This window comes from Phascolarctos cinereus, unplaced genomic scaffold, assembly GCF_003287225.1.
Source record: "Phascolarctos cinereus isolate Bilbo 61053 unplaced genomic scaffold, phaCin_HiC Scaffold_2;HRSCAF=192, whole genome shotgun sequence".
Lineage (NCBI taxonomy): Eukaryota > Metazoa > Chordata > Mammalia > Diprotodontia > Phascolarctidae > Phascolarctos > Phascolarctos cinereus.
The window spans coordinates 312,600,733-312,668,600 of record NW_027555625.1 but is presented as its reverse complement, the minus strand read 5'-3'; the positions used below and the strand labels follow the sequence as shown (position 1 = coordinate 312,668,600).

Sequence of the window (67,868 nt, the reverse complement as noted above, 5' to 3'; positions counted from 1 at the left end):
GAACTCAAAGTCACCTTTCTGGTGACGAAGTTCATACCTCAAGCACTATGAAGGTTGTACTAAGTGTTGACATCAGTAATTTTAATTCAACGAGTGCTTGATAAAGTGCTCTTTGGGGGCCCAACAGTGTGGGGCAGACAAAGGAAGGAGAGACTTAAAATGGGCATAATGGGCAACCGATAATCTTGTCGAGGAGTCAACAACTTAAACACAAAACAATTACAGAAAAATACAAGCCAGTATATAAGCTAGGGCTAACACCCTCAATAAAATGAGGAAATTGGACTAGAAGAAGGTATCTAAGATCCTTTCCAACTTTGATACTCTGTAGTTTAGGTTCTAAAGGCCCCTCTGGCCCTGATGTTCTAGGCTCTTTGTTTCCTCACTCCCCTTCTGAGAATTCCTAATTTCCTCCAAAGCTTACGTGAGGCCTTTCATGATCCCCTTGGCTGTTAGTACCTTTGCTCCTTCCACAAATTATGTTGTATCCACGAGCTATAAAGATATAAATGTATCTCTTGTGTATATTTTGTACATATGTATAGGCTTATATACATACATTTATACATACATATATGAGAATATATAGTATATGTATGTGTTAGAATGTACATAGTTTATATATGTGTGTAGATAGATACATAGATAGATAGATAGACGGATAGACAGAGATAGATAGATAGATAGATAGATAGATAGATAGATAGATAGATAGACAGACAGATAGATAATCTCCCCTGATAGAATGAAAGGTCTTAGAAGGTAGGGACTGTTTATTTTTATTATTTTATCTCCAGGGCTATAACAGCTCCTGGCAGTAGTAGGCACTATAAAAGATACTTGCTGTTTGATTAATGATTCATTTCTAAATTGTATATCATAGAGTCCTGGCCATGAGCTTAACAAATCCCTTAGTCGAGGGGATAAGCAAGAGCGGAAAATTAAGACAACTGTCTGTATTATTTGAACACACAGGGTGTGATGCAATAGAAAGAACACAGAGATGGGAACCAGGAGACCAGGTTTCCAGTTCTGATTCTACTCTTAACTTTCTGTGTGAATTTGGCCAAAGGAGCTTCCTCTCTCTAGGCTTCTGTTTCCTTCTGGTTCTGACATTCTGTGAACCTGATAAATAAACCCTTCATCCCCAGTTATCTCAGGTTAATGTAATCCCCATTGTCCTATGTTTAATGTCCCAGATAGTGAACTCTGTGAGAGGAAGGACTTTGTCTCATTTAAATTTTGTATTTCCCAATTTCCTAGCACAGTATTCTAAGCCCAAGCGCTAAATAAATGTTTGTTGAGTGAGTTCTGCTGTGTTGGTGGGAAGACCAAGGCAGACACAAGATGTTAGTACCAGTTATCCAAATCTTTGCTTTGTGATGACTATGGGGATGTGACCATGAGTAGCTGAATGTGGTTGATGCCACTTATTGGATTTTTGGCTTGAACCTGGCCTTATGCTACCCACTGAAGTAATGATGGTAAATCTTTATTGAGTACAAAGTGTGTATACAATCTATATTGGGCCTTATAGGGAACACAAGAAAAGGAGGAAACATTCCCTCTCCTACGTATCCTCAAGCTGAAGAGAGCTTATAGTCTTAGTAAGGAGATGTGGCATACTATGTAGAGTCATGAAGCCTTAGTCCAACCTCCCTCATTTTTTGAAGAAGAGAATGGACAGAGAGGAGGTAAGTGACTTACCCAGAGTAAGTTAGTGACAGAGGTGGACATAGAAACCAAGTGTTCTGCTGCTAGACCAGGACGTTTCCATTGAAACAGGTTATAATAATTCAAGGCAGTCCTTGTTCCAGTAAACAGGGAGGGACACAGGCAGTCAGGGCTGTGGAAACTTGGAGGAGAGGGAAATCTTCAAGGTCTGGAGTAATTGAGACAGGCCAGCATAGTCACTCACCTTGGGGGGGTGGGAGAGAACCTGAGAGTAGACATGAGACAGCATGAGCCTTCAATGAACATTTCAGTGGCTACTCGTTGCCTACCAAGTAAAATGCCTTGACCTGGCATTCAACCTGATTTTATAATTTGGTTGTCATTTTTATTTTGAGTCTATATGCCCCCCCCGACATTCTATACTCTCAACAAATTCTATTCCTTGCCATACCCCAAATATGCCCTGTTTCTGGAATGTACCTTCTCTTTTCAACTCTGTTATTAATTGACTGATTGATTGTTAATGTCCTATGCATCATTCAAGGCCCAGCTTAAATGCCACCTCCTCAAGGAAGCCTACATTCACCACCCTCTGTGCTTAGTCACAGGGGATTTTATTTGGGTGACTTACCCAAAGATCTGGAGTGGGTCAGAGTCAAAGCCAGAAAGAGAACCCAAGAGATCTGATTTCCCACAGTCCCTTGCATCCCACTCAACCTTCTACCAGAGCAAAATTCCAATGAAGAGTCTAACCTTATCACTAATAGAAACAATCGAGCTGTATCTGATCATATAGCACCTACTGACAATGACCCAATTTCAGCCAAATTCATCCCCAGGGCAGCAAGGTATAATGGAAAGAACGTGGAACCTGGAGTCAAGAAACCCGGGAGTTAGCTCTAATGCTGCTGCTATCTCACTGTGTCACCTTAGGCAAGTCATTTGGCTTCTCAAAATAAGATAGTTAACATATGAAAGAATGTTCTAAATTACTAATAGTAAGAGAATTTCAGACAAGCCTACCTTATGCCCAACAAGTTGTCAAAAGGGACTAGGGTAGCTAGGTGGTAAATGGATAGAATGCTGGGCCTGGAGTCAGGAAGACTCATCTTCCTGAGTTCAAATCAGGCTTCAGATACCTACCAGCTATGTGACCCTGGGCAAATCACTTAAACTTATTTGCCTCAGTTTCCTCATCTGTCAAGTGAGCTGGAGAAGGAAATGGCAAACCACTCCAATACCTTTGCCAAGAAAATCCCCAATGGGGCCACAACTGAATTGACAGAACAGCAACCAAATAGTCAATATTGCAAGGGTTGTAGAAAAACAGACACACTAATATATTATTGGTGGAACTGTGAAATAGTACAACCAATCTGCAAAGCAATTTAGAATTAGGCAAATAAAGTGACCAAGAGATTCTACTGCTAGGCATATACATGGAGGTCAATGACAAAAAGAAAGACTGTATACACCAAAATATCATCTTTTGTGGAAGCAACTAAGTGAAAACAAAGGAGCTCATCATTGGAGTATACATTCCTGAACCAATATGGTGGCTCATGAATGTAATGGGATGCTCCTGTGCTATAAAGAAATAATACATATGATGAATACAAAGAAGCATAGACCATAAAAAGGGAATGTGGCAAAATTACAAAAAACAAGCATGGCCGCAGAGGAAAGATATGAGAAGACATCTTTTTCCACTCCTTTGCAAAGGTCCACGGGTGTGGATGATTAAACACAATGTTAGTCTTCTTTTGATGTATTGACCAGTTTTGTTGAATTTGTTTTTCTCTTTCCTTTTTTTCTGTTAAAAAGTTATTTGTCCGAAGTGGATAGAGTTCTGGCCCTGCAGTCAGGAAGACCTGAGTTCAAATCTGGCCTCTGACACTTACTAGCTGTGTGACCCTGGGCAAATCACTTAATCCCAATTGCCTCAGCAAAAAAATAAAAAATGTTATTTGTCACAGGGCATGGCTCTCTGGGAGAAAGGGAAATCTGGCTGCTGTAAAAACAAAAGATACCAATAAAAATCTAGATGAGAGAGTAGAATTGAGGTCTCTTCCAGCTTGGAATAGAGTACCTTTCCCCTCTCTCCCATATCCCATTCTTGAAATACTCCTCCCTCATCTCTGTCCATTGAGGCAATATATCCCTCCTTCAAGGTCCAGTTCACATACCACCTCCTCCATGAAGTTTTCCCTGATCCTCTCTCCCCAGCTCCCCTCCCTTCTTCCTCAAATATCTTCTAGCACTTCATCCAGCTCTCCTTTGCCCCATCACAATCTGCCTTGTTTCTTATGTAGAGAATCATAGATTTTAGATCATAGATTTAGAGCTGGAAGAAGACCCTTAGAGTTCATTGAAATGCATTTTACAAAAAAGCCTAACTTGCACAGAAGATGCATAGCTTGCCCAGAGTTACACTTTGGGGTTTTATTTTTAATTTGCATCAGGTCATATCCCATCACCACTCGTCTGTAAGCTCCTTGAGAGCAAGGATAATGTCATTTTTCATTATCTCTCTCTCTCCAGGACCTGGTAGAGCCTCACATATGAAAAGTGTTTGTTTAAAGTCCCTTCCAGCTCTGAATTCTGTGTTCTGAAGTTCCTTTTAGTTCTAATATTCTATGTTCTGTGACTCTTAATTTCCCAAGAATTTGAAGGCAGAAAGGGAGGGATTTTGTCCTTTCTCCTGGATTTGCCTTTAGTCTGGAATAAGGTTGGGGTCTGTGTTCCCCAGGAGGCCAGTTCCTTCCAGTTCTAAGTTGATTCTCCATTTCCAGGATCCTGGGGGACTTTGAGAAACAAATGAGTGTATTAGGAGCACCAGAAGAGGGGTTTCATGGCCATCTGCTCTTATTATCAACTTTGTAAAAATGTCAGGATGTCCCTTCTGGCCTGGAGAGGCAGCTGAGCTGGAGATTGGGGGACCCAGCAGAAAGGATTGGGAATGGGGAGTGGGGAATGGCAGCCAGGTGGAATGAGGAGAAGTTAGATTAGGAACCAGGAAGCCTGAGTTACAATCCTGAGCCTGCTACTCACTAATTCCCTTCTTCTTTTTTTTTTTTTAGGACACTAATTCCCTTCTTGTACAATCCTGAGCAAACCACCTCCTCTTTCTGGGCCTCAATTTTCCTGTCTTTAAGATGAGAAGGTTGGCCTCAAAGCTCTCCAAGATCCTTTATCAGGAAGACCTGAGTTCAAATTCAGCCTCAGACACCAGCTGTGGGACCCTAGACAAGTCACTTAATCTGTTTGCCTCAATTTCCTCAACTGTAAAATTGGGATTGTAATAGCTTCTACCTCCCAGAGTTGATGTGAGGATAAAATGAGATAATAATGAGATGATATTTATTTTTAAAAGGGGTGTGTGTAGGGGTATCCCATAGAGTTTTAATTATTGGTTAAAAGAGTTTAGCACAATGCCTGGCACATAGTAGGCGCGATGTATAAATACTTATTCTCTCTTTCTCTTTCAAATCTAGCATCATTCTGATTCCTAAAGCAATCAGTTTTGATTCTCATTCAGAGTTTCATAGGATCATAAATTAGAGTTGGAAAAGATCTTAAATGTCAATGTGTCTAATCCTTTCATTTTATAAATGGGAAAAACCAAGGCCCCAGGAGAGGAGAAGTGGGTGGACCTGTTCCCCCAAAGTTACACAGACTACAGTTAAGTAGCAGAGCTGGTTTTGAACGCAGGCTTCATGATTCCAAGGGCAACAGTCTTTCTATTGCACCATTCTGTTGTCCCATCTTCTGGCTCCAAATCCACTCTTCTTTTCACACCTCACCAGGAGCTCTGTGAACTCCTTTGATGCTTTGTAAGCATTTGACAACATTGTGAGGTAGATAAGCAACTAATATTATTGCCATTTTGTTGTTGTTGTTTTGGTCATGTCCAACTCTTCATGATCCCATTTTGGGGTTTTCTTGGCAAAGATACTAGAGCAGTTTGCCATTTCCTTCTCTAGCTCATTTTACAGATGAGGAAACCGAGGGTTTGCCCAGGGTCACACAGCTATTAAGTGTTTGAGGCTGGGTTTGAACTCATGAAGATGAGTCTTCCTGACTCCAGGCTCAGTGCTCTATCCATTGCACCACCTAACTGCCCTTTTGCCATTTTATAGAGTAGATAATAAAGTGCCAATGAAGAGAGTGACTCCCCTAGGATCCTGCAGCAAGTTAGAGGCAGAGCCTGAACTAGGAGGGCTTCAGATTCACAGGCTGGTGCTGCTGAATCATCCAGTTCTTGGGGATCTAAATTGGGTCCCCTCTCTTCCCCCTTCCAAATCCGTGTAGGCCCAACACAGCTTGACCGGTTTGCAAGCTCGAGGTGCCCTCCAGTGAGTTTCATTTTCTGACAAGCCGGGCCCTCGTGAAGCACAGGTGGCTGCCTCAGCTGCTTCCTTGGAATGTAGCCAGTCAGGGCCTGGCCTTGGCTGGCTCTGGTTCTGGAGCTGGGCAGGGACAGGAAGGGTCAGGGCACACTCTACTATTCTTAGCTCACAGACTATAGTAAGGAGGAGCTCTCAGGGAGTGTCTGGGCAAAGGTCCTTTTAGAGTAAACCAAAAAGAAAAAAAATGCTCTAATGAAACTCAGAATGTGAGAAATGGAAGGGATCTCGCTGACCATCCCAATTCCTGCATGACTAACAAGTGGTCATTCCGCTTTCTGCTTGAAGAGCTCCAAAGAGGTGGAGCCCACCATCCTAGGGAGCTTGTTCTACTATTGAACGCCTCTAAATGTTAGGAGATTTTGGACAGCTCTAATTGTTCAGAAGGGTGAGTCAGAACTAGGGAGCATCAGCAGCTTCACCCACTCCCCTCTTCTGCCATCAGGGGCCAAACAGAGATTATCTTTGATAAGCTCATTGAAGGGTTCTATCCTGCCTGGTGTTTCTTTGAGTGGTCAGAAAGAAAATGGAATAACAGAGCTGGAAGAGACCTTAGAAATCATCTAGTCCATGGGTTCTTAACCTTCTTAGTGTCATGGCCCTCTTTAGCAGTCTGCTGAAGCCCATGGACTCCTCAGAATCATGTTTTTATTTTTCAATTTAATATGTTTAATATTTTAATTATTTATTTTTAATATTTAATATTTCATTTCCTCCAATTACATGTAAAACATTATTTTTTCAAATTTTGAGTTCCAAATCCTCTCCCTCCCTCTCTGCCACCCTCATTGAGAAAGCGAACGATTTAACATTCATTATACATGTGTAGTCATGCAAAACACATTTCCATGTAAGTCATGCTGTGAAAGAAAACATAGACAAAAAAAACCCAAGAAAAATAAAGAAAGTAAAGAAAAAGTATCTTTGATCAGCATTCAGGCTCTACCAGTTCTTTCTCTGGAGATGGATAACACCTTTCATCATAAGTCTTTCAGAATTGCCTTGGATCATTGTATTGCTGAGAATAACTAAGTTACAGAATCATGATTTTAAATGCATAGAATAAAATGTATAGGATTACAAAAAATAAATTATATTAAAATGCAACTATCCAATTATCCAAAAAAAAGTTTTAAGACAAGTTCACGGACCCCAGGTTAACAAACAGCCCCTGATGTAGCCCAATTCTGTTACTTTACAGATGAGCAAAATGAAGACCCAGAGGGTAAGTTACAGGCAGAGCCAGGATTAGCAGCTAGGTGGCACAATGAATAGAGACTTGGACCTGGAGTCAGAGAGACCTGAATTGAAAACCTATCTCAGATTCTACTTATGTGACCCCAAAAAGTCACTTAAGCACTCTCTGCCTCATCTTCCTCATCTATAAAATGAGGGTAATAGCACCTACCTTCCAAGGTTGTTGTAAGGATCAATGAGATGATATTCGTAAAGTGCTTTGCAAACCTCAAAGTGCTGTATAAATTCTACCCGCTACTATTAGCACTCAAGTGTCCTGTTGCCTTCTCCAGGGTGCTTTTCAGTGCTGGCTCCATTGGCTTGTACCACAGTGCCTAGCTCATGTTAAGGATTCAGTAAGTGCTAGTTGACTGACTCACTGACTGACTGACGAATTTGGTTAAAGTCCAAGACAAATTGACATCAAATTCTTCTCCACATAATGGATCCCAGATTGCGCCAAGGCAATGGGTCTCCTGAAGGAGTTTGCCCACTCACCTCCTTTCTTCAGCAGGGGGGCCTTGGCTGCTTCTAAGAAGAGCCACTGCTAGGTAAGGAGGGAGGTGAGCACGCCGCACCTCCCATTGCCTTGGGCTCAGCAGTAGAACAGCGTGCGCCGCGCCCCAGCGGGGGCTGCCCGGCAAGGAAGACCTGGCAGCGCTCCTGCGCCTGTTACTCGGCTTCTCTCATGCCAACAATAGATGAAGCCCAATGCCCAGCTGCCTCTGCTTCCTTACGGCCCCTTCCCAGCCCAGGGAATATTGTCAGTGTGGGGAGCAAGTCAGAACTTCGTGGAGGGCTGGCAGGCACGTGCCTAAGACCCCTGTGGGGGAACTAAGCCAACCGCACCGTTAACCAGAGCTGCGGTAAAACCCCACAGGCCTGAGCAAGGAGCCCTGTGCTCTAGTCCGTTTCTGACTTGTATTCAACCTTGGCAAATCCTAACCCTTCTCTGGATAACAGTTTTCTTCTCCCTGAAATGAGGAGGTTGAAATAGAGCAAGGGGCTCTTAGCCTGAGGTCTGTTAACTTGTTTTTTTTTTTTTTAAATACTTTCTGGGTGGAGCAGCTAGGTGGGGCAGTGGATAGAGCACCGGCCCTGGAGTCAGGAGCACCTGAGTTCAAATGCTACCTCAGACGCATAACATTAGCTGTGTGACCCTGGGCAAGTCACTTAACTCCATTGCTTAACCCCCCCCCAAAAAAAAATTCATGCATGTATTTGAATATCATCAGTTTTCTTTATACTCCTATGTATTTTCTTTCATGCATTTAAAAATATCATTTTAAGGAGTCCGTAGGTTTCACCAGATGCCAAAGGAGTCCATTGCACAAAAAAAAAAAGTTAACCTCTGGACTGAATAATCCATAAGATACCTCTTAGCATTAACAGTCTATTTTCTAAAGCCTCTTCCACCTCTAACATTTTATTCTAAGGGCCATTCTATAGCTATGGATCTTTCCAGGTCTGATCCTTATTCTATCATTCTAAAAATAGAGAATCAGTCTAAAGCCAATGTTCAGCAACCAAAGCCACTGGCAGTTACCCGGTTTTTTTTCCTCCTTGCTTCTAAGAAAAAATAAGACATCAGAAGGGCCTCATTACTTGCCAGTCACCAGGGCCAAAGGGAAGCAACTGTGGGATGGTTGTATTCCACTCAAGCCTCAGGATTTCCTGTTGCTGTCTTTCCTAATAATCCATCACCTGCTGGGATTTCCTGAGGTCTTCATCACCTCTACTGCAATATTCCACTAATTAGTCTCCCGTCTCAAGTCTCTCCCCACTCCAATCCCTCCTCTGCACTGCTGCCAAAGTGATATTCCTTGAGAACACGTCTAGCCACGTCACTCTCCTACTCAATAAATTCCAGGGTTTCCCTATTGCCTCCAGCATTAAATAAACTATTTAGGTTTTTAAAATTTTTGCTAACCAGACAGCAATCTATCATTCTAGCATTGTAAAAATTATTCCTGCTTCCCACACTTTAAAATCCAGCAACCTCAGCCTGCTTGTTTGAACACATAGCACATCATCTCCCTGCCTTTGCACTAGCTGTTTGTTCCTCGTGACTGGAATGTACGCTTTGCTCACCTCCACCTCACAGAATCCTTTATTTCTTTCAAGGTTCAGCTGAGCTCCAGCTTTATCTTCTACTCAAAGTCTTTTCCCTGATCCCTATCTGCTAGTGCCCTATCTCCCAAAACTACCTTGTAGTTATTGTACTTATTCAAAATTTACTTAAATACATATATGTAGGTGGATAGAATGTGGGCCTGGAGTTAGGAAAACGCATCTTCTTAAGTTCAAATCTGGCCTCAGATACCTACTGGCTGTGTGACCCTGGGCAAGTCACTTAACCTTTTTACTTCAGTTTCCTCATCTGTAAAATGAGCTGGGGAAGGAAATAGCAAAACACTCCAGTGTTTTTGCCAAGAAAACTCCAAATGGGGTCACAAAGAGTCAGACATGACTGAAAAATGACTCAACAACAGAACAAAAATCTATATGTAGCCCACCCAAAAGGATGTAAGTTTCTTAAGTGTAGGGACTTCCATTTTTGTCTTTGTACCCTCGAGGCCTGCCACATTATCGGTGCATAATAAATGCTTTTTGACTGCTTGATATTTTTTTCCTTCTGCAGAAGCCTGTGGGTGGGGAGGCAGAGGGGCTGATGGGGCTCTCTGGGTATAGGGTGATGGGGCTCAGCAATCCATGGTCCCAGACTGAGCCATAGATCTCAATAGACCTCAGAGACGCTCCATACATCCCCTGAAGGAGGATTTGCCCAATTACCTCTGCTCTTCAGCAGGGGAGCCTTGGCTGCTTCTCAGGAGAAGGAGGTGAGCTTCCCTCCACCTCACATTCATCGGGGCACAGCGGCACAATCTGGTGTATCACAGCATGCCTTGTGGCCCAGCCAGGGTTGCTTGGGAAGAAAGAACTTAGCTCCCCTCACTGGTTTGGAAATACAGAGCCATTTCTCTGGAAAGGAGAAGAGAGGAGAGAAGAGAGGGGAGAGGATGATGGAAAGGAGAGAGGGAAAGGGAAAAAGAAAGAAGAGAGGGAAGGGAAGAGGAGAAGGGGAAGAAGAGAGAAGGGAGAAAAACAGTCAGCCAAAGGAAGCTAAGTGGGAGCATTCTACCTAAGTAAGGGGAGGGGGAAGGGAACAAGCCCTAGAATGAGAGTGAGTCTTGGTTTCAAATTCTTACTTAGCTACTTATTATTATCTTTGTTCCCTTGAGTAAGTCACTTAAACTGAGTTGGTTGGGGTTTTTTTTTGTTTGTTTTTCATGTAAAACAAGGAGATTAGATTAAGTGGTCTTTGAGGTCCCTTTATAGTTCTAAATTCAGATAGGGGTGCCAACCCAGTTGGGAAACTCCAGTTTGGGGCAGGGGAGGTAGCTCACGCAGTGAAAGGAGAAAGAACTGAGTAGCTTCCTGAGTCCTAATGCATGATGGGCTCATCTCTCCCTAGATGCTGGCCTTGTTTTCTCTCTGGGCAGGGACTTTTCTCCCTGCACCATAAGGCTGTCCATCTGGTGCAGGGAGACGGGCCTGTTGTCCATGGTTCTAAGAGTTAATGTTGCAGGAGAAACTATTATTAGCCACATGAATGTTTAATCTCTTCTTCCATCAAGCTCAGCTGTTTTTTACCCTCCCTGGAAGTCATTTGGTAGTTGAACCACAGCCCCCAAGAAGAGACACTGGGCACCTAGCAGGCCATGCGTTGGCAAGGTTTCATAGGCAGCTGAGCCATCAGTCCTTAGGTGAAGGAGGGGGAGGGAATGGGAGAAAAGAGGCCAGACAGAACTGACTACCAGGCTGCCCTCATTCCTCTGGTCAACAGCAGCAGGGTGTCAGTGGAATGAGTCCTAAGTCTTAGAGACAAGAAGCCTGGGGCCTGCTTTGCTGGGACAGTCCTAGATCTGAAAACCTGTGCCTGCCCCCTCTTTCATAGGATCAGGGCCTTTAGGATACAAAGAAACTTTAGCTGTCATCTTGCCAACCCCCTCATTTTACTGAGGAGAAAACCAGGGTAAACCCAAAGAAATTTGGTCATTTGCCAAAGGTCACCCAAGTAGTCAGTGGCAGGCTTAGAACTTGCAGAGGTCCCTCTTTGCACTACTCTCCCCAACCTCTGTTCTGCGGGCATCTTTCACTTTCTATTTACCCTCAGAAGCTCCTGTCTTGCCTTCCCCCAGACTCCTCAGGAGAAATCTCTCAGCTAAAACAGGACAGTAGCTTTTGACTGAGCCCAGCAAAGCCACAGAGGATGCTCCTGTCCTCACCTGGCCCAAGTACTCCTCAGGAACATCTGAGATGATAACTGCCCAGATGAATCGATAGCTTCCAAGAACATAACATGATGCAGTAGAAAGAACGCTAAAGTCAGGAAACCGAGGTTCAAATACTGGCTCTAGAATTTATGTGATCCCAGCAAAACTCTCTAGGCTATTTCATCATCTGTAAAATGGGGTAAATAATAGATGATAAGGAGAGGGATAATGGAAAGAGAGCATGAAGTACTTGGTAGAGTTGGATTCAAAGTCAGAAAGACCTTGGTTCACCTCTCACCTCTGATACATCCTGGTTGTATAACCTGGGGCAAGAGGGAGTTTCCTTATTGGTATGACGCCCATGAAATCACAGGTCTAATAAAAAAATCAAAAATACTGACACCTCACAAAATTATTATGAGGAAAGTACTCTATAAATTTTAAAGGGCACTACTCTTACCAGTCACAAAAGATTGACAGCTAAAAGGGACCTTTGAAAGTATCTGGTCTAACCTCATTTTCAGGAATGAGGAGATTGAGGACTGAAGACACCAAGTGGTTTGCTTAAGGCCACATATTGAGTTAGAAGCTGAGTTAAGACTTGAATCCAACTGACCCCTAGCCCAATAGTCTTTCCCTTACACGGATTGTATTTGCACCACACAGGGTACTAGGATAAATTTGTCAGCTAACAGTGAGTGAGACCTTCTTTGTTAATATCTAGCTCAACAAACATTTAATAAGCACCTACTATGTTCAGGGCCCAATGCTAGGGGGCTGGGCAATGAGGAGTAGGATATAGAAGGGGAGGAAGGGAATGTGCGTTTATATAGTACCTGCCCCACTTCCTGCTATGTGCCAGGCATTACACTAAGCACTTTACAAATAGTATCTTATTTGATCTCACAACGACAAGATGAGTGTTGTTATTATCCTCATTTTACAGTTGAAGAAACTGAGGCAGACAAAGGTTAAGTGATTTGTCCAGGGTCATACAACTGGTAAGTGTCTGAGGTCACATTTGAACTCAGATCTCCCTGACTCCAGATCCAGTGCTCTAATCATTGGCCACTTGGCTGCCTTCTGTAGAGAAGATACAAAGATGAATAATCAATCAACAAACATTTATTAAATAGTACTATGTGCCAGGCAGTATGCTAAGCACTGGGGAGTCAAATAAAAATATGAAATGGTACCACCTCTCAAGAAGTTTACTTTCTACCAGGGAAGATAATACGTATAGAGAAAGAGAAAAAAAAAACTATCACACGCACTAAATTCAAGGTAAATTTTAGGGGGCATGCCCTAGCATCTGGGGCGCTCAGGAACACTTGCATTGCAAAAGGGTCCCTTGAGTAAAGTTTAGAAGGAAATGGGGAATTCTCAAAGTTGGAGGTGAGGGAGAGTGCATTACAGGCAGGGGAAACAGCTTATACAAAAGACTCAGTAATGGGAGATGAGAGACAAGAATTGGAGACATGGTCCTTGTCCTCCTGGAGCTTACAGTCTAGAAAGAAATATAAGGAGAGGATGGAGGCTGGGGGAGGAAGACTGCAGAAATGCAGTCAGAGAGGAGGAGGATGACTGGAAGTTGGGTGGACACTGAGGCTTTCATTGGCATATATTGTATGAGCTTCTCTTAAGAGTCAATACCATGAGGATTTGAGGGAAAGGTGATTCCAAGATTGTAATGGGTATAAAACCTTCCTGACTGTTAGTTGACTGTACCACCTCAACCTTTCTAGTTCCTCTATCTCAGATGTCTTATAAGCCAGGAACGAAGGAACAATTCCAACTCCAAGGCTTGGGTCTTGCCCTCCTCCAGAGATGAACCGGGCAAAGAAAGACAATAGAGGAGAAATCACAGAATATTAAGGCCAGGACAGATAGAATTACAGAGTCAGATCATTGAAATAAACCTCAGAAGTCATCAAATCCAAATGCTTGAATAGGTATGAGGGGGAGGGAGAAGATAGAGAATAAGCATTTATTAAGTGCCTGCTCTAGGGCAGCTAGGTGGCATAGTGAATAGAGCAGCAGGCATGGAGTCAGGAAGATCTGAGTTCAAATCTGGATTCAGACACTTAGTAGCTGTGAGACCCTGGGCAAGTGACTTAACCCGGTTTGCCTCAGTTTCCTCATCTATAAAATAAGCTGGTGAAACCCTTAGGATCTTCCCCTCCCAGATGGATTTTTTTTAACTAGGTAAAAGAGGCCATTCTTTGCACATTTCTTATCTAGCCTTAATCACTGAATGGGCATTGTCAAACTGAGACCAGGAAAGAACTTAACTTAAAAAGGCCAAGGTCCCCCAGTGCATCCTGAGCTATCTCCAGTTGTCCAGATCCATATCTGGCCACTGCACCCAGATGGCTCCAGAGGAGAAAGTGAGATGATGACCTCGCACAGCCCTCCCTCACTTAAATCCAATTTCACTTGTAAGTCATGGCATCACCTGCCTGATGTCATGGTCCTCTTGGAGAATGAAGGACGAACAACAACAAAATGAGCTGGAGAAGGAATTGCAAACCCCTCCAGTGTCCTTGCTGAGAAAACCCCAAACGGGATCACGAAGAGTCAGACAGGACAGTAACTACTCAATAACAAGGAATGCCTCTCCTGTGCCAGGCGCAGTGCCTCATAAACGTTATCTCATCTCATTCCTTCTACCACACGCCTGACCAGGGATCGTTGCCAGTGAAGGGGCACCCACTAACCCCTCCCCTCCATGTCCATGCAACCCACTGCATTTTGGGACAGTTCTAATTATTAGGAAGCTTCCCCTTACTTGGTCGCTAAATCTGCCTCTCTCTGTCTCCTCCCCATTGTTCCTAGGTCTTCTGCATGACAGCCCTTCAAATACTTGAGGCCAGTTTTACATCCCAGTTACCAAAGTCCTGTCTCTCTCTCTCTCTCTCTCTCTCTCTCTCTCTCTCTCTCTCTCTCTCTCTCTCTCTCTCTTTTCCAGGCCAAATAAACATTCTCATTTCCTTCAACCAGTCCTTTTGTGGACCTGGAGGGTCTAACTCTTTTTTTTTTCAGTTAGATGCTGGAGGGCCTAACTCTTCCTTACCCCCTACCCCCACCCCAAGAAATGATAATCCTTTTATTTCAGGAAGAAAAGAAACAGAGATAGATAAATGCCCTTCTTCCCTCCCTCCCCCTAAATTAGAGCATTTGGGGCTCCACTGAGTTCCTCACAGGCCCAAACCTTCCTGTATCCCTTCCTTCAGAGTCATAAGATTTGAAAAGTTAGCTATGTTCTTTTCTACAATTCAAACCTACCCTGAGAGCAGGGCAGGGGTGACAGATGTAAGGAAAGAGATACCCCTCCTTAATATACTAGAGATCCTTTTCTCCAAGAAAAGATGAAAGTCTAGATGATTGGAGTAGGGAGGGGGAAAAAATGGAGGTATGTTATTTTTGGGGGGTCAAGTGGAGGGCTGAAAACAATTTCTCTTTAACCTGACATATTTATATATTTACCGTATATACGAGAATGGAGTAAGGTCTGGGTGAAGTCAGTTCTCAAAATGGGGAAAGAGAGAGAGGAGAGACACAGAGACACAGAGAGAGAGATACAGAGAGGGAGGGAAGGAGGGAGGGAGGGAGAGAGATAGGCATTATCACACTTCTTTCCTTGGTCATAGTCCTTCTCTACCCACCCAATTTCTCAAACAACAACTGGAAAAAGTGAAGGAGCAGGAAATGATAGGAGTCAGAGAAAAAAGGAATGTTTGAAGGATTTCAGCCCACAGCTCTCTCCAAAAGGAAATTGAGAGAGCACGGGAAGGGCATTCCACAGGGGAAAAGGGTCTGAACGTGTGTGGACTTTGAAGCAATCAGCCATGCCTTGGCAGGCATGGTGACCCCACAACATACCTCCCATTGGGGTGGGAAGCTATGCCAAACCCATCTTCTCCAGGACACTTTGAGGTGACTCATCTTCCTCCTGTAGTAAGATCTGCTTGTTCTATAGCCTTTAGTACATTTTTCTTAGAGGTATCCTGGACATCACCACCCATCAGAAATTCATCCAAGATGAAGTTGGAGATGATGTCAAGTTCAGATACACTGCCAAAATATTTGTCCAGGAGTTCCACATATTGGTGGATCAGTTCCAGTGTGATGAGGTCATTATCTTGGCCCTCAATGGCACAGCAGAAGTAGAGACTGGCGTGTATCTTATAGACAACTTTGAGGTCTCTCCACTCCAAGAAGCTGCACATCTTGGGCTTTCTGGCCAGGATGACCTGCATAAGCTCTCGAACCATCATTTTCCTCTCCTTGTCTGACACAGCCAGGTACCATTTCTGCATCTGCAGCTTCCCCTCCTGAACTGAATAGCAGCATGAGCCGTATCATCTTCCTCTGCCCCGTGCCATTCCCCACAGACAGGCACGGCAGCTAAGGCTGAGCCTTCTGTGTCTCCTGTCAGAACCCCCACACCCACACGTGACCCAATGCTAAGGCTCTCCAGGCCCCCCCCTTCCCCCTGCTGATCCAGGACTGTGCGGCTTGAGACACCCCCTTCCTGCAGTCCCTACTGACAGGGGCCAGAGGAGGGGGAAAGGCAAGATCGGGGTTCCACCAGTGGCTGCTCTTCTTCCTTGACCTCCTCTCCTTACCCCTCCTATCCCTTGCAGGCCTGCTGACCTGGGGAGGGCACTGGGATTGAGACCTAACCTTTCTTGTTCAAACTCCCTGTCCTGGAGTGCTGAGGTCCTATTACTGACTGTTACACATGTCTCCCTACATCTAAGCAGACTCTAGCCATGTTTCACTCTATTCACCTCACCTAAAGCCTTGCTACCATTGGAGTACCCTCTTTTCACCCCTCCCCTCTCCCTTTCCAGTTCTGGAACCATAACCAAATAAAATAGCCATTCCTACTAGAAAGGTGTGTCATTCTATGCCGTGAGAGTTCCACCACTCCAGATCTCCCACCACTAGTAACTTTCTGAACCACTTTGCTTTGGCCTGGAGCCAGTGCCCAAGTAAGCTGTTTTTCCTCACTAGAATGTAAGCTACATGAAGGCAAGGACCAGCTTGGATTTTGTCTTGTTATCCTTAGCTTAGTTTTACCATGTGTTTGAAACAGTGAATATTTAACAAATGCTTTTTCATTCATGTATGGCCTCCAGCTCTCCAGACATCCTGGGTTGCTCTCCTCCTTAGAACAAAGTATGTTTAAGAGTGGACCGACCCCTTCAAATTATGTTGTTTCAGAGGTGGGAAGGACTGAAGAACACAAAATGTCAGAGCTGGGGGAACCTTGAAAACAGATCAGAGCTAGAAGCAAACTTAGCGATTTTATGGTCCAAACCTTTCACCTTACAGCTGAAGAAATTAAAACCCAGAGAAGGGAAATAACCTGTCCACGCTGTGAGCAAGTGAACAACCACTAGAAGGTGGGGCCTTCTGACTTCTGATCCAGTGTTCTTTGCACTTTGACATTAATGGTGTCAATTGTGATAATGGAAAACAGAGAAATTAATTGTCCCACAGAAGGACTAAATCTACCATTAGCAGGTAGTATAATGGCCTCATTCGGAAGATCATAGATACAGAGCAGGAAGGAAACTAAGAGGCCATTGAACACACTGCCCTCCCCCCAACTTTACATTTGAAGAAACTGAGGCTGAGTTCAAATGACTTGTCCAGGATTACCCGTCTACTAATTCTCTAGGACAGGATTTGAACTCATGTATTCTTGACTTCAATCCCACTGCACCAGGGAGCTTCCTCAGTTATTGAACTAACTGGGCTTAGACAAAGGTAAAAGAATCCATCTTGTTCTGCCACCTGGGTACCCTGAGCTAAGATTTAGTCACTTCTAGCTTGATAGGAGTTAAAGGAATACTGTCATAGAGCAAGTTCAAATCTGGCCTCAGACTGTTACTAGCTTTGTGACCCCGGGCAGATCATTTAACCCTGTTTGCCTCAGTTTCCTCATCTGTAAAACGAGAGGGAAATGGCAAACTACTCCAGTAATCTTTGTCAAGAAAACCCCAAATGGAGTCATGTGGAGTGAGATGTGACTGAACCACAGGAAGCCCATATATTGGCAGCTTATTCTTTTAAGTGGGCTCTCAATGATCATATGCATTGGTCCTCTTCCCCCTCCCCTCCTGATAGAGTTCTCTTTATCATTAAATAGCCTTGGGATAGTTGTCTGCCCCTGACACAGCCCAGCCAGGAGACAGAAACAGATAGCTACGGGAATCGCAGACCATTAGGGCAACTGCCTCCTGCCAACTTATCTGTTCCTAAACACAGCCCCCATCCTGAAGCCTTGGGACTCTTGCTTTATTCCTCTGGCCCCAGGCTGGAAACCTCAGATGTAGCTGTCACTCTGAGCCTGGGATCCTTAGCAGACTTTTCATGAGTGTATCTTGTCACTAGCCAGATTGTAACTCCCTGAGGACAGGGACCCATTTCTTACATGTCTTTGTCTCCTCTGCAGGGCCCAGTACTGCACAGAAGGCATGTGTAATGTCTGAGGAATGGAAGAGGGAAGGGATGTCTCATAGGGCAAATTCCATTTGTAACAGGGAAGAAACATGTACCGGAGCACAGGGTTTGGAGTCCAGAGCAGTGGTCTACGAGGTAAGGGACAGGGCCCATTGGAGAATCATCATTTGATCCCAAGGGATAAATGAGAAACCTGTTAGAGGGTTTAGGTTGCCCCCCCACCTTCCCGTGGGAGCTGATTATAGGGTTTGCCTGCAACACAATTATACTTACCCTTTCCCCGCAAAATTCCTTTTCTCAATCCCCAATCAAGCAAGCAAGCATTTATTAAGTGCCTGCTATGTGCCAGGCACTGTACTAGGTGGGGATACAAGTACAAAGAATAAAATAATGACTTTCCATCCATTGTTGTTCAGTAGTTAGTTTTTCAGTAGTATCTGCTTTTTGTGACCCCATTTGGGGTTTTCTTAGCAAAGATACTGGAATGGTTTATGATTTCTTTCTCCAGATCATTTTACAGATGAGGAAACTAAGGCAAACAGGGTTAAGTGACTTGCCCAGGGTCACACAGCTAAGTAAGTGTATGAGTCCAGATTTGAACTCAAGAAGAGTAGGGCCCATCCTGACTCCAGTTCCAGCACTCTGTCTACTGCACCACCTAGCTACTCATCAATTAATAAGCTCCTATCTCTCCCTTCTGAGTTCGGAGTCTAGCCCTTACAGGAAGTTATAATCTAACCACTACTCAGGTACTGTCAACAGCAGCAGCTGCTCATGAGCCATAGGGAAAATTCCCCTGCCTCCATCATGCCTACTGACTGCCCTCCATATCTGTGCTATGAGTGATTTGGTGACTGTGGAGGGCACTCACAGACATTGTCCTCTGTGTTCAAGGGTAACAGTCAGGGAGTATGAGCTCCTATCTTTTTTGTTTTGAGTGGGACAAAGTGACTCTCCTAGGATGGGTAGTAATGGAAAAGTTGTCATCTGTGTCTCAGATCTCATTACATTTATAAGCTTTTGCCCTAACCCACTCATCTTCCAGACTTCTCTATCTCTGTCCAGGGCATTGCCATCTTTCAAGTTCCAAGCTTCACATCCTTGGGGCCATCTTCCCTCTTCTTTACCCCACGCAGCCTATCAATCACTAAACCTTGTTGATCTGACTTCTGAAACATCTCTCATCTACATTCCCTTCTCTCTACTCACCCAACCTCCACAACTTGATTTCAGGCCCTCATCATCTTTTACCCAACTACTCTCTTCCTCAATCCTCTCCCCTCTTCAATCTAACCTCCACTCAGCTGCCAAAGTGAGGCCTGCCCATATCTCTATACTACCCAATAAATTCTCCCATAATTTTGCTCACTTCATGCAAGTCTTCTCATGTTTATCTGAAACAATCCTCTTCCTTATTTGCTATAGCATCACATTCATATGTCTAGGGATGTGAAGTCAGCTGGTACAGGCTTGTAAGAGCTGATAGTTAAATTTTCAATATGAGCATCTTTATCTTCAACATCTGTAAATACTATAAATCAGAGCCTCATTAATTGTTTTGTTGATTTTCTAGACTTAATGAAGTGGTGGAGAAAATTTTAATAAGGCAGATTAAACTTTAACATGTGCCACCTATACATTTTCTTCCAAAGAGAGAGCTGTTATACATTTATCAGCATACCACTATATATGCCACAACTTGTTCAATTGCCTCAATTCATGGGCACCCCCTCATCTCCTAGTTTGTTGCCACCACAAAAAGCCTACATATATATGTATCTATACTTATGTATATTACACACACATATGCATGTGTTTATATGTATCTAAACATATACACGTGTGTATATTTATCTATACACATACTTATATATCCTTTCCCTCTTCCTTTGGTATCTTGGGTCAAGGGAGGCGGGGTAGAGCTGGTTCTAGTATTGCTGGACCGAATGATTATTTGACATAGTTTAATAACTTTTGGGGCATAGTTGCAAATTGCTTCCTAGAATGCTGGAGCCAGTTAGCAGTTCTACCAACAGCTCATTAATATATCTATTTTTCCCACAGCCTCTCCAGTTCCCTATATATCATAGAAATGAGACCTTCCTTTATCAGAGAAGCCTGCAGCAATTTCCATCCCCTCCATCTCACCCTCACCTCTACCCCCACCCCTGCCCCCACTCCTGCCCTTTACCTCTTTCTCTTCTAATTTTAGCTGCATTGGTTTTGTTCATGGAAAAACATTTTAATTTTTTCTAATCAAAATTGTTCATTTTTACCTTCTGTGATCCTCTCTATCTCTTGGTTAGTCATGACCTCATCTCTTATCTATAGATCTGACAGGTAATTTTTTTCCTTGTTCCTCTAATTTGTTTATGAAGTCACCCTTTATATCTAAGTCCTAGGTACACACACACACACATACACACTTAGAGCTTATCTTGGTAAATGGTGTGAAACATTTTATCTTTTCCTAGTTTCTTACAGATTGCTTTCCAGTTTTCCCAATATTTTTTGTTGACTAGTGGGTTCTTACTTTAATAAGTGGTATCTTTGAGTTTATCAAACACTAGGCAACTGGTCCCATTTGTTTCTGTATATTATGTAACTAATCTGTTCCACTGATAAACCTCTCTATTTCTTAAAACAGTACAAAATCATTTTCATACTCACTGTTTTATAGTATAGTTTGAGATTTGATATTGCTAGATCCCCCTCCTTCCCATTTTTTTCTTTATTTCCCTTAAGATTCTTGACTTTTTCTTCCTCTAGAGATGAATCTTATTATTTTTTTCTATCTCTATAAACTAACCATTTGATAGTTTTATTGGCATGGCAGTGAATAATTTAATTTACATGGCATTGTCATTTTTATTAGATTGGCTTAGCCTATGCATGAACAACTAATATTTCTCCAATTATTTAGGTCCGTTTTCATTTGTGTAAAAAGTGATCTGTGGGTTGTATTCATATAGGCCATGTGTGTTTTGGCAATTAAACTCCCAAGTGTCTTATACATCTTCAAGTTATTTAAAATGGAATTTCTCTTTTTCATGCTGGATTTTATTGGCAATATACAGAAATACTGATTTATATGGGTTTGTTTTATATTCTGTAAGTTTTCTTTAGTTGTTCATTGTTTCAATTAATTTGTTTGTTATCTCAAGGGTTCTCTAACTAACCACATTATCTGCAAAAAGTGATAATTATTTCCTCTTTGACCACACATTCTCTAATTATTTTTTGTCTTATTGCTATAGCTAGCATTTCTAGGACTATATCAAGCAGTAATGGTTGATAATGGTGCTGTTTTCTGTGCCTCTGATCTTATTTGAAAGTTTATCCCCACTACAGATAATGCTGGTTGTTACTCCTAGATACTACTTATCATTTTAAAGCTATATTTATTCCTATGCTTTCTAATGGAAAATTAGGAATTGGCATTGTGTCTTGTCAAAAGCTTTTTCTGCATCTGTTGATACGATCATATGATTTTTTGCTCTTCCTTTTACGAATATTTTCAATTATGCCTATAGAGTTTTCCTAATATTGAACCAACCCTGCTTTCCTGGTATAAATCCAACTTAGCCATAATGTATAATATATTGGTGTGGTCTCCTGTATTAATTATTCATTAGGGATATTGGTCTATAGTTTTATTTCTCTGTAGTAAGGCCATATTTGTGTTATAAAAGAATTTGGTGGGATTCTTTTTTCCATTTTTTTTTCAAACTGCTTTTGTAGAATTTAAATTAATTGTTCTTTAAATGTTTGATAAAATTCATTTGTAAATCCATCTGAGGCTGGGTACTTTCTTTTCCTTTGGGAGTTTATTTATGGCTTGATTAATTTATTTGTCTAAAATAGGATTATTTAAAACCCACATAAATCATCAGCATTTCTATATATTACCAACAAAGCCCAACAGCAAGAGATAGAAAGAGAAATCCCATTTAAATTTACTGTAGACATTATAAAATATTTAGGAGTCTACCTCCCGAAACAAACCCAGGAACTCTATGAACACAATTACAAAACACTTTTCACACAAATAAAATCAAATCTAAATAATTGGAAAAACATCAGTTGCTCATGGGTAGGCTGAGCTAATATAATAAAAATGACAATCCTACCTAAGCTAATTTACTTATTCAGTGCCATACCAATCAAACTACCAAAAAATTATTTTATAGAGTTAGAAAAAATAATAACAAGATTCATTTGGAAAAACAAAAGGTCCAGAATATCAAAGGAACTAATGAAAAGAAATGCAGGGGAAGGTGGCCTAGCAATTCCAGATCTTAAATTGTATTATAAAGCAGCAATCATCAAAACTGCTTGGTACTGGCTAAGAAATAGGGAGGTGGATCAGTGGAATAGGTTAAATATGCAAGACACAGTAGTCAATGACTATAGTAATCTATTATTTGATAAACCCAAAGACCCCAGCTTCTGGGATAAGAACCCACTCTTTGAAAAAAACTGCTGGGAAAACTGGAAAAGAGTATGGCAGAAACTAGGCATAGACCCAAATCTCACACCATATACCAAAATAAAGTCAAAATGGGTTCATGACTTAGATATAAAGGCTGATACCATAAGTAAACTGGAGAACAAGGAATAGTTTACCTATCAGATCTATGGAGAACAGAAGAATTCATGACCAAACAGGAGATAGAGAACATTATGAAAAGCAAAATGGATATTTTGATTACATTAAATTGAAAAGTTTTTGCACAAACAAAGCCAATGCAACTAAATTAGAAGGAAGGTAGAAAATTGGGAAAGAATTTTTACAACCAGTCTCTCTGATAAAGGCCTCATTTCTAAAATATATAGAGAATTAAGACAAATTTATAAGAACACAAGCCATTCCCCAATTGATAAATGGTCAAAGGATATGAACAGACAGTTCTCAGATGAAGAAATTAAAGCCATCTATAGTCATATGAAAAAATGCTCTAAATCGTTATTGATAAGAGAAATGCAAATCAAAACAACTCTGAGGTACCACATCACACCTATCAGAGTGGCCAACATGACAAAACAGGAAAATGATAAATGTTGGAGAAGATGTGGGAAAATTGGAACACTAATACATTGTTGGCGGAGTTGTGAAATGATCCAACCATTTTGGAGGAGAGAATTTGGAACTATGCCCAAAGGGCTACAAAAATGTGCATACCCTTTGATCCAGCAATAGCACTTCTAGGGCTATATCCCAAAGAGATCAAACAAATGGGAAAAGGACCCACATGTACAAAGATGTTCATAGCAGCTCTTTTTGTGGTGGCAAAGAATTGGAAATTGAGAGGATGCCCATCAATTGGGGAATGGCTGAGCAAGTTGTGGCATATGAATGTAATGGAATACTATTATGCTATAAGAAATGATGAACAGGCTGACTTCAGAAAAACCTGGAAAGACTTATATGAACTGAGCGAAATGAGTAGAACCAGAAAAACATTTACTTACAACTTCACTAATGTGAAGATATGTTTAATAGGAATGTAAATGTAAAGCCTATATCAGATTGTGGGCTGTTCGGGAAGGGTGGGGGGGAGGAAGGAGGAGAAAAATTTTCAACTCAAAAGCATATGGAAATGATTGTTGATAAATCAATAAATTAATAAAATTGGGGGAAAAATAAAAAAAAAACAGGATTATTTAAGTACATATATTTCCTGTTATGTTGATCTGGGCATTTTATATTTTTAAAATATTCATCCATTTCCTTTAGACTATCAGTTTTATAAGCATATAACTGGGTGAAAGTTTCTAATAAGCTCTTTTATTTCTTCTTTATTGGTCATGAATTCACCTTTTCCATTTTTTGATCCTGGTAAGGTGGTTTTTTAAAAAAATCAAATTAGTTAATTGTTTATAATTTTTTGTTTTTTCTTTAAAAAGTCATTTCCTAGTTTTATTTATTCAATTCTTTTTTTTTGTTTTCAATTTTGTTTATTTCTTCTTTGATTGTCAGGATTTCTATTTTGGTGTTTGGAGCATTAATTTGCTGGTTTTGTGTTTTTTTTTTAAAAATTGCTTGCTCAATTCATTGATCTGCTTTTTTCTCTTTTATTAATGAAAGTGTTTTAAGACAGAAAATTTCCCCTAAAAATTCCTTTAGTTGCATCTCCAAAATTTTGGTATGTTGTGTCATTGTTATTTTTAATAAAATTATTTTTTCTATGATTCGTCTTTTGACCCACTCATTTTATAGGAATGTTAGTCTACAATTCATTGTTTCTTCTGTAGCCTCTTGTTGAATATATTTTATTGCACTGTGGTTCATAAAAGATGTGGTTAGTAGCTCTTATTTTCTGCATTTATGAGATTTTTATGCCTTAATACATGGTTAGTTTTTGTAAGAGTTGCCATGAACAGTTGAGAAATACCTAAGTTCCTTTCTATTCCCATTCAATAATCTCCAGAGGTCTTAGCGTATCTAATTTTTCTACAAATCTATTTTGATCAGTATCTTTCTTGTTTATTGTTGGGTTAGATTTGTCTAAGCATTGGGATGGAGTATATTTGAGTTTCCCTACTAGTACAGTTTTACTATTTCTCTCTGTAACTCAACTAACTTTTCCTTTACAAATTTAGAGGTGACCAGTGAATTCTTTGTATTTTGATTTTGCCTTTCCCCTGGTTCAAAGAGATCTGAGCAGTTTTATGATTTCTTGAAATGTGATGTCTCAGCTCTTTTTTGTAGTATGGCTTTAGTCCAAAGATAAATTTTCCAACCATCAATCTGTTTTTAAGGTCAGTTATTTTGCTATGAGACAGTTTACATTTTTCTGTTCTTTTTTAGTCTTTTCTGACTTTGTTTTAAATGTTTCTTATTGTTTCATGGAGTCATTGGCTTCTATTTGGTTCCTTCTAATTTCTAGGCAGTTTGTTTCTTGGGCAAGGTTTTGTACCTCTTGTGCTAAGCTACTAATTCCCTTTCCAATTTTTTCCCTCTAGCACTGTCATTTCCTTTTTTAAAATCACTTAAACGTTAAAAAGTCTCTTGCTTCATCTCTTTCAGGAATTCTAGAACTTGCCCATAGCCCAAGCTATTTTTCTTGGAGACTTTGTTTTGGAGTCATACTTTTCTTCCGGGTTTGTGTCTTGAGTATCCCTGTTACCTTGATGATGTTGGGACTCTCTTTTTGTTTTCTTATCCTTTCAACCTTCTTCCTGACTTCAGGTTTCATGTTAGGGTCAGACTCCGTGCATCTCTAGAAGGAATGTTAGGCTGAACTTGTGTCCTTGTGGATCCTGTGGCTGCTTTCTTTGGCTATTGAGTATTGAATTATTCTTGGATCTCAGGCTGTGGACTTGCATGCTTTCAGTGCTCCCACAGTGGCCAGGACAAAGTCTGATAGTTTCCCCCCACACCCCCACCCACTCAAGCTCTGAAAGTTCCTGACCTAGGTTTGGGTCTGGGCAACAAATCTATGGACTTGCCCCTGGCTGGAATCTCATTAGATTGCTGCTGAACTCAGCCACTATCAATCGGCCAGAAAGGTTTACTGGTTCAATGTGCAGAGCAGTAGGCTCCCCTTTGATCTAAATTCTTGCCTTGGTCATCCCACTACAGGGTTCAGTCTGGTCTAGAAGCTAGAGCTCAGACTGTGCTCTTCTCCACTCCTGGAGTCAAAGCCACACAGCTGCTGCTCACTTTGGAACTTGCTTCTTGCTAAGTACATAGTCTAGGGCCCATGACTACTTCTTACCCTGGACTTCCCCCTTGTGCAGTTCTCTTCCTCAGTCAGCCCTACATCTGTGACCAGAATTGGGTTGCGACAAAGCTGCTAGCTGGCATCTGAACCTGCATCTTCCACAAAGTCACATCCCTCTTTGTAGGTCTGGAACCTCTTGCCCAAGCATACAGGGTTGGCTCTCTTTCAGTCTGTTCTAGAATGTTCCATATAGTGGTTCCTAGCTAGACCCTATCCCCAGCATCTAGACTCCTTATGCAAAAAACTGGGATGGAAAAACGACTGATTTGGGGGAGAGTGGAATTCTATATCAGGACTTGATCTGGTGTGTTTCCAGGGTCTTTGTGGAAGAGTCATGGAGGAAAGTTTGGCAGTACCTCTTCCTGCTACTCTGCTATCTTGACTGGTCCCTCAATCTTTGTCAATTCTATCTCCATTGTATCTGTCATTTATCCCCTTCTCTCCAGGGATTCTTACCTAGTTCAGGCTTTTATCACCGCTTGAACAGAATATTATAATGATCTCCTAGTTTGTCTCCTAGCTTCTGGTTTCTCCTTTCTCCAATCCCCCCCTCCCCAAACCCCTCTCACCCCCCACCATGACAATATAGTCTTCTTAAAGCATGTGTTTGACCATGCTATTCCCCAGATCAAGTCTTGGGTAAAACTCACTACTGCCTTTAGGATAAAATACACATTTTTCAACGTGGCATTTAGAACTTTACATAAACTTTACATTCCAAATTTATGTCAGATTTCTCCCCTTCATGTGTAGAATTACTTCCTAGATGTTCCCCAGACTCAGCATTCCCAAATCCATCTTGAACAAGCTGACTCCTTGCCTGGGATGCCCTCTCAGAATTCCTAGATTCTTTTACACTCAGTTCAGATGCCACTTCTATTTACAAATTGAATACCTCATTAGAATTTAAGCTCATTGAGGAGTTGTAGACATTTAATAGACACATTTGTTGCAATGAATAAGATAAAAAAATTATTTTATTGATTTCAGCAACTGACTAATTTTAAATACAAAAATGTGAGGTAGTGAATAGAAATCTCAACTTGGGAAATCCTAGGTTTAAGTCATGTCTGTATCACATACTAGCTGAATGACCCTGGGCAAGTCACTTAACCTGTTAATAGTAGGCTACCCCTCAAGCAACTTAGACTATGGGCTAGCCTACTTTCCCCCAGAGGTAGAGCTTGCACCCAAATGCCAATAACAGTGAGTAGTGAAATTTGTGGCTGTGATTCTTGGAGATGGGAGTAGAGTCTTCCTTGATGGCTCAAATTGTGGAAGCTTTAGCATTGCTTGGGGGAGGACAAGGTGGGGAAGGCAAAGTTGGGAATGTCTGTGTCAATGTCTGAGCAAAACTTAGATGGGAATGTGATTGGCTCTCCATGGCTTTGGCTCTCCTGGCCCAGTGAAATGCAGCCCAGAAAAGTTGTGCTAGGGCATGCTCAGAAGGGACACTGCTGGCTGCTTCCATTGGAGGACTTAAAAAGGTGCAACACGTTGACAAGAGGAAACATGAGTATGGCCCCACATGCAGAGCCCAGCTGAATTGCTGCACCACACCACAGGAGGGCGCTCTGGCTCACCTTGCGCAGGTGCACCCCAGTCATCACCTTGACATAGCTCAGGATCCCACCGTAAAGTACCCAAGAGGTAACCTGAAAACACAAAGAGAGACATACCCCTTCCCTTCAGAAAGGATCCTCCATGGCAAAAAGAACCCTATGGACCTGACCTCCCAGTGTAATTGGCGCCCCAGCTGTTTTCCCTTCAGTACCAATGGGAGGCTACCTGAGATGACCTCCCCACCCCAAAATCAAACAGATGGTTTGATACTCGGTTCTACAAGGAACTCAGTTCTAGAAAGGGGAAAGAGAAGACAGGAGGATGGAAGAAGGGAGTTGAGAGAAGGGCGGAGGTTACTTACAATGATGGCTTCTCCCCAGTGAGAGCCCTTCAGCAGAGGGCAGGGACTCAGGACAGCCATGGCCAAGTTGTAGGCTCCAAAACCAGTGCCCACCATTGTGGTAACCCCCAGCCAAAAGAGAGACCTGGGGAGGGAAGCAAAAATTTCTGATGGCAAGAAGAGTCCATAGCTCAGACTTTTCATTGTCAGAAGTACTTTTCACTTCCCTCTCATATCCACACCTCCAAAGTAAATTTCTAAGGGGAAGATTTTATCTGATCCAAATATGATCAGTCACCTGCTAGCAGCCATGGAAGAATGTGATAGGCCTGGGGACCTGGGGAGCTATCACTGTCTCTGCTTTGTAATCTCTTGGTGAACTCCCTTCTCCTTTTTACTTTTTAAGTCTCAGTTTCCTATAACATGACAGTGTTTGACTAGGGTATCTTCCAACACTAACATAGTTGACACAGAGCAGCCCTTTTAAACCCAGTTAAGACTAGGTTCAAGTCCTGCCTTTGACAAACTGGCTGTCTGACCTTTGGCAAGTTCACTAACCTCCCAGAATGCTAGGCAATTTCCTAAGACTGGAAGAGAAGGTGGCAAACTGTATTTTTAGAGGAAGTTTCCTCATCTGGGAATTCCCTACACAAACCAAGTTATGGATCCAGCTCCTATGCATATCCAACATTTTATGTTCTTGAAGTCCTTCCAAGCTCTAATTTTTTGTGATATTCATTTGAACTTGTTTGTGTTAACATTGTAAATGTTCTTTTCCTGTGTGAGAACACTGTCTCAGTCAAGAACCTGTAATGTCCTGGAGGGTAGGGACAATGCCTTCCATGTTTTTGTTTTCCTAAGGCCCATAACCCCTAACAGGGCTCTGCACACAAGGGAAACTCAATTCAGGTGGTAGCCACAAGCCCATTGGTGAACATAGGCCCATATGACCAGCAAGAGCCTTCGGGATTCTGGTTTTCAAAGGAGTAGCTGCCAGTCCTTCAATAGTCAAGGTGAGGGGTGACACTCAATTGGGAACCTAGAATCCAAACAAAACCAGCAGCTGAACTCATCCATGGCCCCCATCACTTCTTCCAACCATCAATCCTACTCCCACTCACAGATGGGAGGATCAAAAATATTAACAGTCAACGCATTTATAGAAGTGTCAGGACTTCTCTGGCTGGGACGGACTAATTAAAAGGTGACTGGGATGAGTAGGGCAAGAATCCAGCCTTGACACAGGCTAGACCATTGAGGCCTAACCTGGGCCCAAGGACAGAAATTCTCAGAGTCTGTTCTGGAAAGGACCTTAGAACATAGAATATTCTAGGTGGACAGGACCTTAAAATTCAGTGTGGTCCAGTGAAGAGATTCACTGACTTCAGAGTCAGAGAATCCAAGTTCAAATCCTGCTTCTTGATAGGTAGTATCTCTTCATATAAGAAAACTTCCTTCCAAGCTCAGCTCTGGCTTTATCCTTTCAAGTCCTTTTAGGCATCTCTTTCATTTGATTGTGAGCTTCTTGAGGGCAGGAACTGTCTTTTGCCTTTTTATGATATCTCTATCAGCATAGAACCTGGTGTTTAATAAATGTGTGTTGACTGACAAGTGTTTTTCTTCCTCTTAAATTTATCTTTTTATCTTTGTTATTTAGTAGCTTCAGTTGTGTCTGACTCTTTGTGACCCAATTTGAGGTTTTCTTGGCAAAGATACTGGAGTGGTTTTCCATTTCCTTCTCCAGCCCATCTTACAGATAAAGAAACTGAGGCAGAAAGGGTTAGGTGACTTGCCCAGGGTCACACAGCTAGTAAAATGTCTCAGTAAATGTCTGTAAATCTGAACCCAGGCCTTCCTGACTCTATCCACTGTACCACCTAATTGCCATCTTTTATCTTTACTTACCTATTTATGTTAAAAGTCCCCCTGGAATATAAACTAGGTAATTTACTTAATTTCCCTGTGCCTCAATTTCTTTATCTGTAAAAATGAGGGGGTTGGACTAGATCAGGGGTTCTTAGGGCTTTTTGAGAGGAGCCCTCTGACAGCCTAGTGATGTTTATGGAGTTTATGGACCCCTTCTCAGAATATTTTTAAGTGCATAAAATAAAATGCAAAGGATTACAAAGGAAACCAATTATATTAAGATGTTATCAAAATAATTTCACACATGCCAACTTAAGAATCCTTAGACTAGACGGACCCTGAGGTCCCTTCCAGCGATAGACCTATGATTCTATGATCTTCCTCAAGAAAGAGTGAGAGGAAAGTATTTATATGGCACTTACATTACCTCATCTGATCCTCACAGCAACCCTGGGAGGCAGGTGCTATTATAATACCCATTTTACAGTTGAGGAAACTGAGGCAAATGCAGGCTAAGCAACTTGCCCAGGATCACACACCTAGTAAGTGTCTGAGACTGGATTTGAACTCAGGATTTCCTGACTCCAGGCATTACCTAGGTGCCCAAGTAGAACTGGCGTTAGAACCTAAGGTCCTTATTTCCTGATCCAGTTTTCTATCTACTCCTTCATTCTGCCTTTTAGGGGGGGCAGTTCCTCAATTACCCTGTCCTTTCCCTGTCCCTAGCTCCTGTTTATCTTTTTATCCCTGACTCCCTCCAATCGAGAGAAAACTTCAAGGGGCCAGAGTTACTCACATTTCAGGTAGGAACATAGACAGGAGGCAAACCAGGGGGTGGGTTATAGCACCAAGCACTGAAGACAAGTGGTAAGCCTTAGAACCATAGGGCAGGCAGGAGTAGGTATGAACAGAAGGGAGGATTCCATTGGTGAGGGCATTCACAAAAGCCACCGCAGCATAGATGAAGGCTAACTGGGCCCGTGACCACACAGGGGCCCTATTCTCCTCAGGCAGGGCCAATGGTGAGAAGCTGTCTCTGTTGCTGCTGTCAGCTGAGGCATCTTGGAGACTGAAGGATCTCAGAGTCACCTGGTTGACTGGGTGGTCCTCAGTAGAGTGTTCCCATCGCTTAGAGAGACGTGTCAGGCCAAAAAAGGCAGCCAGGCAGCTGGCCATCATGACAAACAACAGGAGAAAGTAGACAAAGGGGGAGAAATTGGCTGAGAGGTGACAGTTCTCTGGCTGAGGTGCTCTAGAAATGAAGTCAGGGCTCATGGTCATGTTCAGTACCTTCGGGATGAAGGATACTTTAGTGACTTTAGGTGGCACAGTGGTTATGGAACCATTGGTGACATGGGCACAAGTTTTGGTCCCTGAGCCCTGGATCAAAGCCACCAGAGCAGGGAGGAGACCACTCAACCCTTCCCCAACAAAAAGAGTGTTAAGGTACTGGGCTGGCAGGCGGGCCATGAAAGGCAGGAAAGTGACGGAGGAGGTGCAGTCCACTAGGGCCAGGATGAAGGTGAGGACCAGGAAAGCTGTGCTATGGGGAACACCAGCCACCAGTGAAGTCTTCTCCCACAGGAAAGCGAAGAGGAAACAGGCAGTCGTGCCCACGGCTAGCACAACATAGATGACTGGGACCTCAGAGAGGTAGCCAGGTCGGAATCGGTGGAGAAGGGTGATGAAGAGTGGACCCACATTGGCTAGCTGGATGATGACTGTGATATAGGAGGGTAGATTCCAACCCTCGGGTAGTTTTGGTACCAGCTGAGGCAACTCTACCCATAGTCCATTGATGGCCACCCAGGAGCCGGAGCCAAAGATGCAGATTAATAGGTGGGTGAACAGAGACATGGGTCACTTTCTCTGAGCTCCCCAGTGACTTTCAGGAGTGTCTAGGGAGTCACCTATTGAAGGGAGAAGAAAATTATACAATTTGCTGCATTTACCCACAAAGCTTTTGTACCTTATCCCCACATTTTAGCAGCCAATCTCAAGGGAGAATATTATGATAAATTGTTCCCTCATCATTGGTATAAATACATTCCACTCTCCTCCCTCTCTCCCCTACAAGGCTTAGTGAGAGCAGATGAAGAGGTGTGAAAAGCATAGAATCACATGTCAGAGCTGAAAAGGAACATAGAACAAAGAATGTTCGAGCTATGAAGGACCCAGTCCAATCTGTTCTTTGAACAGAGGAGGAAACTGAGGCTTAGAGAAGGGAAGAAGTTGGTCAGGAGACAGAAGCTTGACAATGGATTACAAAAATGAGCTCTACCCCTGAGGGGCTGGGGGAAGTGGGAGGAAAGCAGGCAAGTAGAGACTAGAAAGAGTATGTTGGGATGGGAAGCAGGAGGAGGGCAGCTTAAAAGTTGTTGAGAGATAAATGTCTGGTGGTAGTGGGGAAATACACTTGCATGTGAGTGAGGAGGTCGGGATGGCAGGAGAGAGCTGAGGCTGCCAGCAGCGCATTTTGGCTTGAAATTGAGGTTTTGTTTGGGGAATTGGCCAGAAAGGAACTTGTTTCCAGAATGTTCCAAGAGAATCAAAAGAGATATAAATATAGAATGTAAAAAGGACAGTGAGTGAGAAAGAGCCAGAGGGCCTGAGAGTTAGACAGACGGAGAGAATGAGGGATCAGCAAAGAGGGAGAGACAGCAGAAGAAGCGGAGAAAGTACATGGGAGAGAAAGAAGAGTGAATGAGTAAGAGATAGGGAGAGAAAGAGAGACAGAAGAAAGTCAGAGGAAGAAAGAGGCAGGGAAAAAGAACTGAGAAACAGAAAGAGATACAGAGCTCAGTGAAGGGAGAGAAGAAAAAGGAAAGAGACAAAACAAACCAAGGTGTTACATGTGAGGGTCAAACAGGGAAAACGTTTCTTGAATAAGGGAACTGATAATATGTAGCCTGGTTTCCAGCCACAGGCAGAACTTCTCTCTCCACTGCTCCCTGCCACACCCTCCACACCCAGCTTCACCCACAGGCACCTTCCTTAGCCCCTAGGCCTCCCTCCTGGACCAGCCAGAACTGGAAGAGGGAGCCTGGGCAGAGAGGGGACTGGCCTTGGAGGGGCCAGGTGGTGGCTGAGCAGCTACTGTATCCGTAATAAATAATACTTTCCCAGCCCTCGTTTAAGTCTTAAATTAGAGCAGGATAGGGCAGGAATTAAATTCATTTTAGATTTTTGGTCAGGCACTGAATCATGGATGTGGAAACTCTCCATCACTGCAGATAGATAATTCATTTAGAGAAATTTTTGTAGGCCCTTGGGGGTCCTGACTCCTTTCTACTAGTACTCTATACAATTAAAGGCCATAAAAATTACATAGAAGGGCCTTTAACGATCCTCTGCTCCAATATCTTTATTTTCTAGTTAAGGAAACAGGCCCAGAGAAGCAATCTAGTAAATTACAGAACCAGAATTTGAATCCAAGTTTTCTGATCTGCTCTCCCACTGTATCAGTCACTCCTCACTCTATCCAATATACTTGTGGGTTTGAAAAATAGATCTTCCCATCCTCCAAAAGGCTGGGACATTGAGGCTGAACAGATGACAGGCAGGCAGGTACCCAGCCACCTCCCCTGCAACCCTCATGGGAACAAAGGGATCCCTCCTGCACATTGGATGTTATAAATTAGGCAGACATTAACACTGAACATAATCCTGGAGTGAGGCTCAGGGTGGCTTTAGCTGCCCGATCCCTTCTTATAAGTTGGAACTGTCTATGTACCTTCTGCCTGTTAGGAGGACTTCCTGAAAGAAAGGGACTTTTCCTGAGTCTCCTCCTTTGTTCTTTCCCAACTTCCACTGGCCGCATTGCTATGGGAAGTGCTCAGATTCAAGTACCCAGGGATTCCTATGCTTATAGGATTTAGAGCTCAAAGAACCTTAAAGTACAACCCCTTGTTTGACAAAGGAAGAAACTGAGGCCCAATGAGGGAGAGGATCTTTCCTAAGTCACACAGGGGATTAGTAGCAGAGTTGTCTTTGAACCCAGGTGACACTATATCCTTCGGTGACTGTCTCTTGTATCCTCTTTTACTTGAAACCAAAACCCACCTCTCCACTCCCCTCCACAGCTCCCTTAAGCTAATTTCTTTTCAGAAAAGAAATATGGGCTTTGTGTTGATGCCTGATTTTAATTGCAACCCAGTTTGAAAGAAAGAGTCAGATGATTTGATTAAGACAGAATATTTGAGAGCAGAAAGGTCTGGCCAATGTCTCTTCCACTGTCCATTCTAGTCAGGCTGACTCTTCACTGTCCCCCCCTCCCCACTAAGCTTGTCTTCATCTCCCGTGGAATACCTTACCCATCCCCCAACCCAGGCCTGCTAAGTCCATGTCTTACTCATCCTGCAAAGGTCCATTTCCTCCAAATAATCTTGTTTATCTGTTTAGTTATAGCTGAAGTAGCCCTGGAAATCAGGAGACCTGAGTTTAAGTTTTCCCTATTTCCCTACCACTGGATAGAATGCCACACCTGCAGTCAGAAAGATCTGAGTTCAAATCTGACCTTAGACACTTCCTAACTGGCTGACCCTGGGCAAGTCACTTAACCCTGTTTGCCTCGGTTTCCTCATCTGTCAAATGAACTGGAGAAGGAAATGGCAAACCACTCCAGTATCTTTGCCAAGGAAACCCCAAATCAGGTCATGAAGAGTTGGACGTGACTGGAAACTACTGAATATTAACCTCCCTACCACATTTCCTGCGTGACCATGGGTAAGTCCCTTTCCTTTTCTGGGCCTCAGTTAGTCCACCTATCAAATTAGAGTATTGATATACGTCTCCTTTGCAACTTTGATATTCTATTTTTCAGTGTTCCGTCTCACTCACACTCTTCATCCTTTCCTAGGAACCTTTCATGCGCTGACATTCTATGTTCTAAGGTCACTTTTTAGCTCAAAGATTCTGTGAGTTTAAGATTCTCATCATGTCCCACTCTACCCATCCCTCCTTATCTCCCATGACTTCCCTTGAAGATCTTCTACCACAGTTAGGTCCCACACATGCCAGGCTCATTCTGTACTTGGCTAGGTCCTTATACTGTTCTCTGCAACCTATTGTACCCCCATTTGTACCTACTCAAACTCTGCCTCTTCAAACCCTGGCCATCCTTCAAAGTCAGCATCTGGTCCCATCTCCTGAAGAAACATTCCTGAAATAACTACAGAGCCCTAGAATATCAAAATTGGAAGGGCTTTTAGAGACCATCTAGTGCAGTCTCCTTATTTGAAAAGAGAGAAAACTAAGGCCTAGAAAGAAGAACTTGGGGTAATTTCCCAAGGTCACATAATGAGTTAGCAAAACTAGGACCAGACCTCAGCTGCTCCATCTTATGATCTTGTGGGACTTTGGGTAAGATATTTAACCTCTCTCTTGGCCCAGTTTCTCCATCTGTAAAATGAAGAGGTTGGACTAGGTGTCATCTAAGGGTCCTTCCAGCTCAAAATCTTCGATCTTTTGAGTCCAAGAGCAGGAATTCTCAAATCCACAGTTATCACTCTCTTTTCTGAACAATTTTGATACTTACAGTCTCTACCATGCTATCAGACACTCAAGCACATGCTGTCTTGAATGATTTTTAATTGTTTCTTGTGTATAAGCCTGGTGACAAAATTATTCAAATCAATAATAATTAGAGAAATGCAAATTAAAACAACCCAGAGGTACCACTTCATGCCTATCAGATTGTCGAAGTTGACAAAAAAGGCAAACAACGAATGTTGGAAGGGATGTGGGAAAATAGGTACACTAAGATAATGTAGAGCTATGAACTAATCTAACCATTCTGGAGACTGATTGGGAACTATGCCCAAAGGACTACAAAACAGGGCCTCCTTTTTTTTTTTTTTGCTTTTTGGCTAGGCAATGGGGTTAAGTGACTTGCCTAGGATCACATAGCCTGTGCCTCCTTTTGATCCAACAATACTGCTACTGGGTCTATAAGTCCAAGGAGCTAAAAATTAAAGGACTAGTATGTGCAAAAATATTTATAGCAGCTCTTTTTGGATGGATGATAGATGCCCATCAATTGTGGAATGGCTGAACAAGTTAAGGTATATGAATATGATAGAATACTAAGAAATTCTGTCAGAAATTATGGAATATTATGAAATACTAAGAAGTTCTGTAAGGAATTATGAAGGGGATGAATTCAGAAAAAACTTGGGAAGACATATGAAATGATGCAAAGTGAAGTGAGCAGAACCAGAAAAACAATGGATACAGTTAACAGCAATACTGGAAAGATAATCAATTGTAAAAGACTTAGTAACTCTGATCAAAATGATGACCCAGCAAAACTCCAAAGGATTCGTGATGAAAAATGCTATCCATGTGGACTCAGAGTCCAGATTGAAGCGTATTTTTTCCTTTTCTGGCTAATATGGAAATATTTTGCATGACTTCATATGTATAATGGGAATTGTATTTCTTGCCTTCTCAATGGGTAGGAGAAGGGGTGGAGAGAAGGAAAGAATTTTGAACTGAAAATAAAATTTGCTGGTGTGGAAAGGTCCCAAGAGAGTCCCCCTTGGCACTCACTCCAACCTCCACATCCCATCAGTTGTCATGTTCTTCTCTACTCTTCCTTCTCTCCAGTAACAGGACCATCATCAAGGTGCAGGTCCTTATCACCTCACATCTGGACTATTGAAAGAGACTGCTAATTGGTTTCCCAGGCACAAGTTTCTCCCCACTCCAGTCCCCTCAGCTGTCAAACTGATATTCCTAAAGTATTGGTCTGATCTATCATATCACTATTCAATAAATTCCAGTGGCCCCCTATAGCCTTCACAATCAAATATAAACTGCTCTGTTTGGCTTTTAAAATCTTTGGGTAATCTGGCCCCTTCCTACCTTTCCAATTTTCTTTCAGGTTGTCTCCAGGTAGTCTGCAAACCAGTAATATGGGCCTCCCTGCTGTTCACGGCTCCACCTGCCCACTCCGCATTTTCACTGGCTGTCTCCAGTGTCTGGAATTCTCTCCTTCCTCCTCTGTCTCCTGGCTTCCCCGATTTCCTTCAAGTCTCTTCCAGTTATAATCCCACCTTCTATATATTGCCTTTCCTGACATCCCCATAATACTACTGTCATCCTGGGCAATGTTTCCAATGTATTCTGCCTGTATCTTGTTTATATCTAGTTGTCTGCATGTTGTTTTCCTGTTATACAGCAACTGCAGCTAGTGCTTTTGCCTTAGTATTGGCAGTGACTAGTATACTGTCTAGCGCATAAATAGCTGTTGACTGGATGACTCCTATATGTCACTAATTCAGTGTGACCTTTTTTTTCTTCACCTCAGTATTCCTCATCTGTAAAATGAGGGGATTGGACTACAAAAACCCTTCCAGGTCTAATATAAAGGAAGCTTTTTCAAATGAAGCAAGACTGTGCTCAAACAGAAGCTAGAAATGGCGTTAGGCATGGGTAGGGAAACAGGGAGCAGTCATAGAGGCTTTGGGGGGGTGTAGGGGAAGGCTGTAGATTGCAAACTGCTCTGTCTGAGAGGGGAACCCATTAGAGGAAATCTGAGCCAGGGCAGGGCAATGCTGGCCATGTGGGGCTAATGGAAAGAGTGGTGAGGCTCCACCCAGTCCCTTGCTTATAACGGCCAGGGCCAGGACAGTATCTTGGCCTTGAGATCTGCAGATCAAAGTACCCCTGTCTGGAGCCTGGGGAGCAGAGAGCCTGAGAAAAAAGTCGTTATCGAGTGCCCACTTTCACCATGTTATTAATATTTAATCTCTATGAATCACATTTCATCCTCATGCTGGGGGCTGGTTAGTGGGAGCTTAGCCCTTTTACCTATATTGCCTCTGAAAGCCTCCTCTGTAACCACCCACCCCAAGAGCAGAATAGGGTGAACTTGTGGGGGGGGGGTGAGAAGAAAAAGAACCAGTAGGTCAGAGAAGAATTCACAGAGAGGACCAGAGTGGCAGCTCTATCCTTGGGAGGCTTGGGCACCTTAGGAAAAGCTGATCATACAACACTAGCAATGGGGAAGAGGACGGGGGAACAGGAGGAAAAGAGAGAGAAGGGAGAGGAAATAAAGAGGGAAAGGGAGGAAGGACAGGGAAAGCAAGAGGAAGAAGGAAAGGAGGAGGTAAGAGAAAGTAATAAGCATTTATTACAGTGTGCTAAGCACTGTGATAAGCAATTTTTACAAATATCTCATTTGGTCCTCACAACAACCCTGCAGAGGTAGATGCTATTATTATTCTCATTTTTACAGTTGAGGAAACTGAGGAAGACACAGGTTTAAGTGACTTGCCTAGGGTCACACAGCTAGTAAGTGTTTGAGGCAATTTGAAACTCAAGTCTTCCTAACTTCAGGCCCAGTGCTCTCTTCAAAGCACCATCAGGAAGGACCACAAGGAAAGATGATGTGGAGAGGGAGGAAAAGAGAGGGAGAGAAGTAAGTGAAGGAAGGAGAGGAGGAAAAGAAGAGGGATGATGAGAGAGAACAGCAGGGAAAAGGGGGGAAGAGGAAAGGGGGAAAAGAGAACAGGAGGGGGATAAGAAGAGGGAGCAAGCAGAAGCAAAAGAGAGAAGGAAAAAGAAAGAAGAGACATGGGAGAAAAGAGAATAGAGAGCTTAGCCCAGGAAATGGGGCAAGGTGAAAGGGAGGATGTTGGTCAAGAATGAAAGAACGGAAGGTTGGTCATCCATCAGCCCACAAAGTCAATAATTTTGGTGGTAGATAGTCTTAAATAACTATAACTCTTCAGAAGGGAGCTTACCTAGAGTATTGGTACTAGGAACTGTTCTACTCCTCTGTCCTGTGTCTGGAGATGTCTGACCTGTTCTCAGGAAGGTTTCTCCACAAGAGCTTTCCAGCAAAGTTCTTGGCTTTATGCCAGCAGTTGAGAGGGATTTGATTGGCTCAAACCATCGATGATTTATGGCTTGCTTTGGGGAGGGGCCCTGGAATGCCACAGGTAAAGGCCAGTCTTTAAATTACTGTCTGAGACAGGTTCCATTTTAACTCACTCCATCAATCAACATTTATCTAACCTTTTGTTTGGACCGGGCTAGGTGCTAATCTTCCAGGTGCTAAATGTTGGGGATACAAAAAGAGGCAAAAGACAGTTCCAGCCCTCAAAGAACTTACATAATTGCACTGTAGGAAAAGGTGAGGGGTCAGGGAACGAACCTGCAGCTATTTCAGATAAATGGTCTTTAGTCACAAGTTAAAGGGAAGCTTTTCAAGATTTTTGGAGCAGGCCTGGAAGCCTCCAGGGAAGGGCAGCATCCAGGTCAGCCAGTTTTTTCCAGCAGTTTTCCTATCAGCTGCTATTTAAGCTGGGAGACTGGGAGAGTCCTTACAATCTAGCTAGAGGACCGGACCCATAAATGCAGAGTGCAAACAAACAATACAATCTCTTCCCAGCTTTCATAGTGTATGAATATGAGATTCTGTTTCAGTACCAAACCAAGGATAATACTTCACTCTAAGGGTCAGTCTAGGTCCATACTGGCCTATCTGTGGTTCCTCACTGACACTCCGACTCTCATTTCTTTGCCTATCATTGATTTCCCCTTGTCTGGGGAAATCTTTGAGATTCCTTACTAGTAGATCTTTCCAGGTTTTCCCAGGAGCTGGGGCCCGCCCTGGGCTACTCTGATTTGTAAATACTGTTTTGAGCACTGCTTTCTCCCTAAAATAAAGTAAATTCTTTGAGGGCTGGGTGGGAACCCTTTCTATTTTATCTTATCTATTGGGCCTCCAGTCCTAGCTAAGAGGAGTTGATTGATTGATCGATCTGGAGATAATACATGTAAATTCAACTAAATTCAAACTTTTATTGAGTGCCTAAATCATAATATGAAATCAGCACTTTAGATAAAGGAATCTAGGAGGGGATGGAGAAGACTGAAATCAGGATGGAAGCTAAAGAACCAATCACAGCTTTACAGATGCGAAGTGGTTAATATTATCATACATTCATCTGATTTAATCCTCACAACCATCTGGAGGGTACGTAATGCAAGCATTATATTATTTTATAGAGGAAGAAACAGATTCAGAGCGGTTAAAATCTTGTCTTTGAGGAAAAGCAACCTTGTCATCCATTACCCCCATTATGCAACACACTAAACACAGAACCAGGCTAAATTGCTCCCTATTCTTCTAAGGACTGAAAAACAAAGTGTGATTCTACTACTTCCATCCAGTCTACCTTGAATACACATAATTGAGATGCATGCAACATTCTTTAGATACACAGAATCTCACAAAAGTTGAACCCAAGCCATAGCCAGGAAATTTCTAGAGCAACTGCCTTATCACAAAAGGTTCCATCTCATTAGTCCATTCAATGCTACTGATTGGCTGTGTACTTAAAAAAATTTTTTTGTTTGTTTTGATCGGCTAAAATCCACCTTTTCCCCCTCTCCCACATTGAGAATAAAAGAAGACTAAAACTTATTACAAATAGTCAATCAAAACAAATTTCCACATTGGCCATGTACAAAAAAAGAAAAACAATTGTCTCATGTATTCTGAGTCCACCTCTTGGAAGGTAGGTAGCGTTTTTTTATCATTAGTCCTCTGGAAGCCCGATTCATCATTATGCCAATAAGAGTACAACACAATGCTATCGCTTGACTTGTATTCCCTACTCGTTCATCCATCTCCCAATTCATGGATACGGCCTCAGATTCTCATTCTTTGCCACCTCAAAAAGAGCTATAAATATTTTTGTACATCCTTAGAATTTGTTTTGCTTAGGACTAACCCTTCCATTAATCTACCCTTTCTCTAATTCTTCCTTTCCCCCTTTTGCCCTTTTCTCTCCCTTTTTCTCTGCTGAGTGAAGTGTATTTCTGTACCCAACTCTATTGGGTTGTGTATTTTTTTTGACCAGTACAGATGAGATTGAGGTTCAATTGTCAGTCTTCCACTCCCACCCTCTTCTGCCTCTTTTCATAAATGTCTCCTTGTGCACTTTAATTATGAGATAATTTCCCCTAACTTTCCTTTCCTTCCTCCCTCCCCAATACATTCTTTTCCTCTTTCTTTTCATTCTTTTCTTAACATCATTAAGACAAAACAGAATCACTCTCAGGCCTTGTTTATTTGATACCCTCCATGAACCCTGATGATGACAGAGTTAAGATGAAATACATGTATTATCTCCCTGCCAAGCCTGAGGCTTGGATCACTCTCACCATTTACCACCTTCACTTCTATGCACGTGCTGCTGAATAAACATGGGCACAATTATTCAGCTATTCTGACAGGATCCATTACAAATTTATGTAACACAACTTCAACTGGGCACTCACTGCTGCTAGGCAATCCTTCTATATGTCTCTTATCAACTATCTCCTCCTTCGCTCCTGTTTCACATGATGAAGTGATTTTACTCTTTACCAAGGTTAATCCCTCTGCTTGCTCAAAAGATCTCATTCCACCCTATCTCCTTCAACAGATTGCACTTTCTGTCATCCCCACTCTATTACTTATCTTTAATCCCTCCTTCCCTATGCCAACAAACATACTCAGTTGTCCCACATCCTCAAAAAAACCCTCACTTGATCCTTCTATCCCTGCTAACTGTTGTCCTATATCTCTTCTGCCCTTTGTGGCCAGACTCTATGAGAAACCATCCACAATAGATGTTTCCATTTTCTTTCCTCTTCCCCTCTTCTTAACCTCTTATAATCCATCTTCTGACCTTACCATTCCACCAAAACTGCTCTTCCAAAGTTACTAATGATCTCCTAGTTGCTGATTCCAGTACTCTCTTCTTCATCCTTATTCTTCTCAACCTCTCTGTAGCCTTTGACCACTATTGATCATACCCTTTCTCCTTGACACTCTCTTCTCTCTAGGTTTTTGGGACACCACTCTTTTTGGTTTCCCTCATACCTATCAGACAATTCCTTCTCAGTCTCCTTTGCTAGATTCTCATCCAGGTCATGCTCTGTAACTGTAGATGTCCCAGGGGTCTATTCTGGGCCTGATTCTCTTCTCATACTATTTCATTTGGTGATCTCATTAGCTCCTATGGATTTAATTATCATCTCTGTGGTGATAATTTTCAAATCCACCTAACCTGCCCTAACCTTTCTACTGTCCTCCAGTCTCATATTTCCAGCTTTCAGACATCTCAAATTGGATATTCGGTTGACATCTTAAACTCAACATGTCCAAAACTGAACTCACTATCATTCCCTTTCTACTTCCAAACTGCCCTGTTATTGTTGAGGATACCACCATCCTTCCAGTCCCCCAAGCTTACAACCTAGGTTATCTTCCTGGAATCCTCTCTCTTGCCTCTGTCCATATCAAAATCACACCCCTACTCAATAAACTTCAGTACTTCTCTCTTGTCTCCAGGATTAAATATAAAATGCTCTGTGTGGCATTCAAAGTTCTTCATAACCTAGCCCCTTCCTACCTTTTCAGTAGTTTTACACTTTACTCCCTGACATGTACTCTTCAATCCAGTGACACTGGTCTCCTGCTTTTCCTTGAATAAAACACTCCATCTGAGCCCTCAGAAGTTTCTCTGGCTGTCCTCCATCCCTGGAATGCTCTTCTTCCATATCTTCAGCTCTTGGATTTCCTGGCTTCCTTCAAGTCCTAACTAAAATCACATCTTCAGGAACCCTTTCCCAATATCTTTTCTTTTCCAAAATAAATATTTTTAAATACTCACGCATGCATGTGATTTGTTATTATTGTAGTTGTTCAAAACACTGATTTTATCAGTTTGAACACCCCCTTACCCCACCTTCTCAAATAGAAATGCCCTCCATTGGTACAGAATGGCAATGCTATTTATGTGATTATTTTGTTATTTATGTTATTTATGTTATTCATAGTGAGTATTTTGAATCACTGAGAGGATTATAAATCAATCACCAATATTCTTTGAACACTTAATTAAGTGTTCAGCATTGTATTAAGTTCTGGAAGTTCAAAGAGAAAAGTAAAACTAGTCCCTGCCCTCAATGAAATTATAATTTTTGTTGTTTTAGAGGTTTTTTAAAACTCTCATCATAATGAACACCAAATATGATGAGCATTTCTACATACAAAGTAGATTCTCCCCATGAGATTATATATGTATATATAATATACATATGTATAAATACTATTAAAAAGAAAGATTATATATATCTTTCTTTGTCACTCTGCCAATCTTGGCTCCGCCCCCCAATCTTTCTTTTTAATAGTATTTTTTTCTCTAATTACATGTCAAGACAATTTTTAGCATTAATTTTTACAAGATTTTGAGTTCCAAATTTTTCTCCCTCTCTTTCCCCTCCCTTCTCCCCCCAACATCTCATAATTCCAATGCTTTCCCCCTTTTAATTATTTTCTATTTATCCTATAAATAGCCTGTTTGTACATATTTGCTTGCTTGTTGTCTCCTCCATTAGATTACGAGTTCTTTGAGAGCAGAGACTGTCTTTTTCCTCTTCTTGTATCCCCAGTGCTTAACACAATGCCTGGTATGTGGTAGGTACTTAATAAATGTATATTGGCTGACTGACTGATCTCATCTTCGAATGAAAACTGTTTATCCTTGTTTAGTTTTTTATCATTTTTCACTCATGTTTCCCTTTTCATGTTTCTTTTCATTCCTGTGTTTTAATTTCAAAGTTTCTCTGAAGCTCTGATCCTTTCATCAGGAATGCTTAAAAATCTTCTATTTGTTAAAGATCCATTTCCCCCTATAGCATTATATTGTTTCCTGAGTAGGTTATTCTTAGCAGTAAGCCTATATTTTTTGCCTTCTAGAATATCATATTCCAAGCTCTCCTTTATTTTAAAGTGGTGACTGCTGTGTGTGACTATTGCTTACTGCTGCTCTTTGAATTGTTTCATTCTGGCTGCTTTCAGTATTTTTATTTTCATCTAGAAGCACTGGATTTTGGCTCTGATTTTCCTAGGAGCTTTCATTTTGGGTTTTCTTTCAAGAGGTGACCTATGGGTTCTTTCTATTTCTACTTTGCTCTCTGGTTCTAAGAGATCTGCACAATTTCCTTTTAACATTTCTTGAAATATGATGTCTAGGCTCCTTTTTGGGTCATGGTGTTCAGATAGTCCAGTGATTTTCAAATGTTTTCACCTCAATCTGTTTTTCAAGTTGGTTGTTTTTGCTACGAAATACCTTACATTTTCTATTTTTTTCAGCCTTTTCAATTTGTTGTAATATTTCTTGTTGCCTTATGAAGCCATTGGCCTCTATTTAGTCCATTTGAATTTGAAGGAGTTTGTTGCATAGGCTAGGTTTTTACTTCTTGTTCCAAATTGTTAATTTCCTTTCTAGTTCTTTCTTCCACAGCTCTCACTTTTTCCCCAACTTTTTTCTCGTGTTCTCATTCCATTTAATGAAACAAAAAATATTTTGATCTCTATAAATTTTTTTTTTACTGTATCTTTTCTGGGAATTCTAGTTGAGTTTGTGGCCAAGCTGTGTTTTTTCTGAGGCATTGGTTATAGATATTTTAGAGTTATTCTTTTCTGCAAGCATCTTTGCCACCATAATAGCTCATTATGGTAGGGTTCTTTCCCCTCCCATCCTTTTAGCCTGCTTTCTGACTTTGGACTTGTGGCTCTGCCACACTTCCAGAGGGAAGGTCTAGGCTGGTCCTGTTGCTGTTTTCTTGCAGTTTTGAGTGTTACGTCATTTCAGGATTTTATTGATAGGCTGGGACCTGCAAGTTTTCAGTGCTTCCAAAGTGCCTATGCTCTTTGTTGTTGTTCTGATCCAATGGCAAAATCTAATTGTTGTCCCCTGGGTTTGAGTTCTAGAGCTGTATTTGGCTCAGCCCTTATTAGCCAAATGGAAAATTCCATTGGTTTAGAATAGGCAGAACTGTAGGCTCCCCTTTGGTCTGGGATTTTTTGCCTTGGTTGCTCCTCTGCAGGCTGAGCTAGATGTCAAAACTGAGATTCTGCTGCTGCTGGCTTTAGAACGTCCTCCTTTCTCTGTATGCACTAATCAAGGCCTCTCTCCTTGAGACTGAAACCCCTGCATGCGAGTCCCCTTCTCATTCCACCCTGTATCTGTGGCTCAGAACTGGGTAGTAGGAAACAAAGCAGTCAGTTGTCCCCTGTCCCTGCTGTGGGTTTCATAGAACCCAAGGGAGGCCTGGGACCTCCTGTTGCACCGGTGTACAGCCTCTGCCCGCGTGCTCTATTGCTTCTGTCAGTTTTCCTACACCAATTGGGTTAGACAAATGACTCACTGTATTTTTTCTGGTTTTCCCCATTAGGATTCAGTTTAGTGTGTTTTCTAGATCTGTTTGGAGGAGTTTGTGGAAAGGAGCCCACTACATTGCTTCTAATCACTTTACCACTTTGGCTCCACAACCCTTTGTCTTCTATTTACTCCTTTTTTTTTTTTTTTGCTTTTTGTTGAGGCAATTGGGGTTAAGTGACTTGCCCAGGGTCATGCAGCTAGTAAGTGTCAAGTGTCTGAGGCCATATTTGAACTCAGGTCCTCCTGACTCCGAGGCCAGAGCTCTATCCACTGCATTGGCTATTTACTCTTAAGCATACCTGAAAGAAGTTATGTAAGCCAAATCTGTAGCCTGCTGCTGCTAGCAAGCAATTTTCCTTAGCAGCTAATACATGTCTTTTCTTTTCATTCTCTCATGCATTTTATTTGACTTCCAGTCTTACTGACCCTCTGGTGGGTATGATGAGTGATTCTCCCTGGACTCTCTAGGAATTCAGGCTGAGAAATTTCTCATTCTCCTTCAAAGAAAATGGTTGTCCTTCATTCTAGAAAAGGACCAAAATGACACTGTTGTATGTACGACCATGATTCATCAGACCAATATGAGTTTAGAATGCTCTATCATAGGGTGGGCACAAATAGTTCATATGAACATTTGGGGCAGATTCTCTAAATGTGCACATCTCACCTTTCTTTTCAGCTACTGAAATCCTGCTTTGATCATAGAGCACCTTCTTTGATGTGGACATGCCATGCTCCGTGGTCCTTTGCCAGAGTCTCCCATGTTATGCAATCAATTCAAAATTTCTCCAGAGAGACCTTGAGAGTGTCCTTGTATTGCCTCTTCTGACCACCATGAGAACACCTTTCTTGCATGAGTTCTCCATAAAATAGTCTTTTATGCAAGGGTAAGGTTAGCATTTGAACCATGCAGCCAACCCATCAGAGTTGTGCTCTGCTTGGTAGCACACCTCGAGAAGAGATCTCAATGTCCAGGACCTTATCCTGCCAGGTGATCTTCACAATCTTCCTAAGACAATTCAAATGGAAGTGATTCAGTTTCCTGGCATGGCACTGGTATACTGTCCAGGTTTCACAGGCATACAACAATGAGGTCAGCACAACGGCTTGGTAGACCTTCAGTTTGGTAGGCAGTCTAATACCTCTTTTTCCCTACTGTGAAAAATGATTTTTCTTAGTAATCATGATCTTGGAGACTCAGAGCTTCCCCCATCCCCCTTTCTTATACAGTTCAGTTCCTTCTTTTGAAGGATATAAAGCTTTAATCTAAATGAGTCCATTACTGGGGGAAGCTAGCTGGCACAGTGGAGATAGAGCGCTGGCCTTGGATTCAGGAGGACCTGAGTTCAAATCTGACCTCAGACACATAACACTTAATAGCTGTGTGACCCTGGGAAAGTCACTTAATCCCATTGCCTAGCCAAAAAAATAAAATAAAATAAAAAATAAAGGGGTCCATTCCTGCTGATTGTGTTGCCCTGACAGGTGTGGGAGAATGCTGATTTCTCCCTATTGTCAAGACAGGTGATATGGAAATTGATGTCTCTTTGACCAAGATTAAGTTACCTAAATCACTACCCCAAAACCCTCATTTTAATATAGCCCACCTCCCAGTGTGTTGACCAATCAGAATTGTTTGGCACCCCTTAGAACACCTACTCTTCGAAGGGCATATAACTCTGTACCCCCAACCCTCAAACTGAGCCAGTTCTGGACTTTAACTCTCATGCACGTTGCCAGTTTGAGAGAAATTAAAAAAGTGGACACAACCTAATTTCATTTGTCTTTCTTAGAACAAACTCCATGAGGTTGACACTACACTTTTGTTCAGAGTCTCCCAGACACTGAGCTGACTCTGGCAATGCATACATCAACCTCATTATCAATGTGTACATCCCTGGAAAGTATACTGCCAAGGTAAGTGAACTTATCCACAGTATTCCAAACTTCTCCATTTGCCATAACCAATGATTATATTATCCTTCAAGGAAAATAGAGATTGGGCATCTAGGTGGTGCAGTGGATAGAGCACTGGCTCTGAAGTCAGGAAGACCTGAGTTCAAATCCATCCTCAGACCAAGGACTTGACACTTATTAGCTGCGTGACCCTGGGCAAGTCACTTAACCCCAATTGCCTAAAAAAAAAATAGAGATTAAAAAAATAGTAGATTAAACGTTGAGATACTATTTCAAGCTCCCTTTGCCTCTCTTTTAGGTACTGGGGGGTTGGGAAGTTAAAACGGCTTCTCTAAAAAGTATATTATAATGTCTGTGAAAAAGAATTTAGAATTTAGTTTGGAAAGAGGAAGTGGAAATGTAACCTAGAAAAGTCCTTGAACACTAGTTATCTCCCCTCTACACACACACACACACACACACGCGCGTGCGCCATTTGGATTATGAAAAAAGTCTAATCTTTATAATGAAACATGTTCTGATATATTCTGATAAAGGCCTATATTATCCTTGTTCACATATTATGCCAATTGTTCTAAAAGTAATTAACATTGATTAATTTTTTTTTGTTTCATTTCCTAAAATAGCCAAGAATATTTTATTTGAGATGTACCTCAAATTCTTAACCTGAGTAGAGTCAGAGGACCTGGGTTCTAGTCCCACAAGATAGTACTTGGGTGGCCCTAAACATGTCACTAGATTCTCCATCTACTGCTCTGCTTGGTTTCAGCTCCATGGAACAAGATGTCCCTCCCAGGATAAACTGAACACTCCTAATCTCTCCACTTTGCTGTTAACTCAACACCTTCCCGCCAACCCCCTCTGATTGGAGGGCTGGAGGGTAGAATATAAAACAAGGAACAAAGAGAGAAGAATCTAAACTGACCCAAAGTTTAAGGGTCTTAAAAGCCAAGTTCAATGGTGGAGTCAACCAAAATGAGGAAGCTAGAAAAGCAGGCTATTTGGGGGGAGTGAGGACCTTTATTTTAGATATTGACCTTGGATAAGCCAACAGAACATCCAAGTGCATGTTTGCTGAAAAAAGAATGAGAAGTCTAGGCCAGAAATGCAGATTGGGAATCATCTACATTCAAATGATAATTAGAATAGACCAGATACGCTCCCCAAAGAAGGGCAGATGATTTTAAATGGGTCTTGCTCCAAACGCATGTCTCCATTCATATTTGAGTCTATGTAAATATTTAGGGAAATTTCCTACTGGTCTGTGCTCTATTTAGTCCTCTCCTTCCCTATAACGGGAACCATGAATTGTGGGTTGATCAGGTTAATGATTTTTTTCCCTTTACTTTGGTTAGGTTAAATAAGTGTAATCCTTTAGGTAAGGGCCTCAGTTTTTTCATCTGTAACATGAAGGGGCCAGGTTGCATGATCTTTCATTATTTTTTGTGGCTCTAAAACATACCATTCAGATATTCTGCTTGGCCCCAGAGTGCAGAAATAGGACCAAAAGGAGTTATAGGGAGGCAGATTTTGGCTTAACCTAAGGAAAAACTTCTAAAAAATCAGCTGTCTGATGATCTAATACCTGGAAACAGCTAAGATTGGCAGGTTTTGAAGAGATTGAAGGACCCATTGTTAGGGAAGCTGTTTCTGCTTCAAGTCAGAGTAGGATCATATGATCCTTTCTTATGATTTTAGATTTAGCTTAACATCCCCTCTAGGCACTGTGTGGTAGAATGAAAAGACACTGCAGTTAGAGTGAGAAGACCCGGGTTTATTAAGAAATGTGACATTGAAGTTGTGAAAGATCCCAGATCTACTTTCTCATAGGAATCACATGATTTGCAGCTGGAAAAAACTTTTGAGATCATATAGAATATACTTATGCTCCTTGAGGGAAAGGACTGTTTGATTTCTGTCTCTGTATTCCTCGATGTCTAACACACACAGTATTTGCGAATTTTAAGTACTCCATAAATGTTTGTTGATTTGACTTGACTATTGTTTAATCTAGTTTTTTTTACATTTTGAAGATAAGGACATAGAGGCCCAGAGAGGAGAAAGTAAGTTGCAGAATAGGACTTCAAGCTCAGATTCTCAGATCTAAAACCAGTGCTCTTTCCATTTCATTACACTGGCTCTTCATTAACTCAGCTGAGGAAGTGGGAAAGTACAAGACTGCAGTGTGTCTCCTAACTTCCTGTTCCTAAACTGAATGTTTTGCCCACAACCTATTCACTTGGGACCAGTTACCACCCGGCAGAACTCCTACCAGTCACTCCTGTGCCATATTGAGTATTGAAATTATCATGAACTCAGGGTCCTCCAAAACCTTAAGATCAGAGATGAGGGAGCCAAAAAACTTCTGGTGAGAGGTCTACAATCATAAGCAAGAAACATTGCCTCTGTGTTAAGAAATCTATTGTACTGGTTCTTTATCAAATAAATGCAAAAGGTGTGTTCAGATAAGATGCTGGAACTCAATTTTACATTTCTGAGGATGTCATCAAAGAAAGAAATATGTGATCAAAAACGAATATGGGTTGGTCACATGCCAAGAACAAAGGATAAGCAGGCGACAGTCTGAGCTCTTCATTGATCCCTTCACAATGTCAAGAGAACTCAAGGAAGGCCCCAACTACCTGAGGTGCACACTCTCTCTTAAGGCAGGACATGGCCAACACTTTCCTATGATGGAGGTTGAGTGTCTTGAAATATAATGATGACATCACAGATTTACTGGAGTATTATAGAGTATTATAGAATGCCCCTGCCAAAAACAGCTTACTGGAAAAGGCTGATATAAAGTAATCATTACTAACCAAACTGGCATGCTTCCAGAGGAGAGTGACTTGGATGGGAATCATGCTGTATAAGGATGGAAGATTATAGAGATGTTTAACCTAAAGGAGATTCTGGGGGGATATGATAGATGTAAAATATCCAAAGAACACTGAGTTGGCTCCTGGTTCATAGGTTCTAGAGCTGGAAGGGACTTTGGAGAGTTACTTGAACCACCTTATTTTTGCCGATGAGGAAACTGAAGCCCAGAAAAATGAAGTGTGACCTTCTTCAAGGTCATACATGGAGGAAGCAAAATTTGAACTCAGGGCTTCTGATTCCAAACTCAAGGCTTTTCCTACTACACTAAGCTGCTCAGTTTTGCTTGGCCACAGAGGGAAGAGCTAGGAGCAATGGATGGAAGTCCCAGGGGGCAAATTAGAGACCAATATTAGGCAAAACGTCCTGACGAATAGATCTCTCTAACAGAACAGTCCCCCATCTCTGCCCAAATATTAACGGCAGCCCTTCTTGTGGTAGCAAAGAATTAGAAACAAAGTAGATATGCATTGCTTGGGGAACGGCTAAATAAGTTGGGGTACACAAACACAATTGACCATTATTGTGCCATGAGAAAGATAAAGATGAAGAATTCAGAGAAGCATGGGAAGAATTAAATGAACTGATGCAAAGTGAAGTCAGCAGAACTAGGAAAACAACACACACAATGACTACAACAATTTAATTGAAACGAATAATCACAACAATAAAAATCCTGAATGTGCTTGTAATTATAATGACCAAGGTTAGTCCCAAAGAAGACTTAAGAAAATGCACCTCCCTCCATTCTTTGAAGAAGTGGAGAAGTGTGGATGAGAAACATTACATATACTGTCAGATTCTGCTGATGTGTCAGTTACTTTTACTGAACTGTTTCCCCTCTCCCTTTCTTTTCTGTTTTCTGTTTTAAGAGATGGCTTATTAGGTAGGGGAGAAGGAAAGAGTATATTTAATAAAGAAAATAAAGAAATGAAGAAAAGAAAAAAAGGAAGAAAGAAAATACAAATATTTAAAATAAATAAAGAAAATAAAATAAAGGTGATATAAAATTCAAAGATATCAAAAAGAATTTTTAAAATTTAAGAATAAAAGTAAAACTTTAAAAAATTGTGTTGTTTAAGAGTAGAATTGGCTGTTTCCGGAAGTAGTGAATTCCCCAAACCCAGAGGTTTTTAGTTAGAGGCTGGATGACTATTGGGAAGGGTTGTAAAATATATTCCTACTTAGACGTCATTTGAACTCCTCTACAGCTCTGAGAAACTGTGATCTCAGCAGACCTATGGTAGCAGGGTCAGAGCGCTTACCTGGTGCTAGACTGAGGCAAAGATCTGCAGATAAAGAGAAATGAGATGAAACCATTACAGGCAATAAGAAGAAAGGATCACAGGAAAGAGACAATAACTCCCCTTATTAGGGCCTTGAATCTACAAAGACACTAGTTTATGGACAGCACTGATAGTAGAGGAAAGGAAGGAAGTGATGTACACAGTAAGTTTTTTATTGTTTTATTCCCCGTGCCTGGACTCCAAGCAGCTGCCCATTGGCAAGAGAACAGGCAGGAGGCTGTGAGCCAGAGGATCTGCACGGTTTCCTCTCCACCCCAGCCAGCCAAGGTTCTGCTTCCAGTTTTCAACTCAACTCTCTTCCTCCCTGAACATGAGAAACAGACCAAGTATTCAGGCTGGGAGCTGGCTTCACATAAGCCCTGCCCCTCATAATTACAACATCAGCAACTGCCAAGGTATCCCTACTAACTGCAGAATTATCAGCCAAAGGGCTGTCACTTTGAGCTAGTTTTAATTAGAGATGATGTCCACTCCTCTGGAGATGATGTTGGCTGTGACACTGATTGTGTCATTGGGCAATTCACTTAACAATTCACTCTCTGGGCCTCTGTGCAATGGGGATTATGATCCCTGTGCTGCCTATACTTTGCTTTTTTGCATCTGGCAGAGATGCTATGCTGCCTTTGGATGTGAACTTGGTGGGATCAGTGCTCTGTAGGAACTGAGCTAAATTTTTTGGCCTACTCCTCCACCCCCCAACCCCCCAAGCTCCCCAGACTATACTGGTTTCAGGGAGAATATGACCATGAGGTGTGGGAGGAAATGTTGTTCTTTGTTCTTGCTGTATCTTTGAAGTAAATATCCCTTTGCAAAAACTAATGGAAGCTAAGTGTTAGTCACTGGCTCCTAAAATTGGTTTGGGAGAGAGAGAGAGAGAGAAGGAAAATCAGCCAGTGGAGGCTTAAGTCCTCTCCTTTCTCAAGGAGAGAAAGAGACACACATCTCTTCCCAGCCCTCTCATGGTTACCTGCTAAGACCTTGAAGGTCAGATGCAGCAGCCTGGTTCTGGAACAGGGAATCAGAGCGTACATATTATGTGCAAAATAAATGGTGATACACGAAATAAGGCACCTAGAACTAAGCAAGTGTCAGTGATAACTGCTGTCACAATGGGCGAGGAGTTTGATTGGCTAATTTGGAAATATGTTTTGCATGATTTCACATGCATAATTGCTATTGTATTGCTTCTCTTCTCAATGGGTGAGGGAGAGGTTGCAAGAAGGGAAAGAATCTGGAACTCAAAATTAAAGAAAAAAAGTTAAAAGTAAATAATAAATCAAAAAACAAAAGCAAACAAACAAAAACAATGAGAATGATGTTTGATCACTTAATCAGGAAAGGAGATTCTGAGTGGAAAAGGCAGCTGGGGACTTAGGTGTACCTGAGCTCAACAAAGCTCACCTAGTTGAGCCCCTGCTCCCTGTAGAAGTGGGAGTAGGATAGAGAGAAGAACATAGCCCTAAACCCTCACTGCCCACACAAGGAGTCTAGGGACAGAGAGTACTCTCAGCCACTTGGCAGTATTGAAGGAAGAGAGCATGCCAGCCAGAAGCTGTCTCTCTTTTGAAATGACACAGCAACCTGTCCATCTGCCACTGTAAGAGGGTGGAGAGAGGACCAGGAAGCTTAGGAGGAGCACTCTTTTTTCTTCTTTTCTTTTTTTTTTTTAAAGGCAGTTGGGATTAAGTGACTTGCCCAGGGTCACACAGCTGGTCTCAAGTGTTTGGTCTGAGACTGAATTTGAACTCAGGTCCTCCTGACTTCAGGGCTGGTGCTCTATTCACTGTGCCACCTAGCTGCCCTGGAGGAGCACTCTTGTCATGTAGCCTAGGATGGTCTTTTTTTTTTTTCTTAAAAGTCAAAGAAGCTGTCCCCAAGACCAGATTGGTTCAGAGGGCTTGAGTGTTTGACATAGCCGCCTGGTCACTTAAGGACATAAAAAAGTCATCTGATGAAGAGTAAATGCTCTTCAGACATGGCAGGTATCTTCCCATCCTGTTAGTTACCATGCCCTGATAACTCGATGGCTTTCTACAAGGAAACAATGGGCCAAGGACAGACTTGTCATGTCTACCTGAACCAGTACTATATCTTGACTCAGTATTGTTTCCATGCTGTGGTTAAAAGCAGTTTTCTTTTGGTTAAATTTATATCTTGCCACTGGACCCAGATGGCTTTCGAGGAGAAAGTGAGACTGGTGACTTTAGACAGCACTTCCTCACTTAAATCCAATTCACTTGCAAGTTATGACATCACCTTCCTGATGTCACGGTCCTCTTTGAGAAGGAAGAACAAACAACAACATAGCTTACTAATATCTCATTTTATTCTAGCTAAAAACTTGAACTACCAAATGAGCCTGAGTCAGCCTAGCCTACACACCAAAAGACTGTTTGCAGGTTCTCTGTGTCATACCAAAATGATCAAGTTGTTTTTTTTTTTCCCCCCAGTTCTGGCCCAGAAGCAACTAGGGAATGCATTATCCCCATAATGTGCGGATATGGGCCATCAAGCCCATATGCTCAGTTATCATGCTCCTGAAATCCCCAGAAGCTCTGGGTGTGTGCTCCCTGGGGTAGCCTTAATAGGCCATTTTAGTTTATGATGAACTTCCTATCCAGACATTTTGCCGACTGTCCTGACACTAAGCTTAAGCCCTGCATCAACGCTGCAATTACATTTGCTCTAATCTCAGTAAGCAAATCAATATCTATTCCTGGAAAGGTGGAAAGGGCATGTCCATTGATTTTCCTGTGGATCAACTGACCATCCCTATGATTCCCCACTACTCCTTTCTTGAGCCATCACTCCCATATGGTAGGTAAGTTCTTTGAGGACACAGACTAAGTCACTTCTGTATTTGTATCCCTAGCACTTAGCACTTAGCATAGTGCTTTTTCATTGTAACTGACTCTGCTGCCCTTGTGATCTTGATCAAGTCACTTAACTGCTCTGGGCCTCAGTTTCCTCATTTGTAAAGTAAGGAGGTTTGGACTAGATGGCCTGAGGTTCCTTCCAAATCTAGAGCTATGATCCTTTGTTTTTCCCTTTTGTTGGGCAGTGGGGGTTAAGTGACTTGCCCAGGGTCACACAGCTAGTAAGTGTTATGTGTCTGAGGCTGGATTTGAACTCAGCTCCTCCTGAATCCAGGCTGGTGCTCTATCCACTGCACCACCTAGCTGCCCCTAGAGCTATGATTCTTGAACTTAAAATGTAGAGCAAGTAATCTTAACATGGATCCATGGATAGGTTTCAGGCAGTTTATGAATTCAGATGAGACAAAAAAATTACGTCCTTATTTTCAGTAACCTCTAACTGAAATTTAGCATTTCCTTTAATTATGAATAAACATTATTCTGGGAAAGGTCCATAGGCTCCTCCAAATTGCCAAAGGGGTCCCTGACACAAAAAAAGTTAAGAGCCTCTGGAAGAGAAGGGGTTTACCCACAGTCAATCAGCAAGTTAGTGGCAGAACCACCCTTCCATTCTTCTCCCCATATACCATATTCTTTTTTTTTTTTTTAGGTAATTGGGGTTAAGTGACTTGCCCAGAGTCACACAGCTAGTAAGTGTCAAGTGTTTAGTCTGAGGCTGGATTTGAACTCAGGTCCTCCTGCCTTCAGGGCCGGTCCTGTATCCACTGCACCACCAGCTGCCCCTACCATATTCTTTTGTAAGGTTATAGGCTTCCCACAAAAACTAGGACACAACACCTCACAGCCAAGTCCCTTTTCTTCTTCTTGTCCCAGAATAGTTTTTTTTGAGAATTGTCATTCTGTGGTTCCCAGAAAAACAAACTGTTGTGGTAAAGGCAGACCAAAACCACACCACTGCTGTTCTGCACAGACCAGAGTTTACATATCCACCTTCCCAATGGAAGCTAACAGCTGCTCTGCTATGTACCACAAATGAACAGAAAATGCTGTCTGGAGCAGCTGCTTAGAGCAAACCCTCTAATGGACAGGTTATAAAATTTACCCAGTGGGAGACATTGTGAGATGGATTGTTTTCTTTGCACAGTGAACATGCACCTAGTCACTTCCAGGTCAGTAACTATAACACTGTCTCTAGATTTTATTTCATTGGAAAACTTACATTAAATGAAAACAAACAAACAAACAAACCAGATTCCTAGGGCTAGGAGGAATCATTTATTCAAACCCCCTAAACAGTCTCACATCGGCAGATTTCAGATCAGAACCCAGATTTTTGACTCCCAAGTCCAAGGTTCTATCCACTGTGAGAAATTAATTATTTATCTCTTATATTTAATAACTAATTATTGAATCAGGACCAAGGTTTTTCCACTTTCCTATTTCCTCATCCAGAAACCAACTAGTATGGGAAATATATCTTAAAGATTTACCCAGGCCAAGACCTAAAAAGACAGTTAAAAAAAACTCTAAGTTTGGGGCAATAGGTATATTGCTGCTTATTGTGTTTGCTCAGATAGGTCTAGGAATCTGTAGATCCTCTCTTTTGTCTTAACAAATGACATGAAAATTGATGTCTCTTTGGCCAAGAGTTGGGTGACACAGGTCATGGGCCCCAAGATCCTCATTTTAATATAGCCTACCTCCCAATGTGTTAACCACTGAGAGTTGATTGTCACCCTTCAGGAACACCCACTCTTTGAAGGGCATTTAACTGTGAGCCCACCATTGTTAGGGGTCTTTGATCTAAGAGGGATGGTCAAGTGACCATCCTTTTATTGATAATGTGCTGGCCTTATTAATAAAATGATTAAATTACCCAGAAACTATGTCTTTCAGACTTTTTTAATCGTCATACAACTATGTCAGATTGTCAATAGCTCCTCATTCTTCCCTTTCCCCACTCCTGCTTCAAAAGGACCACCTCCAACAAAAAGCACTATTTTGAAATTCAGGGTTGAATCATATTCTTCACTCATCTGACACTTGTATAATTCCTCAGGTACCCCACATACCTTGTATATGACAACAACAAAAAATTCACTCTTCTCCCGAATACGGAGAGAATGGGATATGAAGAGCTGAGGGTAGGTTCTCATCACTTCTTTCCTGCACTATTTTAATAGACTCCTAGTTGGCTTCTTCCCTTTGAAACTCTTCCCTCTCCATTCCATCCTCCAGCCAGTTGCCAAAGTGACATTCCTAAAGCACAGGTCTGACCATGTTACTCCTCTGCTCAAACTTTTGGGCTTCTTTATTACCTCTAGGATCAAATACAAACTCCTCTGCTTGGCATTCAGAGCCAGTTACAACCTGGACACCAGCATAACTTTGGAGACTTGTGGTATATTACTGACTCACATATTCTGTGGTCCTGCTAAACTGGCTTTCTTGCTTTTACTTGAACATGATACTCTTTCTGTCTGTTCTTTTGCACTGGATGTCCCCAATGCCTGGAGGGTACCCCCCCTACACCTCATCTCCACTTCTTAGAATCCCATTTCCTTCAAAGCTCAGCTCCAGCACCATGCTTTGCATTCTACCTTTCCTGATCCTCCCACCTGTAAGGGCTGTACATGCCTGCCTTCCCCCTAAATGACCTTGTATTTGTTATAGGTGAATATATGAATATTATCATGTGTCTCCTGGTAGAATGTAAGTTCCTTGAGGGCAGAAATGACTTCATTTTTGCCTCTGTACACCCAAGGGCTAGTACCTAGGGATAGGAACAGGACCTAGATCTGTGTTCTTAATTGGTACAGAGAACTCACAGGTGAGGAAACTTCCTTTGCAGAGGTTGGCAGCCTCTTTGCAACTAAGGTCTTAGAGAGCTCTCTAGAACACAGGTGTCAAACTCCTGTCCTGGGAGCCCCAAACAGTCATGAAACCATGCCAAAACCAGATTAAAATGTAATTGGGACATGTTTAGCAAAGTAAATAAAAATACAACATTGATAATGTTAACTTTTGGTTTTCTGAGTCAATATGCTGCCCACAGGGCTCCCTTCTATTTGAGTTTGACATCACTGAGCTAGAGCCCTGAGAGGTGAAGTGATTTGCCTAGGGTCACATAGCCAGTGCCTGGCAGAGATGGGATTTGAACTCAGAACTTCCTGGCTCCAAGGCCAGTTTTCTATCCACTACTTTACTCAGCCTCTCATGTGCCTGGCACTTAATAAATGCCTGTTGATTAAGTTTCATACATACAGACATATACTTATGTATTCCCTATGGAATCATAGAATATTAGCCCTGGAAAAAAACCTTAGGAGTTGGCACCTTCTCTCTTAGCAAAGGACTTCATTTCATGCTTCTCTGAAGGCCAAAACCAGCGGTGGGGAATCTGTGACCTCAAGGCCACATGAAGCCTTCTAGGTCCTTGAGTGCAGCCTTTTCACTGAGTCCAAGTTTTACAGAATAAATCCTTTCATTAAAGGGATTTGTTCTGTGAAGTTTGGATTCAGTCCAAGGGCCTCACTGGAGGACCTAGAGGGCCACATGCAGCCTTGAGGCCTCAGGTTCCCAACCCCTGTCCAAAACTGAGGTCATTAAACCAAGAGTTCCTCCTCCTCATCACACATCATTCAGACCTCATTCCCCTACTGACCTCTCATTCACTCTTTTGGAGGGGCAGGGGGAAGGAGGTGGGGAAAGGCAATTAGGGTTAAGTGACTTGCCCAGGGTGATACAGCTAGTAAGTGTCAAGTGTCTGAAACCAGATTTGAACCCAGGTCCTCCTGACTCCAAGGCCAGAGCTCTATCCACTGCGCCACCTAGCTGCCCCCCATAATTCAATCTTGTCGAAGATAAAGAGGTAGCCCTTATTCTTGCAAGGCCAACCCCTCTACATGTAGCCTCGATCCAATGCCATCCTGTCTTCTCCAGCAAATTGCCTCCACTATCATCCCAATCTCTATTGGCTTTTCCCCCAGTACCTGCACTCATGTCCTCTCCATCTTTAACATCCTCACTTGACTCTACTGTGCCTGCCAACTATGGTTCTCTGGCATTCTTGCCTGTACTATTTCAATAGACCCCTAATTGGCTTCTTCACTTCTAAACTCTTCCTTCTTCAGTCCATCTAGTTACCAAAGTGACATTCCTAAAGCACAGGTCAGACCACGTCGCTCCTCTATTCCACTTTTTATGACACTGTTCTCTTGTGATTCTTCTTTTGGCTGATTGCCCTTTCTCAGTTTCTTTTTGCTAGCTCTTCACCTGTCACACCCACTAACTATTGGTGTCATTCAAGGCTCTGAGCTCTCCTACCTTCTTTCTCAATACCATATTCTTTGGTGATCTCATCAGCTCCCACTGGTTCAATTATCATTTCTATGATGACGGTTCCCAGATCTATATATCTAGCCCTGATGTCTCCCCTGTACTACTCTTCCATCTTTTGGACATCTAGAATTGGATATTCCATAGGCATCTCAAATGAACGTGTGTGAGACAGAACTCATTATCTTTTCCCCAAAACCCTCCCCTCTCTAAAAGTTCCCGATTACTGGCAAGGGCACTAAAACCATCCTGCTCACCCAGGCTCACAACCTCAATGCAGTCTTTGATTCCTTCCTCTCACTCCACATAGCCGATCCTTTGTCTAACCTAACAGTTTCTATCTTCACAGCATTTCTTATATAGTCCTCTTCCCTCAATTCAAACAGCCACTACTCAAGTTTTGGCTCTCATCATTTTTTGCCTGGATGATTGGGTAGAGAGGGCACCACGTGTCACCAGGTCCACATATGTCAAGGGCCATCTTCTGCCTGTAGTACAGGGGTGTCATTGGTATGACTTAAAGGGAGGCAGAATCAACGTCCCTAGTGTCTTCTCCCTCCACCTTTCTTCAAGAGAGACTTTAATTCCTGCCAGGAGAGGAAGCAGGAAGTTGGGTTCAGAAGGTACCACTTTGCTTTCCTCAGAGAGAGGGGGTACTGGCTTAGAATTATATCTAACTGCTCCCTTAAATATTATTAGTGTATACACCCACACAGAGACATATAATCAGGTTCAATCTAACTTTTGATCACTGTGTAATTATTGGAGGGAAGGAGGACCCTGAGCTCTATGCCCAAGGCTTATCCCCTTTCCCACCAAATACCAGTTCCACAACAAAGAAAATAGAAAGAAATTCATTTATCCAAATCACAGCAAAACATAAATCAGAGAAGATATACGTAGAATATGTGCAAGACAATATAAAGTGAAGGAGGTCTTCCCCTAAGAGTGAGATAACTCACCTCAACCAACAGAGTTCCAAATCTCACCAAAGGGTAAATTCCTGAAAAATCTAGTGTAACAAGCTAGAGATAGGGACGTGACAGAGACTTCCAGCTCCTCTCATGTCAGCTTCTTCTCAGAGTCTTTTCTTTCAGCAACCTAAGGTGGGGTTGGCCTCTTCTATCTTCCTACTTGAAGCCTGGAGAGTCTTGAAGACTGAGGAAGGCTGGAGCTCTCCTGCTCTTGCCAGCTGCCCCTCACACAGGGCAGGCATTCATCTCCACCAGTGAGGAGAGTGTTCCATACCAATGAGTTTTGGGACAGGGGTTATAATTGCAAATAACCTTTAAATGGTGTTCTGAATCAAGTCTCTCCCCTTCCCAAGCTAATCACTTTCTCTACTCAACTGCCAAAGTGCTTTTTTCTTTTTTTTCCCTTTAAAATTATCCTTAAAATTTTAAATTTTCTCCCTCCCTCTCCCACTCCCCCAGCCCATTGAGAAGGCAAGAAATGATACCCACTATACCTATGAAGTCATGCAAAACTTATTTCCACATTAGCTATGCTGCCAATAAAAAAAAAAAGGCAAATAAAATAAAGTGAAAGAAAACATGCCTCAGTCTGCACTGAGCCCATTAATTTTCTCTCTGGAGGTAGATAGAGCATTTTTTCATTGTGAGAGTCCTTTGGAACTGACATGGTTCATGGTATTGATCAGAATAGCCATGTCTTTTACAATTGATTATCGATACAATATTGCTTTTATTGTGTTCAGTATTCTCCTGGTTCTGCTTTTTTTTTTTTTTAGGCAATTGGGGTTAAGTGACTTGCCCAGGGTCACACAGCTAGTAAGTGTCAAGTGTTTTGTCTGAGGTCGAATTTGAACTCAGGTCCTGCTGACTTCAGGGCCGGTGCTCTATCCACTGCTGCCCCTGGTTCTGTTTAAAAAGCGATTTTCCCAAAGCACAGGCCTATTCATCACCCACCCACCACCCACTCCCCTTGCTCACTGCCACCTCCACAGCATCCTTCTTAGTGCCAAGATCAAAATAGAAAAGCATCTCTTTGGCATTTAAATCTCTTCATAACCTGGTCCCTTCTTCTTTTGTGATCTTTCCCCATATTATGAGCACACTGGCCTACTAGTTCTTCTTTTCCCCTGACACAATCCTGCCTTAGTCTCTGTGCTAGCCATGCCTCATGCCTGGAATGCTTTGCTACTTCACCTCCGCCTCTTAGTTTATCTGACTTCGTCATGACTCATTTCGCCTTCTATCAGAGTCCCTTTCTGGCCTCTTCAGCCTTCCCCCCTGAAATTATCTTCCAACTACTTCATATATAACCTGTATGTGCCTATTTACATGTTCTCTATGCCCTGTTGAGATGTGAGCTCTTTAAGGATAGGGACATTTTGCTGTTCTTTGTATCCAGAGCACTTAACATAGGTACTTGGTATATACTAAGTGCTTAATAAACGCTTGTTGACAGGTTGTCAAGTCCAACTCACTGGGTTCCTTTCTACAGCATCCCAAAGTCATCTAGCTTCTGTTTGAACACACAAAAAGAGACATGAATAATTTTGTTACTAGGTCATCAAGTTTTACATATTTCTTTAAAAACAAAAAACATGGGGCAGCTAGGTAGTGCAGTGAATAGAGCTCTAGTCTTGGAGTCAGGAGAATCTAAGTTCAAATTTAGCCTCAGACACTTAACACTAGCTGTGTGACCCCAGGCAAGTCACTTAACCCCAATTACCTCACCAAAAATAAAAAAAAAACCCAAAACAAAACATCTGTAATAGAAGTTGTTTCTTATGGAATCCTCTTGCCTGTTCTTTATATCTTGCAATTTTATGTTTGTTGATGGTCAAACATCTGTAATAGAAGTTGTTTCTTATGGAATCCTCTTGCCTGTTCTTTATATCTTACAATTTTATGTTTGTTGATGGTCAAGTTCACAATAAAATAGAAAATTTTAAAAAATCACATGAATGACCAATTTTCAAAGATCTGAAATTTTACAGTTGTAAAGGACCTTAGAACACGGAATGTTAGGGGCAGCTAGGTGGCGCAGTGAATAGAGCACCGGCTCTGGATTCAGGAGGACCTGAGTTCAAATTCGGCCTCAGAAACATAAGACTTACTAGCTGTGTAACCCTGGGCAAGTCACTTAACCCCACTGCCTAAAACAAACAAACAAACAAAAAGAACATGGAATATTAGAGCCAGGAGACTCAAAAAATAAAAGATCAAAGATAGAAAGGGCTTTAGATATTATGGTTAAGAAAAGATTGTTGTTTGTCCTTCATTCAGGAAGAGGACCAATGCCATCAGGAGGGTGATGTCTTAACTTGCAAGTGAATTGGATTTGAGGCAAAATGAAGCCCAGGAGGTGACATGGCTTACCCAAACTACATAGCTAGTTAGAGGCTGAGCTAGTTATTAGAACTAAAGTCTGACTCCTATGCTTTCTACTAAACCACAATGATTCAATAATAATGTTCAATATCAAAACTCTACTGAACATAATCTAAACATTGATTAACAGAAGACATTTTAAGATCTTACAGGGCTTCAGGGTTGTCATCATGAACACTAATTTGGTGTAGGAAACCAATTCTACACTGACACTGAGACGGACACACAAATTGTTTCTTGCAGAATATAACTCTACTCCATTGATTCCAAGATCTTTGCCTGTCTAGGGGAGGACCTCAATCATAGAGTGGTGCCATAAGTTTTGAGTAACTGTAGAAATACACCAGGCAGATAAGGCCCATCATAGACACTGGTTGTTTATTTTAACAATGATCAACTATAGGGCAGCTAGGTGGTACAGTGGATAGAGCACCTGCCCTGGAGTCAGGACCTGAGTTCAAATCCAGCCTTAGATACTTGACATTTACCAGTTGTGTGACCCTAGGCAAGTCACTTAACCCCACTGCCTAGCAAAAAACAAAACAAAAACCAATGATCCAAAGATAAAAGACTTAGCTATTGATAAAACAATGATCCAAGAAAATTCTAAAGGACTCATGATGAAAAATGCTATCCACCTCCAGAGAGAGAACTGATAAAGTCTGAGTGCAGAATGAAGTATAATTTTTTTCACTTTATTTTTCTTGCTTTTTTTTGGTCAACATGGCAAATATTTAAATGTTTTGCACTATGTCACATATATAATTGATATTATATTACTTGCTTTCTCAATGTATGTGGAAGGGGCTGGAAGGAAGAATTTGGAAATCAAAATTTATAAAAAGAACTTTAAAAATAAATATATATTTTTAAGTATTGGTTGCTGGACTCACTAGTCACAACTGCATCCAGAGTAATACTCTACGTCAGAAGGACTGTTTAGGTTGAATTATCGTACTAGCTTTCCCCTAAAAGTTGACATTTCAACTCAATTGTTTTTGTACAGGTTGCACCCCATTGCCTGAAATATTCTCCTCACCTCTCTGAAATACCTAGCATTTATACATTTGTCCACATATTTTATCCTCACCAGTAGTGTTAAGTTCCTTTGTGGCACAGACCATTTCATTTAGCCTTGTAGCCCCACAGAGATCGAATTGCATTTAGCATGTTTAATTCTTGAACTGAATTCACTTAACTGCTTATGGGCTCGAGAGTGTTGATTGCACTATGAGGTAGCAAAATGTTTGCTGGGTCAACTCAGACACTTAATACCTGTATGGAGAAGGGCGAATAATTTACTTTTGGGCCTGTTTCCTTATCCATTAAATGGACTAGATGACCTCTATGACCCTTTTCAGCTCTAAATGTTTGCTCCCATTCTGTTGGGTGAAATAACACCTGTTCTACAGTGTTTTGTAAGCCTAAATGCTTACATTGGAGTTTAAAAGCACTTAATTTGGGGGACTGTGGGGCAATGACCCTTGTATGAGTCAAATTAAAATATATGCAGTGAAAAGAAACCCTGGATTTAGGTATGATTGTGATTACTGTGTAGGGCCCTGAAGGCTGAAATGAGTTTTTTTCCTGAACATTTTAACTGGCAGGGGGTAGGTAGGTGGTGCAGTGGATGGAGCACAGGCCCTGGAGTCAGGACACTTACTAGCTATGTGACCCTGGGCAAGTCACTTAACCTCAATTGCCTTGCCAAAAAAAAAAAAACACAACCCAAAACCAACATTATAACTAACCCACCATTTACAACCTAATACAAACCTGTGGTAAAATAAAATTACATTACCTCCCTCAGAGGATTTTTGTGAATTAGAATTGCATAAACTATAAATCCCAAAAAAAACTAGGAGCTATGACTTCAAAAGTTAATTCGCTTTTTTTCAAAAAACCTGTGAGATATAGCAAAGGTTATTGCATTTTATAGATTTAAGAAACCAAGGTTCTGAAAGTGACTAGCTAAAGGAAGTGGTAAATGTATTCAGTCAGGTCTTCTGACTTCCCACCCAGTGTTTTCGACTGTATGATGCTGCCCCATATTCTTTTGTCGCTATTTTTTGTTTTGTTTTTTGGCCAGGTTAAGTGTGGCCAGGTTAAGTGACTTGCCCAGGGGCGCACAGCCAGTAAATGTCAACTATCTGAGGCAGAATTTGAACTTGGGCCCTCCTGACTCCAGGACCAGTGCTCTATCCATTGCACCACCTTGCTGTCCCTTACCCCCACAGATTCTTCATGACGAATATCCACCTCAAATCAAACTTAAGTATCCAACATGCACAAAAGCCTATGCTTAGTACTGATTAAAAGTTGGGTGAGACATTAATGAGGGAAATGCTCCATTAAAAATTTCTTACTATTCTACTTCACTAAATCCCTTTACTATGAAAAATAGACAGTCTAGTAATTTGAGTCTTTTAGACTTCTAGATTTCAGAATAATCACTTTCCTGTATGATGGTGAGAAAAAAACCTTCAGAAGTATCAACAGACTGTCACAAATGCCATCTATACTTCTGAAACTATGGAATGTAACTGCTCTTAAATCAGATATTTGGAAATCCTTCTCTTTACTCTTTCCTTCTCTTTTGAGGTCAGAATTCATAGAGAACCTAGATGAGATTGTTCTTATCTTGGGAAGGAGAAATAGATTTGATGGAAACAGTGATTATTAATTCAACATTTAATGTACTGTGTACAATGCTTAATGATAAAGGAGTCCATAACCTCGTGGAGTTTACAGTCCAGAAGGGGCCATAAGACATAGGTACAGTAAGTATGAGACAAATTAATATGTAAATCCCTAAAAGGTTATCAGCTAAGGGAGAGGATTAACTTCTATATGGGGAAGGGTGAAGGTACTGCTTCAGAGGTGGCCTCTGAGCTGGGCTTGAATGGTAAGAGAGGGGAAGAGGGTGTTCCAAATATGGGCTATATTAGAGTGGTAGCATCAGGCAAGGAAACTTCCCACCAATGCCAAAAGGATTGGCTCATAGTATGACACCATTCCAAAGGCTTTCAGAAAGTCAACTGGCCAAGTTGTCACTGGCATTTGTCAGAAGTCAAACAGCCTAAACAACCCACGCTATCAGCATCCCCTCATCTCATAAAATAACTCAAGTGAGATTTTGGTGGTAGATAGCACCCAGAGGCAAACCTATTATAACCTCTCCAAAAAACCAAGTATCTTTCAGTGAAGACATTTCACGGCTGTCATCTCTTATTTAACTTGACTGCGGCTAGAGAAAACTGTAAAACCTCCCTCCCCCAGAATTTCTGTTCTAGCATGGTAAGTTAAGCACTGCACCAAATGGCAGGGAGGAGGAGTGAAAAAGAACACCCAATACACAGAGTTGAGAAAAGCCAGCATAAAGCATTTTATTGCAATAATAAAACTTGAAACTCATATATGGTGGAGGGAGAGTGGGTGGTGGCAGTTTCTCTTACCAAATCACTACACAGGACAGCAAAAGGGGAGGGAGGGTGGGAGTGGGAGAGAAGGAAGGTGGGGGGTGGAGGGAGGGGTATCAGCAGTAGGGGAGCTGAGCATCAAAAACAGGAGATGTTGAAGCTGTGATGACCAGCATCAGTTTTGTTTTTTGTTTTTTGTAGAGAACACGCAACGATTTCCTGTGACAATGACTGGGCTTTCATTGTGTTGAAAATTTCTACAAACAGCACCTTCAATTTAACAATCAATTCAAGTTCTTGGAATTTAGGTAGTTGTGGAGCTTTGATGGCTACTGGAGATTAAAAAGTCCTCCAAATCCATTAGAAAACCACGAGATGGAAAAAAAAAGTCAGGCATCAACAAAGTAGGTTTATATTGACCCGAGTTGTCCTGTAGATAAGACACCAAGTGGCGTGTCCAACACTGCATCGAAAATATCTGCTTTCAAAAGGCAGAGGTTGAGAGGGGGGGAGGGGAAGGAGGGTTGGGTGGTTGAAGCAGCTTCTCCTTCCCCACCTTCATTTTGGACAGGGTGACCGATATGCTCCAAGGAAATCATTCAACATGGAGAATATGTCAGCCCTCAATAGCTCCTCAATCTGCTATGGCTTTACAGCAGCAGCAAAAAAATTTTTTTTAATACATAATAGATAAATTTCATCCAAAAAATAAAAGGGACAAAGATTTTCTCTGTCCAAATAATTCCTATTCTAAGGTTAACCCATCTGTGTGCTGTTAATGCTTGATCATACACTTAATCTTAAATCTATACCCAAAAGATTTCAATTTAAATCTAGACCCCAAAAACAAAAACAAAAAGATGAATGACTTGACAAGTTGAGGTTTACGGTGTATAGTTTAGAGACAACACATGTACAAGGAGGAAAGAGTTGGAAGCAAAGCCAAGTGATAACACATTCAATCAGGGTATATGTCTATACAATGAATGTAGTGGAATATCAGGGAAAAAGCTCCATACAAATTCATGTGCATTCTTCTTCTTGAAGCTGAGACTCTGGACTCCTCCATGTGTCCAATCTATTGGGAACAGAAAAGCCAGAGTCCTATCAATATAAAAAAGTCAATGTGAGGGTAACAAGGAGTAAGAAACACCTTAAAGTCCCTTCCTGAAAAATGAGCTGGGAAAGTAAGTGGAATCAACAATCATTCGGCCTGGCCAGCTATTTACTGGGAAGTCAGGCAACCAACTGGCTCTTAGGTGAAGTCACAGATGGATATCAGAAGTCAAGGTATCATCTAAGTCTAACTTCTTTTTGTATAAAAGTTCCTGAAAGAGGTCTCACAATCAGTTAATGATATGGTAGGAATTAGAACTTAAATCTTTTCATTCTCAGTCCACAGGTCTTTCCTACATAAACTTATTAGCATAACTTTTTTCTGCACAGCCTTTTAGGTTACAATGTTGTTTACTTTGCAAATTACAAAGTATTTTTTTCAAAAATCCCTGTACAACAACTGGCCAGCAGGACAAGTTTTTTAGTTTCTTCTCCCCATTTGATAGCTGAGGAAGCTGAAGCTTAAAAGTGGCCAGCGATTTGCTACGACTGGCCAGCTGGTGCCAGGATTCAGTCCTTGTCATGGCCATCTTTCCCCAACATCATGATCAGAAAAGCATGTGACCCTCCTCTCCACCCCCCCAAAGTAGCTCCTGCTAAAGGTAAAGACTTTTCTATCACTCATGTCCCAACTCTCTGAGACCATATGAATATGAAGGAGGGATCAAACAAAAATGTGGTAATACTCTGAGCTGGAAAGTTCCTTAGAGATCATCTACTTCAACCTCCCCATCTTAGGGATGAGGAAACTGAGGACAAAAGAAGAGAACTGACTTTCCCAAGATCACATGACAGTAAGTGTAATTTAAACTATCTACCAGATAAAAACAGTTCCTCCCCTTCAATAAGCTCAGTCTAGAAAAAGCTAGATTCAAATACAAAGCTCTTTCCATCATATCATTCTATAGACATATAGTAGTTCATGCTACTATAGAGAGAAGAGAAGGTATATAATATACTACAAGTTATCTAATGTGGCTCAGGAAGGGAAATTCCTTTTTGTTAAGGAATAAACATTAAGTAGAAAATAAAAACAACAAATTACAATTAAAAACATAAGATTACAATTCCAAAAAAATTAAAGGTCATAATTTTATCTGGGGATGTTTGCTGGATTAATTTTTCAGATCCAGTTTTGCTCAAGTCATTGACAAAAATCAGTTGCAAATTAGTTATATGAACTACAAGTTTTATAGGAACTAGAAGTATAGCTTTTAGGACTTCAGGGCCAAAGCTGACTTAATCAATTAGGGTAAAATCCCCACAATCTTGAAGTCAGGACAGGAAGAAAAAAATGGACATTTTTAATGTCATTTTAGAAGATGGAAATTGTATACTTTTGTGTATATATAAAAAGCTATCAATATTCTAGATGGCGAGTGTAACTTTAGGGGAGATACAATGCAAAGAACAGCAGATTAGAGACTTTAGCCCCAATTCTGCCACAAACTGGCTGTATGACTTTTGGGTATGTCACTTAACCACACCATGTATTTTTGTGAAAGATAGAAAAGGAAAATATGGGAGGGAGAAGAAAGAAGGTTAATATCTCCAAATCAAATACATTTTGCTTACTCAAGAAACAGGGAGCTAGGGGAAAGAAACCATTCCTGTCATTCCAATTTTATAAGTTCCACATCAAAGATAAGAGTAGCATTTGGTGGAATGATGCCTGGGTGACCAGTGGAACCATAAGCATAGTCTGGAGAGATGGTCATTTTTGCTCTCTGGCCCACACTCATCTATGAAAAAAAAAAGAAAGAACAAGTGTTATCATTGTGACTCTAGATAAATCAATTGCCTATTATGGGCCCCAGTTTTTTCCTCTATATAACAAAGAAGGCAGTCTAACTGGCCCCGATG

At 41.7% G+C, this 67,868-nt stretch overlaps 2 protein-coding genes and 1 pseudogene across 3 annotated transcripts in view; all 3 read right to left on the bottom strand.

The window, feature by feature from the left end:
- Positions 1 to 15,534: 15,534 nt before the first annotated feature.
- Positions 15,535 to 15,912, bottom strand: LOC110211298 (AP-1 complex subunit sigma-1A pseudogene; annotated as a pseudogene).
- Positions 15,913 to 26,753: 10,841 nt separating this feature from the next.
- On the bottom strand, positions 26,754 to 31,460 carry LOC110211327 (solute carrier family 52, riboflavin transporter, member 3-like). Its single transcript, XM_020990553.2, has 3 exons — positions 30,360 to 31,460; positions 27,719 to 27,842; positions 26,754 to 27,449 (listed from the first exon to the last, which is right to left on the bottom strand). The coding sequence occupies exons 1-3, from the start codon at positions 31,418 to 31,420 to the stop codon at positions 27,237 to 27,239; spliced, it is 1,398 nt and encodes a 465-aa protein (XP_020846212.1). The 5' UTR covers positions 31,421 to 31,460; the 3' UTR covers positions 26,754 to 27,236.
- A 33,371-nt stretch (positions 31,461 to 64,831) lies between these two features.
- Positions 64,832 to 67,868, bottom strand: part of FKBP1A (FKBP prolyl isomerase 1A) — a 20,881-nt gene continuing 17,844 nt past the window's right edge. The window contains exons 4-5 of one of the 2 annotated variants that reach the window (XM_020990635.2): positions 67,581 to 67,747; positions 64,832 to 65,967 (exon numbers count right to left, since the gene is read on the bottom strand). In XM_020990635.2, coding sequence (XP_020846294.1) covers positions 67,619 to 67,747 — 129 coding nt within the window. In that variant the 3' untranslated portion in view covers positions 64,832 to 65,967; positions 67,581 to 67,618. Of the gene's footprint in view, positions 65,994 to 67,580; positions 67,748 to 67,868 lie in introns of both variants that reach the window. The other variant, XM_020990634.2, reaches the window with a different exon arrangement.

Bases quoted from the DNA above. Each gene is read 5' to 3' on its own strand.
- LOC110211327 (XM_020990553.2), bottom strand. From the start codon at position 31,420: ATGTCTCTGTTCACCCACCTATTAATCTGCATCTTTGGCTCCGGCTCC. The intron at 27,843-30,359 runs GTGAGTAACTCT...TTCCCTCCCCAG, and splicing joins TCTATGTTCCTACCTGAAAT to GTCTCTCTTTTGGCTGGGGG. The intron at 27,450-27,718 runs GTAAGTAACCTC...TTGTGTTTTCAG, and splicing joins ACTGGGGAGAAGCCATCATT to GTTACCTCTTGGGTACTTTA.